Source organism: Balaenoptera acutorostrata, chromosome 1, assembly GCF_949987535.1.
Source record: "Balaenoptera acutorostrata chromosome 1, mBalAcu1.1, whole genome shotgun sequence".
NCBI lineage: Eukaryota > Metazoa > Chordata > Mammalia > Artiodactyla > Balaenopteridae > Balaenoptera > Balaenoptera acutorostrata.
The window spans coordinates 10,285,432-10,357,011 of NC_080064.1; the positions used below are offsets into that span (position 1 = coordinate 10,285,432).

Consider the following 71,580-nt stretch of genomic DNA (forward strand, 5'->3'; position numbering starts at 1 on the left):
TCTCTGAAAAGTCTTCAACCTCGTAAGACCCCTTTTCCCTCCAGAAAAAAGACATGATAACAAAACGAGAGGTCATTTTAAAGATTTACTACCTTTTTCCCTTTGCTCTTTCCTTAAGTGGGGCAAAGTTACGTTATTTTTCATCCTTTGGTTAACAGAGCATAACCCACAAATTCACCAAGTCTGGTATGAGTCCTTCAGTTTTTCTTGTGATTGTCTCTATTTGGAACAAAGAAGTAAATCCAAGATAATGAGCAAGACAAAGAAGGGAAAGAGAAGGTATAAAGCGATTTTATCTGCCAGGGTCATGCAGGAAAGTCAAAGGGAAAAGGTAGCTATGAGGAAGCAAATGCCATTTCCAAGGTCAGAGGGAAAGATAAAAATTGAAGGCACTTTAGAATGTTACTCTAGTGCTCCATATAAACAAGCATTAAAAGAACACTTAATTTTGCCTAATTCAGATAGCACTGGAGATTCAGATCTGTATTCTGATATAATCAAGGAACATTATTTATAAAATACCAATTAAAGGTGGTGGGGTTTTTTTCTTTTGTTTTTGTTTTTGTTTTGCAGAGAAGCTCAAAATTGATCTTCCATATTATTATTCACTGAGGCTGTCTTGAAGAGAATCTAGTCAGTGTGACAAATAAGTAATCAAGCTGGCAGCTTGTCCTGCATCCATCCTCTGTACACGGATTTGGCCAAACCCTTTCAGTTTCTCAACAATTCATCTTGCTATCGCATCGTTTCTTCTTTGTCCGGAGCAGTTTCTGCTTCCTGAGTAAATACGTATGCAAGTGGGCTTCTCCAAATGCTCTTCAGGTCTATTTAGGTGCTGCCTTGTCACCGATTGGGAGGAATGTCAGCGAGAGATAAATCAAAGAGCTGTCACCTTCTTCCGCGGCACATTGCAGGGAGCATTAACTCACCTCCAAACAAGACAGAGGTGGCCTTTCTGTCTCTGGGTAAAATCTCCCACTGCCGGAGGCTGGGTGGGAGTTGGTGCAGGAGCTTCAATGGACTGCATAACCTTGGCTCTGGCAGGTGGGGGCAGTGGAAGGAGACAGGCAGGGGACCTCTCCTCTCTGTCTGGAATCCTCTCCTACACCTCCCCCACCCCCTTCCCCTTTTACTAGACCTGCTCCTTCTCATCCTCCAGGTCTCAGCTTCAATATCACCTCCTCAAAGAAGCCTTCCCTGATCACCTCTGCTGTTCCCCATCACTCACCCTATTGGTTTCCTCCACAGAACAAACATATCACAATTTGAAATGATGTGCATTCTTGTTTCTTTTGGAAGGTCAGCTCCGGGAGGGCATAAGACCTCACCCATCTTATTCATCAACGCTGACCCAGCAGTGACCCCGTGTCTGGCCCATGTAAGACGCTCAATACATGTTGCTGATTCTGTTGTTGTTGAGACTTGAGGGGTAATAACTCGAGGGGTCATGCCTCTTCCCCCTACCCCCATATTCAGAACTGAGCGAGAAGATGCAGGAGCTAGGAGACTGCAGGTCCAAATGTTGGCTTCGTTCTGATAACACTATGACCAGAGACTGTGGCTTGGATCTACGGCCAGACGGGCACTCCAGGCCACCCTCTCCACTTGAACTGACCCATGCAAACTGAGTTGCAGGCTTTGAGGATGAGGGTGGAGGTGATGGAGGGGGAAGGCAAGGAGAAGAGGGGAGGTAGAGGAGGGAGGAGAAAAGGGACGAAGTGTGGTCCAAAGGTGTGGAGACCCAATGTCCTCCTCCAGGAAACCTGAGGATCTGGGAGAGGGTAGTCTTCCCACTTCTGGGCTCTCTCCTGTCAACCTTGATCAAGTGGCCAAACACATGATGATTTGAGAACCTTCAATTCAGCAATTCTTTCTTTTTTCTTTTCTATTATGGTTTATCACAAGATATTGAATATAGTTCCTTGTGCTACACAGTAGTACCATTCTATGTATACTAGTTTGCGTCTGCTGATCCCAAACTCCCACTCCATCCTTCCCCCATCCCTCCTCCTGCTTGGCAACCACAAGTCTGTTCTTTATATCTGTGAGTCTGTTTCTTTTTCATAGATAAGTTCATTTGTGTCATATTTTAGATTCCACATATAAGTGATATCATGTGGTATTTGTCTCTCTTTCTGACTTACTTCACTAATCTCTAGGTCCATCCATGTTGCTGCAAATGGCATTATTTCATTCTTTTTTTATGGCTGAGTAATGTTCCATTGTGTATATATATACCACATCTTCTTTATCTGTTGATGGGCATTTAGGTTGCTTCCATGTCTTGGCTACTGTAAATAGTAATTCAGTAATTCTTTATGGATCTCTCTGGTGTGGGACCTGGGGCCGGAAGCCTTTGTCTGCCTTACTCATGTCACAATGCGGGTTTCAACAGTAGCCTAGGCTGATCACATCACTCATTCTTTTCCCCCAGGTTTCATTGAATGGAGGCAGTACCACTACTTTCAGCTCTCTGTCCCCTCACTTAGGACCCTTCTGAAGACTGAGATGCCCCCTCAGGTTACCCCAAGGGGTGGGAAAATGAGGATTGTCTTCCATCTCCCCACCCCTCTGCCCACCCAGCTCCCACAGAAGGGGCACATGTAGAATCTATATGAGGGCATCACCACGTCTGTTCAGCAAATATCTGCTGAGAGTCAGGTACTGGCTAAGCCCTGTGGGCTTCCAGAGATGAGTTAGGCTTGAGCCAGGCCTTGAGGATTGGCATTCATTCATTCATTCATTCTACAAACTGAGCATCCGCTCCTTGACCAGCATTGTGTCCAGAACTCGGGCTGCAAGTGGTCAAGACAAATGCTGTTCCTGTACTCACAAGCTTATATTCTATCAAGCGAGACAGACTATCAAGCTAATCAAAATCAAAGCAATCACAAGATGTGGGAAAGAGCTCGGGGAGACGAGATGAGGAACTCGTAAGGCAGAGGATATGAGGGGGGCAGACGGGAGGATCTACTTTGGATCCGGTGGCCAGGGAAGACCTTTCTGGGGACCTGCTGCTCAAGCTGACTGATGAGAAGCCAGCCCTCTCAGCACCTGGGGAGAGCAGGCCAGGCCAGGAGAAGAGCTTGTACTGAAACCCCGGAGCAGGGAAAACCCAGCATATTCCAGGACCTGACAGAATGTGGCTGGGGCAGTTCTTGGCACAAGAGAGGTGAGTTGGAGAGGCAACAGGCTCACCAGCCCTCGGAGGCCATGGTAAAGGGTTCAGATTTGCTCTAAGACTAATGGAAAAGCTTTGAAAGGTTTTGAGGTTTCTAAGCAGGAAGCAGTGTGATCCGATTATTAAGATGGCTCTGGCGCCTCAGTGGAAGACAGATTGGAGGGGAGCCCAGTTAATCGGTTCTGGAAGGCCAAGAGATGGTGTTGGCGCAGGTTAGGATGGGGGAATGTGCCAGCTGGCTGTGGTTGTGTAACAAACTAAAGCTCAGTCATGTCAAATCAACAGCCATTTTTTTGGTGCTCATTATTCAGGAATTCAGGTGGGTAGAGCAGGAACCACCGTCTCTGCTTCCCCGAGTCTCATCTGGGGAGCTTTGATCAGCTCAACGGGGACCAAGTGTCTGTGGCCAAGTATCACCATGAGGTGTCCATGGTGCTGGAATGTCCAGATGGTTCCTTGTCTCCCCACTCTGGCTCCTTGGTGCTCTTGGCCTCTTCTTCTCTCTCTCCATGTGACCCACCAGTTCCTCCCCCCATGGCTGGGCTTCCCACTGCTTGGTGGTCCTAGGCGATTTGAACTTCTATATCATGCTTGCTTTGAAAGAGGCAGGAAACAGAGCCTGCCAGACCAGTTAAGTTCCTCTCCAGGAACTAGCCCAGCATGGCTTCCCCATAGTCTATTCCTCAGAGCTCTCAAGATCCCTCACATTCTTGATGGACCCCACCTCTTGATGGAAGCATGACAAAGTGGCATTGCAGAAGGCCATATAAGGTGGGAGGTGTCATTGCAGCCATTTCCAGAAACTGCCATCAGCCACATGGAAAGTGGAGAAGAGAGAAGTGGACACATCACAGGTACTTTTTTTTTTAGGAGGTAAACTCCGTAAGAGAATAATGTAGTAAAAGACAGAAGAGCTAGAGATTTGAACACCCCTGTGTGGAACACTCTGAATCTAGGTAGAAACAATACTTCTTAAAATAAAAGTATATATTTTTTAAGTTCAGAGAAAGGAGAAGTAATTTGCATCTGGGGGCAGGGCAGGCTACTACATTTGGTTGCACAGGTTGTGCACTGTACAACTCTGGGGGATGACATTCACAGTCATATGCAACACGCCCTGTGGAGGAGGATCCAGAAAGCTTCATGGAGGAGATAGCATTTGAGATGTAGGATTTCGACGGGTGGAAGAGATTGGTAGATGGATTTCCAGGTAGAAGATGTAAGGGAGCACTACAGAGGTGGGAGTGCTTGTGTGGTTCAGTGTGAGCGCTCTAGTTTGGCTGGTGTGTAGGAAAGGGAAGGGCAGTAATATGGGATAAGGCTCAAAAAAGGGCTTGAAGAAGATCACAGGAGGCCTTGAATGCCAAGCTCAAACTGTAATTTATTCTCTAAGCCAGGAGTCAACAAACTATGGCTCACAGCCCAAATCTAGCCCACACTTGTTCTCAGTCCTGGCCTGTGGACTGATGATGGTTTTTACATTTCTGAAGAGTTGTAGAAACAAAAACAAGAAAGTTATATAACAGAGGCAGCAAGTGGCTGGAAAAGCCTAAAATGTTGACTGCCTAACCCTTTACAGAAAGAGTCTTGGGAGGTTCTTGTGTGCCTCTCTGTGCTTGGCAAATGGTGATCTGGGGACAGGACCTGGGGAAATAGGACGTGGGAGGAGAGAAGAGGCAGGAGAACAGGTAAGAGGTGGCCCTAGTCAGCCAGGTGCCCAGAAGGGGGAGCTTGTGCTAGGGAGGTAGTGGGTACACAAATGAGCCCCACCAGGACCATTCATGGGTGATACTGCTGATTTCTTCAATATCAGGGAGCAAACGGTGATGAACACACCTGCCAGGCAACAAGGATGTGCTGGGCGGCCCATCACAGGGCATCCCACGCTGTTGGGCTTCTTCACAGCCCACTTGCATCAAGGGTTCCATGTCAGGTTCTATTTGGAGATTTTTTTTTAATTTTTTTTTTTTTTTTGCTAAAACTAAATACAGTTGAAAATCATTGGTAGAGATGACATGGTCCCCCTTTCATCCCAAGAAGCCCAAGGAATTGTTTCTAATCAAGAACTCACTGTTACAGAGGAATTATGTCTCCCTGCCCATCCCATCCAGAGCTATTAGCTTCTGGATGGTTCTTGATGTTGATGGCGGGGCAGCATAATGGGAAAGACATGGCCACTGACTCTTGCATCTCACTGGGCACGTGGCTTTCCGTCTGAGCATCAATGTCCCCAAGGGAAAAACACAATAATATCTATGTCACAGATAATGTGACCTGTCTGTCACAGAGATTTGAAAAATGTGTGGAAAGTACCTGGCACGTGGTAAGAGCTCAAAAGGTAATTATTATCATTATTCTTTTCATCCTCTCCATCCAGAGCCAGCATCACCCTAGGACATACCTTTGTAGCCATTTTACTTGAAGCGTCCCAGGGCTGGAAGGGATCTGAGCAATGTGAATTCTTAGTCCATGACTCCCCTTCCTCTCCCTACAAGCGAGAGCGGTTTCTAACAATTAGAACAGAGCCCAAATAGAATGGATGTTGCCTTGCGAAATGTTACTAGTGAGGCTCCAACAGGGACCCTGCCACATCACCAATCATCGATGGTCAAACCCCATGGGAAATCCAAAGAGCAAGGCAGCCCATTCCACGTGGGGGGCAAAATACCAATGATAAGAAATACTTAGAATCATTCAAAGCCATTATTTTCTACCTGCTGGCTCTGAGGGTCCCACAGCTATGCTAATTTTGCTTCCATCTCAATGTTTCCTCCAAGTCTTTCTTTTCCCCGTGAAACAACATAAGCTCTTTCTGCCTTCGCCGTCTGCTGTTTTTATATTTTTCCAAAGGTGAGTGTCTTCCTCTTCCTTCCACCGTGGCCAGCACCCTTCACCCTTCACCGTGTGAAGGCACTTGCTGGCCAGTACCTGGGGCCTAGGGCAGTGGTGCAGGGCGAGGCTGCCAGCTGCCGGATTTGTGTAAAGATGAAGGATACCAGTCTTGAGTGAGGCAGACGGAGGGCAAGGAGACAGTGGCAATCAATCCTCGGTTATATATAACTGTTCACCCGCAGCGGAGCCAGCCCCAGGCCGACCACCCACTCTGCAGCTCAGCCCTAGAGGCCCCAGGCAGCAGGCCTGCTCACTTTTCCTGAGGTCCCTTGGCAGATTGTGGAGCCAGAGAGGGTAGGAGGGGGGCTCTGGGCTCCTCTGCTTAGCGGAGCTGGATGCATGACCTCTCTGAGCATAATTTTCTACCCTGCCACCTCCATCCTGGTTTTCGTCTTAACTCCAACTCTCTCTATTCTGCCTGGATGGGGCAAGAAGGAAAACTGGGGTTGAATTCAAGACAGAAGTGCATTCAAGCCCACTTGCTGGCTGTGCAGCTTTGGAGGAGCCACTTAACCTCTCTGAGATGGTTTTCACATCTGTCAAATGAGCCTAATGATCTCTCCTTCATGGGAATGTTGTGAGGATTAAATAAGGGGTGTGTGTGTGTGTGTGTGTGTGTGTGTATGTGTGTGTAGTTGTTTGAAGCAACCTCCCTGTCACTCAGGAGGATCCAGTAGAATTGAGACTATGGCTCAGGAAGGCAGAGATGTCCTCCCAAGGGCCTCATCCAGGGTGCCACTTACGCCTGTCTCTTTTGGTTAGTCTGAGGAAATCCTCTCCTTACAGAGAACGTCCCTGGGCCCCACGCATCAGCGTGCTGGGAAGGCACTGGTTGGAACGGCAGAGCCAGGGTTACAAAGCCGATGCTGTTCACAGTGGGGAAAGGCCAGCCTGACACAGTCCAGACAGACACTGACCAAGGGCGCCCATCAGCACTTCCACCTGTAGTAAGCTGCCTGCTCCCTTAGAACCCCCATTGCTAAGAGCACCTGCTCCCCTAGACTCTGCCCTGGATGGGAAAGGACTTTACAATACAAACGTGACGTTCAGGAAATTCCCAGGAACTGACTACATGATCATTTCTGTCTAGTTGATGGATGGCCCGGGAGCACTTCCTCCTCTAATTACCCTCTCATTACTGTCAGGAGAGTTTGCTGTAAGCTGGAGAGGCATCAGAAAGCCTAGAGATTCAGCGAATGTCAGGATCCTTCCTGCTTTGGAGCATGTTAGCCGGTGTCACCATGCCCTTGATGAAGAACTTTCAGTGACTCCCTACTGCATTACATAATGAGCCCAAACTCCTCTGTCTGGCTTTCAGGGACTCTATTTGGGATGTAAAGTGACTGCTTATAATGGGCCATCTTTTGAGGGTTGCCAGGCACTCTGGCTCTGGGCTTCCCCCATGTTGAAGGACCCTTTGGAACCTGCCACTCAACTAGGACCTGCTGAAAGTGCTGTGTCACTGATGGGTTTGGTTATGAGCCTCTCCCCCCAGGGATGGTGACTTGCTGCCCCCTCCCACATTTCTGCTACTTCTGCTTGCTTCTCCCACCCTTAGGTCTTATAGGAGCTTCTGCTTATAGCGGTGAGAACAAACCAAGTGATTCAGAGGGAACTGCCTCCATCTAAAGACAGTGGTTGAGAGGGGACACAGTCATGAAGGGGAGGGAGGTAAAGCAAAACTGATGTGTCCCCAGAAAAAGAATTCGATGTAGTTTTCCTTTCCTTCCCTTAAAACAATAATGATAGTAATGACAACTCTAAGAAAAATAAGAGGAAATATATTTGTACACTTCTATGCACATATAATTGGAAAGTATAATATAAATAGACTTTTTTTTCAGAGTAAAGAGGTTTGTGGGGAATTCAATCCATATGGTCTCCTTACCATAGTTTGACAAGTGGCCATGGCATTTCAAGGTTCATAGATTTGGGGGTATGATTTTGGCCCCCAGGGGATGTTCTGGCAGAGTCTGGAGGTATTTTTGGTTGTCACAACTGAGGAGGGAGCTGCTGGCATCTAGTGGGCACAGCCCAGGGGTGCTGCTCAACATCCTGTAGGGCACAGGACAGCCTCCACGACAGAGAATGATCCAGCCCAAATCTCAGTGGTGCCAAGGCTGAGAAATGCTGCCCGAGAACACAGTTTCCCCCCCTCACCTGATAACAGACTGTCCGGAGGTGTTTGTTAAGGAAGAAAGCACCCCAACCTGGCATAAGGAACCCGAGTTTCCACGAATGGGGCCTAATCAAGAATTTCAAAGCTTCTTGGCATGATGGAGTCAGCACCCGTCCTTCTCCTGGTGAGAGTGAAGAAGATCCAGTGGAAGGACTTTGCCCAGGGTCTGCAGTGGAGTCAGGACCCAGATTTCCAGCTTCCTAGCACAGGGCTATTCTGACCACCTCACAAATATCAGGGATGGTCATGTCCTCCCTCCCTGCCACTCTCAGAAACCAGCATGCAGGTGGGGAGACCTCCCGGCCAACCTTAGGACAGAGCCTGATCTGGGCCACCTCTTGGCAAAGAGGCCTGTCATGGGTTGGGACCCCTAGAAGCCGAGCCTGAGACCAGGGTCTGTGGGCATGTGATTTATCTAGTGAGAGCCCTTGGAAGAAACCAGTAAGGGAGTGAGGGAAGCAGAAGTAGTAAGGGGAAGGAACACAAGTCTGGTTTCAGCAGAAGTTTAGCTATGGCATGTCCTCAGGGAGCACGACCTGCCCCCCAGGACCCTTCCCACCTTGAGGCAAAGGAGGGGGGCTTCTGTACCCCTGACTACCTTCTCCCCATCAGTCACTGCTGTTGGCCTGGGGGACCTTGGGGAGGAAAGCGGTGATGTGCTGCTGTCAACTCCTATCAGCTGGTGAGACCAACTGTACTAGTTCAGTGACATCACATTGGGAGCTTGAAATTGGCCAAGGGGGGAATATTTATACTGGGGAAATTGGCAAATGCTACAAACCTATACTTTTTTCCGTGAGCCCTTGTTCCAGCACACCCCTGGGGAGAGGGCTGTGTGACTCCCAGGTGGTCGCTTCAATGTGCCACAACTAAGGAGCTGGCAAGCCGCAACTAAGAGCCGGTGCAACCAAATTAATTAATTAATTAATTAATTAATTAAAAAAACAGTACAACTGTAAGCACTAGAGAAGGCTATAGCTGTTAGGCGAAGCCCCAGCAGGAACGTAAGGATGGGCAAAGCCTAACTAACCCGAAACTGCCTCTGGTGATGCCACAGCACGTGTCCCTCCCCAACCCAATGTCGGTGTGAACAAAGAATGTCGCCTGCCATTTCAGTAAACAAAAGATGTTGAGGCCATCAAGCCACCAGCCTCTGCAGCCATCCCCAACGGTGCACTCTGAGGGGATTCAGAATGGAGAAAAACAGGATACTGGCCCTAGACAGTTAAGGTGCATATCAAAGGAATAATTTCAGTAAGCCCAGACTCTTGCATCTTCCCGCACATAGAAAAGTGCTAAATTCATTAACTTGAGATGTCTGGTTTTCTTGGGTTGGTCAGTGTCCATGAGGTTAGGACAGCTGTGTCTGCTAGCTGACAACTATGGAAGTCAGGATTCCATCCTCCCAGGAGACTGGGAGAGAGGCCCTATCTTCCTGATAATTACTTTTCAAAGGAATCTTCCCCAGGCCCTAGAGAAGGCACCCCTGAGTTGTAGGAGATACATATACATCTCAAAGGGACAGAGGAAGGATTAACAGTTGTAAGCCCTTTTTAATAGATCTCTAATAAATGGAGATTGGAGTCTATGTCAGGTGTTGGCTAGAACAGTAGTAAATTTTTTTGGCAGCCTGGAGCTTGCCCAGGCAGGCATTGGATGGGGGACTAGGGTCTTCCTAGGGACAAGGCGTTATGCTCCTAGAAGCCCTGCTAGGATTTGGTCCTCTCCCAGTGCAGGGATTTGGACCGAGTCCTTAGTTCTCACACCAGGGACCCTCTTCCTGGCCCCTCACCCTGAGCTGTCCCCTGCTCTGGGTTCCCCAGGCACTGGCACTCCCTGGAGAAAATTATCACATTATTGTGATCACTTGTTTTATTTGTGTTCTCTGATGGAAAACTGCCGGTGATGAGAGCCTGTTTGTCCTGTGCTGCGGTATGTCCAGCGCCTGGCCAGGGGGAAACACTTAAGAAATGTTGAATGAATTAATGAATGTTTAAATGAATGAATGAGTCCCAAGGAAGAAGCATCTAAGACAAGGTGGATTTAGACAGAACAAACTGGGGGAAATGAGGGGAAGGTGAAAAGCCAGACAACCTGGGAGCCTGTTACACTCTCTTTAGAACCAGAGAGAAGTGAGGTTTGACAAATGTGTCAGATGATGGTTTGAGGGGCATGGGAGATGCAGGCATTTAATGCCCCACTTGGACTTCTGTCCCGGGCTGGGCAACCCCATGCTGGCCTTTCCCTGGACGTGGGAGTGAGAGCAGGGACCAGAAATCAATGAGTCGGTTAATTCCACATTGCACCAGCTCTCCCCTCCCTCTCCTGCCATCACACTTGTTTCCCCAACAAGCAATCAAGCACTTTAGAAGGTGCAGAATTAGTGAGAGAATAAGCTCTTAGAGGGAACTCATCAAAGTGACAGACTGATCTCCTTTGAGAGCAAATCTCTGGAAAAGTGAATAACCTGAACGGTACACAACTTCCTCCCTCTTGAGGCAGGTGGTGGGCAAGGACAGGTGAAAAACAGCCTCTTCTTGCCCTCCCTGGATGTAAGTCCTTTTTGCAGGGAAAGCTGTCCAAGTAATTAATAGAAGTAATTAGGGGTTGGGTGGTCACGAATGGAAATCTTTCAGTACCCAGCCACCAATGCCAAGCTTGGTCGTGCCAAGGAGAGGCGAACACGGGGTGGGGGGGGGGGGGGGAGGGGGGAGGGTCCAAACAGGAGAAGAGGCAGCCGCCGCCATTGCCCCGCAGGATGCGGTGATCTGAGGGGGGCTTGTTCTCCCGGCTCTCAGACTAAAGGCAAGCTGTGAAGTCTGGGGGTTTGCATCCATAATCAGCAGCCCACACCGGGCAGAGGGGAAGGATTCAGAGCTACAACAAAGATGGGCAACTGCTAAGGAAGGAAATACAAGTGGTTCCTGACATTACTGCAGCCCAAGGCTCAGAACTGTGCCCTCTGCAAGGTGAAGAAGCACTTTAACGCACTCAGTATGTCTTGTAAATCCTTCCTTGGTTGTATTCCTCACACGTTATTTGTGGTTTTCAAGTCTTTAGAAATGGTGGAAATTTTTCCATCCACTCATCTATCCATCCATCCACCCACCCATCCATCCATCTACTCACCCATCCATCTATCCATCCATCCATCCACCCACTCATCCATCCATCCACCCGCTCATCCATTCATCTGCTCATCTACTCACCCATCCATCCACCTTCCCATCCATCCATCCATCCATCCATCCATCCACCCACCCACCTCATCCATCTACTTCACAGATGTTTATCAGGTTCCTGCCAAACCCACAACAGGGCTAGGCTCTGGGCATACAAGACAAACAAGACAAGCATGGACCTTGCTCTTGCACTTTACAATCCGGAGAGGAGGAAACAGTACACAAGCAAGCAAACAAAACCTGAGAAGCCCACACAACGAGTCCTGTGAAGAGAATGAAACAAGGTGATAATGGGTTAGAGGGTGACAGGTAAGGGTTTCTTCAGCTGGGATGGGCAGCAAGGACGTTTTGAGAAAGTGACCTTTGAGCTAAATGACAAGGAGAAAAGATCTAGGGGGAGAGCATCCCAGGATGAGGGGACAGCCAACTGCAAGGGCCCTTGACTGAAGAAGCCAAGGGGCTGAAAAGAGTGAGTGATGGGGACCTGGGTGGGGGGAGGGGGAGAAGTCAGCAAACTCAGGGACCACTCACAGCAGCACCACACAATCTGAGGGCCAGCTTGCTTGCCCTCCCAATACTCATGTGCATACCCTGGTACTCACATACCAGAAACTTTTATTACTCTGCTATTTTAATGCTCCAGTAATACTCCTCCCAAATACTCTGTTAGGACCATTTCAGTGGCTGTAGGTCAAGTACAATAAGCTGGCTTGGACCCCAGCCTGGACTCTGTCCCACCTCTTCCCTCTCTTGGACTTCCTTCCTTGAGAGAGGCCACATGGTGTGGCCCTCTTCAGATGGGAAAGTGTGTGTTCCCCTGTTCATGCGACAATTGAGGGCTCCTTTCTGCCAGGCCTGGTCAAGGGTTGGCGTTTAGTGATGGTGACCCACTGGCTCTGACCTCATGGAGCATCTCTGGGGACAGAGGATCCCATGGGGCAGGGGAGACATCCATAGTGCCAGCTCAGAGCCACCTGGTGGGGATGTCCTGCCCCTGCATTTCTTTTTCTTTTTCTTTCTTTTTTTTTTTTTTTTTAGCACCTTTATTGGAGTATAATTGCTTTACTATAGTGTGTTAGTTTCTGCTTTATAACAAAGTGAATCAGCTATACATATACATATATCCCCATATCTCCTCCCTCTTGCGTCTCCCTCCCACCCTCCCTATCCCACCTGTCTAGGTGGTCACAAAGCACCGAGCTGATCTCCCTGTGCTATGTGGCTGCTTCCCACTAGCTATCTATTTTACATTTGGTAGTGTATATATGTCCATGCCACTCTCTCACTTTGTCCCAGCTTACCCTTCCCCCTCCCCGTGTCCTCAAGTCCATTCTCTACGTCTGTGCCTTTATTCTGTCCTGCTCCTAGGTTCTCAGAACCTTTTTTTTTTTCAGATTCCATATATATGTGTTAGCATACGGTATTTGTTTTTCTCTTTCTGACTTACTTCACTTTGTAGGACAGAATCTAGGTCCATCCACCTCACTACAAATAACTCAATTTCGTTTCCTTTTATGGCTGAGTAATATTCCATTGTATATACATGCCACATCTTCTTTATCATTTCATCTGTCGATGGACACTTAGGTTGCTTCCATGTCCTGGCTATTGTAAATAGAGCTGCAATGAATATTTTGGTACATGACTCTTTTTGAATTATGGTTTTCTCAGGGTGTATGCCCAGTAGTGGGATTGCTGGGTGGTATGGTAGTTTTATTTTTAGTTTTTTAAGGAACCTCCATACTGTTCTCCATAAAGGCTGTATCAATTTACATTCCCACCAACAGTGTAAGAGGGTTCCGTTTTCTCCACACCCTCTCCAGCATTTATTGTTTATAAATTTTTTCATGATGGCCATTCTGACGGGTGTGAGGTGATACCCCATTGTAGTTTTGACTTGAATTTCTCTAATGATTAGTGATGTTGAAAATTCTTTCATGTGTTTGTTGGCAATCTGTATATCTTCTTTGGAGAAATGTCTATTTAGGTCTTCTGCCCATTTTTGGATTGGGTTGTTTGTTTTTTTTTTTTGATATTGAGCTGCATGAGCTGCTTGTAAATTTTGGAGATTAATCCTTTGTCAGTTGCTTCATTTGTAAATATTTTCTCCCATTCTGAGGATTGTCTTTTCGTCTTGTTTATGGTTTCCTTGGCTGTGCAAAGGCTTTTAAGTTTCATTAGGTCCCGTTTGTTTATTTTTGTTTTCATTTCCATTTCTCTAGGAGGTGGGTCAAAAAGGATCTCGCTGTGATTTATGTCATAGAGTGTTCTGCCTATGTTTTCCTCTAAGAGCTTTATAGTGTCTGGCCTTACATTTAGGTCTTTAATCCATTTTGAGCTTACTTTTGTGTATGGTGTTAGGGAGCGTTCTACTTTCATTCTTTTACATGTAGCTGTCCAGTTTTCCCAGCACCATGTATTGAAGAGGCTGTCTTTTCTCCATTGTATATTCTTGCCGCCTTTATCAAAATAAGGTGACCATATGTGCGTGGGTTTATCTCTGGGCTTTCTATCCTGTTTCATTGATCTATATTTCTGTTTTTGTGCCAGTGCCATACTGTCTTGATTACTGTAGCTTTGTAGTATAGTCTGAAGTCAGGGAGCCTGATTCCTCCAGCTCCGTTTTTCTTTCACAAGATTGCTTTGGCTATTAGGGGTCTTTTGTGTTTCCATACAAATTGTGCAATTTTTTCTTCTAGTTCTGTGAAAAAGTGCCATTGGTAGTTTGGTAGGGATTGCATTGAATCTGTAGATTGCTTTGGGTAGTATAGTCATTTTCACAATGTTGATTCTTCCAATCCAAGAACATGGTATATCTCTCCATCCGTTTCTATCATCTTTAATTTCTTTCATCAGTGTCTTATAGTTTTCTGCATACGGGTCTTTTGTCTCCTTAGGTAGGTTTATTCCTAGGTATTTTATTCTTTATGTTGCAATGGTAAATGGGAGTGTTTCCTTAATTTCTCTTTCAGATTTTTCATCATTAGTGTATAGGAATGCAAGAGATTTCTGTGCATTAATTTGGTATCCTGCTACTTTACCAAATTCATTGATTAGCTCTAGTAGTTTTCTGGTAGCATCTTTAGGATTCCCTATGTATAGTATCATGTCATCTGCAAACAGTGACAGCTTTACTTCTTCTTTTCCAATTTGGATTCCTTTTATTTATTTTTCTACTCTGATTGCTGTGGCTAAAACTTCCAAAACTATGTTGCATAATAGAGGTGAGAGTGGGCAACCTTGTCTTGTTCCTGATCTTCGTGGAAATGGTTTCAGTTTTTCACCATTGAGAACGATGTTGGCTGTGGGTTTGTCATATATGACCTTTATTATGTTGAGGTAAGTTTCCCTCTGTGTCTACTTTCTGGAGGGTTTTTATCATAAATCACTGTTGAATTTTGTCGAAAGTTTTTTCAGCATCTATTGAGATGATCATATTGTTTTTCTCCTTCAATTTGTTAATATGGTGTATCACATTGATTGGTTTGTGTATATTGAAGAATCCTTGCATTCCTGGTATAAACCCCACTTGATCATGGTGTATGATCCTTTTAATGTGCTGTTGGATTCTGTTTGCTAGTATTTTGTTGAGGATGTTTGCATCTATGTTCATCAGTGATATTGGCCTGTAGTTTTCTTTCTTTGTGACATCTTGGTCTGGTTTGGGTATCAGGGCGATGGTGGCCTTGTAGAATGAGTTGGGGAGTGTTCCTCCCTCTGTTATATTTTGGAAGTGTTTGAGAAGGATAGGTGTTAGCTCTTCTCTAAATATTTGATAGAACTCACCTCTGAAGTCATCTGGTCCTGGGCTTCTGTTTGTTGGAAGATTTTTAATCACAGTCTCAATTTCAGTGTTTGTGATTGGTCTGTTTATATTTTCTATTTCTTCCTGGTTCAGTCTCGGAAGGTTGTGCTTTTCTAAGAATGTGTCCATTTCTTCCAGGTTGTCCATTTTTTTGGCATATAGTTGCTTGTAGTAATCTCTCATGATCCTTTGTATTTCTTCTGTGTCAGTTGTTACTTCTTTTTCATCTCTAATTCTGTTGATTTGAGTCTTCTCCCTTTTTTCTTGATGAGTCTGGCTAATGGTTTATCAATTTGTTTATCTTCTCAAAGAACCAGTTGTTAGTATTACTGATCTTTGCTATTGTTTCCTTCATTTCTTTTTCATTTATTTCTGATCTGATCTTTATGATTTCTTTCCTTCTGCTAACTTTGGGGTTTTTTTGTTCCTCTTTCTCTAATTGCTTTAGGTGTAAGGTTAGGTTGTTTATTTGAGATGTTTCTTGTTTCTTGAGATAGGATTGTATTGCTATAAACTTCCCTCTTAGAACTGCTTTTGCTGCCTCCCAAACGTTTTGGGTCGTTGTGTTTTCACTGTCATTTTTTTCTAGGTATTTTTTGATTTCCTCTTTGATTTCTTCAGTGATCTCTTGGTTATTAAGTAGTGTATTGTTTAGCCTCCATGTGTTTGTATTTTTTACAGATTTTTCCCAGTATTTGATATCTAGTCTCATAGCGCTGTGGTCGGAAAAGATACTTGATACAATTTCAATTTTCTTAAACTGCCCCTGCGTTTCTTACCTTCTCAGGCAGCTCTTAGGGTGTGGAGAGCGCAGCACTTCCCCCAGTCTCAGAAGAATCTGCAGCCTCCCCCATCAATCAGGAAGGAACGCAGGTGCTGAATGGCTTTGATGTCCATATCCCCGTCCTACCTGAGCCTTCTCTGGTTCGGAAGCTGGCTGGTTGCGGTGGCTGCAGGTGGTGGCAGCCCTTCCCAGGGAATCTATTTGCTCATGTTGATAAACCTGAGTGGAAACCTGAGGGAGGAGGCTGGAGAGATGGGGAAACTGGGAGGCTCTCAGGGGGTCTGGTTCTAAGCCTGGCCTACGGTCTAGTCTGACCCCACAGCTGGGGCGTTGTCCCCATTTCCATGGGAAATACACTGTGGTTCTGCAGGGTGAGTGAGGGATGGCAGTCTGGGATTAAAAAGCTGGACAGGGCAGGGATGGTGTGGGGAGGGGCTCCCCAAGGAGCCACTGGATGGCTGGTGGAGGCCACACTGCCCAAGGCAAGCGTGAACCCTCAGCAGATGTGATGGATGCTTGGCGGATGCCAGTTCATGCTGGATTTCAAGCCTGAGAGAGGCTCCCCATTCCCATAAATACATAGTGTCTGTGGGCTGGGGGATAGGCTGGGGTGGTGGTACTTCTGCTGACTTGCCGTCAGGCTGGCAGGATCCACCAGGACAACACAATCTGAGTACTGATGTGGCCTCATGTGTGTTCCTGGTGAGTGGACCCTGGGGACATGCGAGCAAAAGCGGCCTCTGACATTTATGCAGGCTCGTGAGCCCCAGATGCAGCTGGGACTGTTAGGTCACTGGCAGCGGGGCTAGTGGCTGATTACAATATGTAGAAATGAGAACTGAGCTCCTGTGATACCTGCTGAGGTCTTCAGACTGCTGGAACATGGCTCCTGTTATCTGATGCTGGGATTCGAGCTCTGATCCTACTGTTCTCTTTAGACAGCACCCTCTTCTATGAATGCTCAAGGATTCTGGAGGAAGATTCTGGAAGAGGAGGGAAGGTGTCCCCCCCACCGTTTCACTGTATTCTCATCAACTCTGCCAACAGGTCAGTGTTTCTCTGCCCACAGGGGAGGGCTTGAGGCTCCCAGAGGGTCCCTGGCACAGCCCAGGGCGTCAGCTATGAGGATAGGTGGACACTTCACTGGAGACTCACCCTCCACCCCCGAGGGCTCCTTTTGAGGCTGGTTGACGTGCGGTTGCCTCGCTCTGATTATTCACAGTCAGGGACTCACTTGGGGATAGTGGATCTGTACTGGAAAAGCACTCCTAGCTCTGGTACCAAAGATCTCCAGAGAGCAACATTTTACCAGAATAGCACATTGTATTTTTCCAAGGCTGTCTCACTTATACCCTGGAAAGGCAGGTTTTCAGAAAATGGATCACGTTTGCAAACAACAGAGAACAATGTTCCTTTCTGTTTTTAAAAATTCTTTTATGTGGAAAAATAATGTAAAGTTTGGATGTGTGTGTATTAGCCTGGAGTCTTAAAGAACAAGGCTACCTTGTTGGTTGCAGGCAAATGAAATCCACAGGGGTCTGCTTCGGGGAGGTTTCGGTGAGAGTAGACCACTTTGCAAATAATAAGTCACCTAACCTTCAAGGCCATTAGAGATCACTAAAAAGAATTTTATGGCCAAGGCCCAGGGCCTGCAGCTGACTCAGTCGGTGGTGGTGAGATGTTAAGGAAATAGAGCCTTGATGTGTTCCAGGGTCCAGTTAAGTGCAATAAAGGTGTAAAAACCACCTGTCTCCAGCCACTGACTGCACCTAGAGTTCAAGCCTATAGCATTGGTGGGCAGAGGAGAAGGAAGAGGAGGAGGGGGAGGGAGAGGGGGAGAAGGAGGAGGATGGGCAGATGGGGAGGGAGAAGCATGGATGTTCAGTGCAAACCTCTCCATCACTGGTGAAAGCAATCAGTGTGCATGCATTTTTCAGCCTTTCTGTATAAAGGCTCCTGTGGACCAGCCCCGTAGGGAAGAAGCGATATTCAGTTCTAGGGCCAGAGCGAGGGTGTGTGGCCACCCTTTGGTCTCTACCGTGGTACCCAGGCCTACCTGTACCACCTGTGAAGCCAGGACCAGAGTACAAATACCCTCCACACACCCATATCTAAACATTCATAAGTCATAAAGATAAACTGCTAAGAAAACGTTCCACCCAGCTACCTTGACAAAAATACCTTCTTAACAACTTGGAAGACCAGGTTTAAATGATGATTTTTGAATTCCTGGAAATCTGCACCAGAATATGGCAGTGTGGGGAGAGCTGAGCCGTATAGGACCTTCCTCTTTCTCTTCCCAGCCCTGGCTCCATCCTGAGCCTCTAAGGGTCTTGTGTACCCACATGTGGATGCCCCAGCCTACACATCCAGCCTCTGTTCACATGCCCAGCCAACATCCACTGCCTGGGCACTCAGTTCACCCTGGAGGAGGGATGCTGGGAAGGGGCCCACCCCCGAGCTTGGGGTCATTTGTGCAGAGAATTCTGGGATCCTGAGGATGTGCTAAAATAGGGCACTGGTTCTGGGTGGGTGTGTGCCCTTGGCCCCACAGATTCTTTACCCCAGAGGAAGAGCACAACTGGAGGAGAGCTGGAACAGGGCCCTCTAAAGCACTGTACTCCAAATAGGGGCCCATTGCCCAGGTCCAAGGGCCGCACTGGTGGTTCCTGCTGTGTTCACGATAAGATGAATTCATTTGTGATGCTGCCAGAACCTTCTGCTCATCAGATCTTAAGGAGAGCAAGATGGTAAGACAAGATACTTTGGTGGTTTTGATTCTCCTGGGTCTGAGATGTCGAATTTGAGGCTTAAAGTAAACTCATTCTGGGTGCACCTAGCAAGTGCAAGTTGCTTTTCCTGGAGTCTAGCATACAACCCCAGGAAATGTGCCATTCTGTGCTGTCCCTGCCAGGCCAGCTCCTGCTGACCCGAGAAGGGAATATGCAGTTGGGTGGAGAGAGGGCATGCAGTGGTCAGAGCACAAAGCCTACTCCATCACTAACTAGCTTTCTCCCACCAGGTGAGTTATTCCCAAGACCAAATCAGATCTCTCAACGACCACATGGAGGTGATGGATCCATAAAGGTGAGACAATAATGGTACCTGCCTGTAATGGTTTATTTTACATGTCAAGTTGGCTGGGCCACGGAGCCCAGACGTGAGGTCAAACATTATTCTGGATATTTCTATGAGGGTGTTTTTAGATTAAATTAACATTTCAATCAGTGGACTTTGAGTAAAGCAGATTGCCCTCCATAATGTGGGTGGGCCTCATCTAATAAGTTGAAGGCCTTAATAGAATAAAAGACTGACCACCCCTGGGCAAAAGGGTGTGTGCAGCAGACGCCTCCAGACTTGAACTGCTACATTGGCTCTTCCCTGGGTCTCCAGCCTGCTGGCCCGTCCTGCAGATTGTGGACTTGTGAGTCTCCGCAATCACATGACCCAATTCCTTAAAATAAATCCCTTCATATATATATATATATATATATATATGCGCATCCCATTGGAGAACCCTGACGAATATACTGCCTTACAGGGGTGAGTTGCACAAAGGGCTTGGTTCAGCATCTAGCATGGACAGTGCTCTTGATACACATGAACTATTATTATAACCGAGAGTACAGCTTTGGAGTCCAGTGGCCGCAAGTCGGTTCTGGCTCTGTCGTGTCCTGTCGTCCACCACCTTCTCTGAGCTTTGGTTTCCTCACCTATGAAATTGAGAAATGGAACATTGCCTGCCATATCAGTAAACAAAGGATGCACAGTCATCAGTGATTGTAGCCACTGCCGATGGTGAGCTGGTGAGCCCTGAGGGAACTCAAGAAGGAAAAGAATACCTGCCATCTAGCAGCCATCAGACTGCAGCCACTCCCCCTCGGTGAGCCCCGAGGAAACTCAGGATATGAAAACACAGGATACTGGCCCCAGATAGGTGAGGTGCATATCAAAGGAATAATTTCAGTAAGCCCAGACTCTTCCATCTTCCCATATATAGAAAAGTACTAAATTCCTCGAGAGGTCTGCTTTTCTTTAATTAACAATAATATTTTGACGTTCAGACTACCTACCCTTTGTTGCAAAATTCCTATATATCCTAGCTCCCCACCGTTGCCTCCTTGAAGCAGTTCTCAGGGCTACTTGAGATGCTGCCTCCCCGGCTTGAAGTCCTAAAAATTCCCACCGAATAAAACATAACTCTCAGTTTTTAGGTTGCGCAGTTTTTTTCAGTCGACAAAATGAGGATGATAGCAGCTCTCCACTTGAGTTGTGAGGATGCTTAAGTAGAGCTCAGGTTTGTAGAGTTTCTAGTACTGTGCCTGGAATTCATTTGGTTGCTTTCTCACCCCACATGCATACTGGTTGTGCCACTACTGTTCAAACGCTGGAGACACAAAGGCCCTGAGTTCCTGCCCTTGGGGAGCTCATGTTCTAGTCCAGAAAAGGTAGACAATAAACATGTAAACAAACAGGTGGGATAACTTCACACCATGGTACATGCTGTGCAAAAAATAACACAGGATGGCGTGATGAGACTGACTCTGAGGAGGTGACACTCGAGACCCAAATGACACTAGTGGAGATCTGGGGGAGGGAGATGTCCGGAGCAGAGGAGGCCCTCAACTGGTATGCAGCATTATCATTGTTGTTAATAATAGCTTGAGATGCTACAGCAACAGAGAGCACTAAATCATCGCCTACTGTTTGTGCAATGTCACTTCTCAAAGGTGTTTCCCCAGTTGAGCTGTTGCTCCTGGTCAATATATTTCCTTGGGTTTGACCACAGATGTCCCTAATGTCCCCGTGTCCCCAGTGTTTCACGGGAACTTTATATCCAGGAGATGACTGTTTCAACTGCCAATACTTGAAAACTCTTCTTCTTCCCCCAAATCATGTTCTTTTCAAAACTGTAGGTTGCAGTCTGCAGAAATGATGGTTAATGCCTGGGGTGCCCCTCCCCTGCTCACTCATTCATTCAGTAAATGACCAGTGGCCCCTACACTCTGCAGGGTGTGTGTCTTCCGAGCAAAGAGCTGAGCCTGCTGACCACAGTGAACCACTTGAGGTGGACCGAAGGATTAAAATAGACTCCTTAACAGGGAATTCATCTACCAGAACCTATTATAACAAGGGTCTAGTGCTGTTTCCACAACTTGGGGTACCACCTCCCTAGGATTCTGGGAGAAACACAGTGTGCCTTTGGTGGGGGCCCAGTTGGATCCAGGGCCTTTAGTTGTGTCCCTGGTAGGATGCTCCCGGGAATGGCGATTAGAGACTGTGAAGACAGACCGCAATTCCAACTCAACACAAGTCTCAGCTGAGTCTGTGGCCAGGCTGGGGAGGTGCTGGTGTTAGATTGCTTCATGTCTCAAACTCCCAGCCTCTGAGCCCTCGGCCCCCTACTCCATGGTCTTTTCTATCTCCCCTATGATGGCCCAACATCAGCGCAGTTCTCTCTCCTGATTGAAAACTGTCTCCAGGAACCTTCATTCACAATAAGGTACAAATGATGGCTGGAACCTTTCGACAGGAATTCGAGCAGCACCTAACGGTTCGTGATGACCAATTGGTTTGCCTATATTGTTTCCTCAATGGAAGCGTTACCTGCACTGAGGGTGGGGCCCACGGAGGTTGCCATGGAGTCTGGGAAGATGCTGGCCCACTTCTCCATTTGTCCAGCGACTCTGAGAAGACAGCCCCTCTGAGCCAGGGGTCTCCTCTGCTGGAGCCAGCAATGTTGGGGGCTAGAAAGGTGACCAGGAGTCTCCCTGAGGGTGAAGGGGACAAAGAAGAGTAGAGACAGAGGGTGGAAGAGGAGGAAAGGAGAAAAGGGGAGAGGGAAGCAAGGAGGTGGGAGAAGGAGGCAGGATTCAGCTCAAAACGACCCAATCAGAGGCCCCCGAGTGACGGCTGATTTTATGCATCCATTTGACTGGGTCATAGGGTGCCCGGTTACTTGGTTAAACATCCTTTCTGGGTGTGTCTGTGAGGGTGTTTCTGGATGAGATTAGGATTTGAATCTGTAGACTGAGTAAAGCAGATCCCCCTCCCCAAAGTGGGTGGGCAGCACCGAATCCATCGAGGGCCTGAATAGAACAAAAAGGCAGAGAAAGGAGGAATTTCTCTCTCTCTCTCTCCATCTCCCTCTCCATCTCTCCCTCCCTCCTTCCCTCCCCTCCTCTCCCTCCCTCTCCCTCCCCCTTCCCTCCCCCTCTGCCTGACTACTTGAGCTGAGTTTTCTCCTGCCCTCAAACTAGAACTTAACCATTGCCTCTCCTGGCTATCAGGCCTCTGGACTCAGACCAGAACTGCACCACCAGCATTCCTTGGGTCTCCAGCTGGCTGGCTGCAGACTGTGGGACTTCTCAGTTCCCATAACTGCCTGAGCCAATTCCTTATAATCCAGATAGATGGATAGATAGACAGAGCTCCTATTGGTTCTGTTTCTCTAGAGAGCCCTGGCTAATACACCCATCCATCCACTCTTGACTGGCTCTACCCAGTTACTCTCTGTCACAAGGCCTCATTTATTTCCTTCATGGCGCTTATCACTACCTGCAATTATAGTTTTGTTTACTTGTTTGTTTTATATTCTACCCATAAGATTATTGAGGCCCAAGCGAGCCGGGGGCCCACCTTCCTTCTGGAAGGTGTACCCACAATTCCTGGACCAGGGCACTTAGCAAGCACTCAGTAATTCTTTGTGGAGGCAAAGATGCAAGAGAGCAATGAGGAAGAAACATAAGGAATATATTATGGGAGACAATGGAGAGATGCTTCCCCAAATATCCCAGGAGCTTCTCACCAGCCCCTCGTCTAAGTGTCAGTCCCCAGCAAGGTCCGACGCTGCTGATACCCATCATCTTGCATCAACCTGCTGGGTGCATGGCATTGTTTCATACTGTCTCTGAATCAAAGTGCTGCAGTCCACATCCTGGAAAACACTGCCTGTCACAGCCTATGCTCCAAAGAATGTCACACACACCCTAAGGCCACTGATGGAGGTTTTTCAGAATCCAAGTCCCAGTTTTTTTGTTTTTTTTTTTAACATTTTATTGGTCCGATATAACCTGCTTTTTGGAATCCTGGCCTCCAGGAAAGTTTATCACAAGTTCCGGAGATGACAAGTCTGGAACAGTGCCAGCACAGAGAATGAACAGGCGTTATTCAGTTGAGGGGGGAGTCAAGGCTGAAGGAGGTGGCGGGGCAAGATGGAAGCAACTTGGCTGTACTTCAGAGGGAAGAGTGACTCTGAGCAGAGGCCATCACGATTGTACAAAAACGACTGTTCTTCCTTTACCAGTTGCTACCTCTTAGGATGAGGATCAGGGTTGGAGTTCTGTCAACAAATGTTTTTCTGACCTGCTCACCAAAATATAACAACAAACACCCTTTGGCCGGGTCTTAGCTTTTTCCTCGGTGCCATTTTAGCCAGATGTGGGGTTGTTCTCTGCATAACACCCTAAGGTGGCCAAAGTCTATTCCAGAAGGGGCAGAAGTCCTGCTCCCATGGAGACGGACCTGAACTCCAATCCCCACCATCTAGGTTGCTGCCTCTCAGGAGGAAGGAGAAGCTGCCTGGTCCTGCGGTCCAGGTCAGAGGAATGGACGGCACAAAGTCATCTCTGCAGGTGAGAGCTGCCAGTCTTCACATCCCCTGCGCTGTTTTCAGCTGTCGGCTCTGAAACCTGACTCGGTCATCTTCTCCCCACATGCACCTCAAGCCGAGAGGCAGGCTCTCCTCTGGGAATCCTTCCTGGGCTCCTTCGCTCTGCAGATTCTAAACTCTGAGATCAGAGGTCTCAGCGGGTGCGCCCAGGGGGCAAGGCTCAGAGCAGGCACTGCTCCGGTCACTGATGGTCAATTCTTCTCCGTTTTCAGCATTTCCCTCGGAGGAGAGCCACCGGCTGGGGTTCTGGAGAGCGAGGAAGGGGTGCGGGTGGTCAGTCGTCCTCATCCTCGTCTTCGTCCTCAGTGTCTTTGTTGGGGGCGCACCTCTGGAAGCACTGCACCACGGTGGCCAGAAAGAAGCTGGAGATGATGGCGACGATGGACACAGCCACGCCAGAGAAGATGATGACGAACAGGTCTGTGAGCGAGAGGCTGAACTTGCACTCGCTGAAGCTGGCCTCGGACAGCTCGTGCAGGAATATCCTCCTGTTCTCCACGGGCAGGGAGCACTGGATTTCGTCGAGGCCTGAAAGGCAGGCAGAATGAGAGAGCGGTTTAGGCTGCAGCCCAGGATTGCCTACAAGTTAGCAAGGGGAGTGCTTACCAGGTGCAAAGCAGGCGCGTGCCCCCAAACACAAAAGGGGGAAAAAGTTGACTTGAATGCAATTTAAACGTTTTCAAAAAGCCTCAGGGTAGAGCCTCCCTGGTGGCGCAGGGGTTGAGAATCTGCCTGCCAGTGCAGGGGACACGGGTTCGAGCCCTGGTCTGGCAAGATCCCACATGCCGCGGAGTAACTAGGCCCGTGAGCCACAACTACTGAGCCTGTGCGTCTGGAGCCTGTGCTCCGCAACAAGAGAGGCTGTGATGGTGGGAGGCCTGCGCACCGCGATGAGGAGTGGCCCCCACTTGCCGCAACTAGAGAAAGCCCTCGCACAGAAACGGACACCCAACACAGCCATTAAAAAAAAAAAAAAAAAAGCCTCAGGGTAATCACATGGAAGAAACCAGAATGTGCTGGTCTCCCTTACTTTAAGGCGTGGCACTCTTGATTTTGAATCACTCAAGGTGGTGATGGAAGGCAGCCTAATCTTTTAAGGGTTTAGAAGCTCTGTAGACCGTAATCCAGATCTGGTAATACCCAGCGCCCTCGGGGCAGAGGGCGGGGCAAGGCTGTGGGATGCGGAGGGGGCAGTGCCAACCAATGGCAGTACCCTCCAGTTTGTAAGGCAGCTTTCCAAGAAGAATGCCAGCCTCCTTTCCACTGCCACCCAGGAGAAACTGAACAGAGGATCAGTGTAGCGCTGTAGAAACTCCACTCACTACCCTAGAAGGGTTTTCCCTTGGCAGGAGTGGGGAAAATAAATATGTAGTTATGATGCTTGCATGAGCTCCTCTGTGCTTCAGAGTCACCTGAAGACTATACTGAAATCCAGATTCCCGGGCTCCACCCCCTGGAGAATCCAATTCAGCAGGCTGCACTGGGACCCCAGCCTCTGCATTTTTAAAAACCAGGTGATTCTGATGCTGCTGGCCCACGAGGCACACGTGAGAAACATTATCTTCTAGCTGGTGAGAGAGACTGTGAGGGGTTTGAGGGAGAGTTCCTGGGACACCCACCCCACTACAACCAGAAGAGCCCTTGTAAACTCTGTTTTATATATTGGGGTTCCCTTTAAGATCTCACTTGAAAAGTGTTTGGCTAATTTAAAAAGAAGTTTCAAATCCACAGGTCAAAAAAAATGTTACATCTGGGTATGTGCTGAGACAGTGCTTCATAGCAACAGCAATAAATGCAATCTAGAGCTTACCATGGGCCAGGCACTGTTCTAAGCACTTCACACATGATAAATTGTTTAATCTTCACAACTCCGTGAGATAGGTCCTGCCATCATCCCCATTTTACAGATGAGGAAACAGGCTCAGAGAGGTAAAGTAACTTGTCCAAAGCGGCACAGCTAGTAAGTGGCCTAGTTTGGACTCTGACTCAAACAATTTGCCTCCAGAGACCTGGCCTGCAGCCACTGTGCCTTCAAACGGAACAGAAAGCAGGTGTGGGGCTGGAGAGGAAAGCCAGGAAGAGAGGGGCCAGGGGCACAGGAAGCCAACGCCATCTTCCCGTGGCTGCCACCAAGAGGAGTGGTGGTGACAGCAGTTGTCGGTCACCTGGGGGTGAGGGACATGTTCCTCATGTAATGGATTTATGGCATTTTAGAGATACCGCTGTATGACTGCTCCTTTATCAGTTAGCTGTTCCTCTCGGGGTACCCCATCTGCCATCAAGTGAAATGGGAGGGCAGCTACGAGAATTGCAGGCTGGTGAATTTTACCCCTTCTACTTACTCGTAGGAGCCTAAAGCTGAAGCTTGCCTGGGACAAAGGACCATCTGTAGATAGGGGGTCAGCTAAGGTCTAAAGGATGAGATGGAAGCAGTTATGGAAGAACAGTCCAGGTAGAGAAGAAGGAAGCTGGCAAAGAACTCGGAGTTCGGGGAACCGTGCAGCTGAAGCATCAGAGTGAACCAAGGGGAATTCAGCATGAGCTGGGGTGGGAGAGATGGGCATGTGCTGAGATGAAGTCCCTGAGAACCAGGGTCTTCAAATAAATACTATGAAGAAAGGCGGCCCACCTCCACCCCCAATCCTGTTATGGACTGGATTGTATCTCCCGCCACCCCAAATTCATATGTTGAAGCCCTAACCTCCAATGTGACTATATTTGGACATAGGGTCTCTAGGGAGGTAATTAAGGTTAAATGGGGTCATAAGGGTGGGGCCCTGATCAATAGGACTGGTGTCTTTATAAGAAGAGGAAGAGATAACAGAGAGCTCTCTCTTTCCCTCTGTGTGTGCACAGAGGAAAGGCCATGTGAAGACACAGCAAGAAGGTGGCCATCTGCAAGCCAGGAAAAAAGGCCTCAGCAGAAACCAAGCCTGCACACACCTTGATCTTGGATTTCTAGCCTCTGGAACTGTGATAAACTAAATTTCTGTTGTTTAAGCCACCCAATCTGTGGTGTTTTGTTATGGCAACCCTAGTAGACTAACAACAATCCTCACTGGACAAGAAAAAAAGATACAGACTTGTGTTCGTATTAAGCTCTAAAGACTGTTCATTATCAAGCATAATCTGCACATCCTGATGCATATACAATATGAACTACATACAAAGTCAAGTTACTGTCATAATTTCACAAACTTCGAATATAAGACAATGCATGATATTAAAATGCATAAAAAGGTCAGACCTGTTTTTGATCTGGAAGAGGAGAGAAAAATAAAGTAATAGTACCTAACATTCATATTGCACTTACTACATGCAAACACTGTTCTAAGTTCTATATGCATATTAACTCTTAATTCTCACAACAACTATTATTACACCCATTTTATGAATGAGAAAACTGAAGCACAGAGAATTTACACACCTTGCCTTCAGCAACACAGCTTCACAGGGATGTGAAGACACCGTTTTGACATTAAGCTCACCTGCCTGCAATTTGTTTATCTTTGGCGTCCTTTCAGTTCTCAGGAAACCTTCAATTATTCTCTTTTTCAGTGCTTCCTGGTTTCAGAAAGCTGCCTTCAACCCATATCCAGCATAATCTGAAAGTCAGAATGATCCTCACACCTCACTAATTAGCTGGTTTCTGTTCTGCAAAGAGCAGCCCTGCTAATTGCACAGCAATCCTGCCACCACCCTTTGGGTCTTTATTGCGTATCTTTCCTTCTAGCTCAGAAACAGAAGGTGGAGGAAGAATGACTGAGCTTCCTCCTTCCTTCTGTCCTGACCCATCTTTTATGCAGTCTATAGCCAACCCACTGATGCTCTTCTCCCCATGGGAACCGTTGCTCAGCAACCATACGCACGCACGTTCCCTCCTCTCCCTGAATGGATGCCTACCTTAGATATCCAAGGAATTAGCTGGACCAAAGCTCTGCAGGTTTCTCCAGTTTACACTTGACTACGTTTCTGACTATTTCTTTTCTTAAGCCAAACTTTTGTTTACTTCTGAGCATTTTAAATGCATTTGAACAGAACAGGAGAGCTTTATGACAGAGTTATTGTGGGGTTCCCTTGCAGACATTATTTTCTTCAATGGAAAAGCAGGAAAATCAATTGACCTGCCTCTTCTTAACATCCACCCCACCCCTCCCCGCCAGCCAAAGATGTTACAAAAATAAAAAAGATGGACACCATTGGACTACATGAAGCTCAGGCAGTTTCTAAAACGAAGATAGTATTTGTCATTTTCAAACCCGTAACAGGTCATTATTACCGAGAGAAAAGGTCTAGAAGTCCTTTTTTCAATGAGCTGTATTAACTGGCAAACACCACCCCGACAAAACAACAGAAGCCCACAGAGCCTGCCATTTAAATCCAACCTTTGCTGGCCACGACTCCTCAAGTCGATTCTGATTTCTATGGTGTTCTTTGTGCCTTGAGATTACGCCTGGCATTTTTACAAAGTGACACTTTTAAAAACTGTCATGTCACATTTCTCTGTGGCTAGAGGAAACAGGCTTGCTTGGAAAACACCGCACACAAGCCCACCAGGAGTGGGAGGCTCTGGACCCACGCTCAATGAAGCCATCACAAGATACACTGACTTAATGGGTTTTCGTAGCTCACAAAGGGCAGAGAAATGACAGTCAGCAGGACCCAGCAGAGTGGGGCAGGGCACCGCTGCCGGCTGCTCTAAGGACACAGTCAAGGCCGACTGCAGAACTCAGGAGTTGGAGTGATCTGACTTTGGGGTCCCCTCTTCTCTCCTGCAGGAGCTACTCTAGACCAGGGTTTCTCAACCTCGGCACTACCAACGTTCGGGCCTGGATAATTCTTTGAGGTAGGAGGCTGTCCCATATACTGCAGGATGTTTATCATATCCCTGTCCTCTACCCACTAGATGCCACTAGCATCCCCACCCAGTGTGACCATCCATAATGTCTCCAGACGGCGCCACACGTCCCCAGGAGGAGGTCGGGGAAGGAGACAGAAGTCCCTGGTTGAGAACCGCTGCTTTAGACTGAAACGCTCAGCTAAGTAGGTAAGCTTCTAAGGCAGGGCTGCTCTTGGCTACTAGGCCGACATTTAGTTGTTAAATGGCTTTTTAATTCATGCATTAAACAAATTGGGTAAGGCTTAATGCTAGATACCTAAAAAAGAAAAGAAAGGCGAGAGAGAAAGAAAGGACAAAAGAAAGAGGGCAGGAAGCGGGCGGTGGGGGGGGGGAGGTGTAGAGGGAGGGAGGGAAAGAGGGAGGAGAAAAAAAGAGGAAGACGCAGTCCTGGCCTCAAGGAACTTAGGTCTAATAGGGGCAGCAGGACACAAGCATAAATAGTGATATTTTAGGAGAGCGAGTGAGAAGTCGCACAAGAGGTCCAGTGAAAGCCAGAGAGAAGTTGCGAGGAGAGTGCGGGGTAGGGGTCTCTGGGGGGAGGCCCAGAGGGACAGAGGGAGGATGGGTGGTCATGAGCACGTGGAGGGGAGGAGGGGAGTCCATGTGATGCCCCTACTTGATCTGGAATGTTCTCCCTCCTTTTCTGAGCCCACCTCCCCAGCTGTCTGAGTTAAGAATAGTGAACAAGAGCCAGTATTTATGGGGCACTTCATGTGTGCCAGGCCCTGCTCTTAGGGCTTTATACACATTAGCTCACTGAATCCTCAGGCCAACCCAAAGAGGAGCCTCTAGTCATCCCCACTTTACAGATGTTCAAACTGAGACACAGAGAAGTCAAGTGACTTGCCCAAGGCCACACCGCCAGGAAACAGACAGAGCCTAGACTGACACCAGCCACTATGCAGTCCCACCACTTTCCCGGGCAGGGAGACCTAAGGCTGCACCAGCCCCACCCAGTGCCTCAGAACAAGTTCCCTCCTCCAGGCAGCGTCTTTGTTTTTTTAATTTTTTTTATGGTGTAAAGCATTTCTTTCTTTTTTTTTTTTAACATCTTTATTGGAGTATAATTGCTTTACAATGGTGTGTCAGTTTCTGCTTTATAACAAAGTGAATCAGTTATACATATACATATGTTCCCATATCTCTTCCCTCTTGCATCTCCCTCCCTCCCACCCTCCCCATCCCACTCCTCTAGGTGGTCACAAAGCACAGAGCTGATCTCCCTGTGCTATGCGGCTGCTTCCCACTAGCTATCGGTTTTACATTTGGTAGTGTATATATGTTCATGCCACTCTCTCACTTTCTCCCAGCTTACCCTTTCCCCTCCCTGTGTCCTCAAGTCCATTCTCTAGTAGGTCTGCGTCTTTATTCCCATCCTGCCCCTAGGTTCTTCAGAACCTTTTTTTTTTTTTTTTTTTTAGATTCCATATATATGTGTTAGCATACGGTATTTGTTTTTCTCTTTCTGACTTACTTCACTCTGTATGACACACTCTAGGTCCATCCACCTCACTACAAATAACTCAATTTCATTTCTTTTTATGGCTGAGTAATATTCCATTGTATATATGTGCCACATCTTCTTTATCCATTCATCTGTTGATGGACACTTAGGTTGCTTCCATGTCCTGGCTATTGTAAATAGAGCTGCAATGAACATCGTGCATGACTCTTTTTGAATTATGGTTTTCTCAGGGTATATGCTCAGTAGTGGGATTGCTGGGTTGTATGGTAGTTCTATTTTTAGTTTTTTAAGGAACCTCCATACTGTTCTCCATAGTGGCTGTATCAGTTTACATTCCCACCAACAGTGCAGGGGGTTCCCTTTTCTCCACACCCTCTCCAGCATTTATTGTTTGTAGATTTTTTGATGATGGCCATTCTGATGGGTGTGAGGTGATACCTCATTGTAGTTTTGACTTGAATTTCTCTAATGATTAGTGATGTTGAGCATCCTTTCATGTGTTTGTAGGCAATCTGTATATCTTCTTTGGAGAAATGCCTATTTAGGTCTTCTGCCCATTTTTGGATTGGGTTGTTTGTTTTTCTGATATTGAGCTGCATGGGCTTCTTGTAAATTTTGGAGATTAATCCTTTGTCAGTTGCTTCATTTGCAAATATTTTCTCCCATTCTGAGGGTTGTCTTTTCATCTTGTTTATGGTTTCCTTTGCTGTGCAAAAGCTTTTAAGTTTCATTATGTCCCATTTGTTTATTTTTGTTTTCATTTCCATTTCTCTAGGAGGTGGGTCAAAAAGGATCTCGCTGTGATTTATGTCATAGAGTGTTCTGCCTATGTTTTCCTCTAAGCGTTTTATAGTGTCTGGCCTTACATTTAGGTCTTTAATCCATTTGGAGTTTATTTTTGTGTATGGTGTTAGGGAGCGTTCTAATTTCATTCTTTTACATGTAGCTGTCCAGTTTTCCCAGCACCACTTATTGAAGAGGCCGTCTTTTCTCCATTGTAGATTCTTGCCTCCTTTATAAAAAATAAGGTGACCATATGTGCATGGGTTTACCTCTGAGCTTTCTATCCTATTCCATTGATCTATATTTCTGTTTTTGTGCCAGTACCATACTGTCTTGATTACTGTAGCTTTGTAGTATAGTCTGAAGTCCAGGAGCCTGATTCCTCCAGCTCCGTGTTTCTTTCTCAAGACTGCTTTGGCTATTTGGGATCTTTTGTGTTTCCATACAAATTGTGCAATTTTTTGTTCTAGTTCTGTGAAAAATGCCATTGGTAGTTTGATAGGGATTGCACTGAATCTGTAGATTGCTTTGGGTAGTATAGTCATTTTCACAATGTTGATTCTTCCAATCCAAGAACATGGTATGTCTCTCCATCTGTTTGTATCATCTTTAATTTCTTTCATCAGTGTCTTATAGTTTTCTGCATACAGGTTTTTGTCTCCTTAGGTAGGTTTATTCCTAGGTATTTTATTCTTTTTGTTGCAATGGTCTTTTAAAGATATGTTCTGGAACTCTCCAGCAACCCTTCTGGCCCCCAGGCCCTGACCTGGCATAGCCTGGAAAGGTCAAGGTGCTGGCATAGCCTCTCCCTGGTCAGGAGACGTGCTCCGTGGGTACTGTGAAGTGCAGATGTGGAGGGAAACCATCCTGTGAGTGTTCGAACAGACCCCCGGGGGGGGCCCTGGCTCTACCTCCTGATATCCTATGACCCTGGCCCAGGCCCTGTTTCCCCAAGCACTGCCTTGTGATGATGCTGTGAGCATGAAATGAGGGGTATCTGAGTATCTGAAAAGCTCTTACCAGGGTGCCTGGCCACCATTCAAGCTTGAAAAAGCCACTGTTAGTGTCATTCAGATTTTCAAGGTTTCAAATTGTGCCCAGGCCTGACTCTGGTATCTGATGAGAGTGTCTTTGTTAGTCAGGGTTCTCCAAAGAAACAGAACCAATAGGATGAGTATACACGGAGAGACTTATTATAAGGAATTGGCTCATGGAACTATGGAGCTGACAAGTCCCAAGATCTGCAGTTGGGAAGCTGGAGACCCAGGAAAGTTGGTGGTATAGTTACAGTCTGAATGCCCACTGGCTCAGGACCCAGGGAGGACCAGTGTTTCAGTTCTATCCGGAGGCAAGAAGGAACTGATGTCCCAGCCCTAGGCAATCATGCAGGAGGGGTTCCCCCCTACTCAAAGGAGGGTCAGCCTTTTTGCTCTAATCAGGCCTTTAACTGATTGGATGAAGCCCACCCACATTAGGAAGGGTCATCTGCTTTACTCAGTCTACTGATTCAAGTGTTAATTTCATCCCAAAACACCCTCACAGACACACCCAGAATAACGTCTGACCAAATATCAGGGCACCCACGACCCAGTCAAGTTGACACATAAAATCAACCACCACAGTGCTCTTTACACTTTCAGCAGCAGCAGGAGAGATGCTTCTCTAATTACATTAGGCTGAGGCAGAAATTTAAATGAAACTCTCCTTTCCTCTACTTGCTCAAGACATCTGAGATAGGGAGGTGGAACTCGTTAAGGATTTGCAATGTCAGAAAGATCTGCATGTCCAGAGTCATCCTGACTATAGAGCCGGTGGAGGCTCCTTCTGTGCTCCTCCTCCATCTCCTCCCTCCTCCTTCTCCCTTTCCTTTTCCTTCTCTTTCTTATTCTTTGTATTTTTAAAATTTTGGTAAACTATGCATAACATAATGGTTATCATTTTAACCATTTTTAAGTGTATAAATTCATTGGCGTTAAGTACATATACCATGATGTACAACCATCACCACTATTTATTTCCAAAACTTTGTCATCCCCCAAACTCTGTACCCATTAAACAGTAACTCCCCTTGCCTCATTCCCAGCCCCTGGCAACCACTCCCTACTTTCTGTCTCCATGAATTGCCTACTCATATAAGTGGAATCATACAATATTTGTCATTTTGTGACTGGCTTATTTCACCTAGCATAAGGTCTGTGAGGTCCAGCCATGTTGTAGCATGTATCAGAATTTCCTTCTTTTTTAAGGCTGAATAATATTCCATCGTATGGTGACACCACATTTTGTTTATCCATTCATCTACTGATGGGCACTTGGGTTGTCTCCACCTTTTGGCTATTGTAAATAATGCTGCTATAAACCTTGGCATACAATAGACTTGTTGAAGTCTCTGCTTTCAATTCTTTTAGGTACATAACTGAGAAGTGGAATTGCGGGATCATATTGTAATTCTACATTTAATTTTTTGACGAACCACCATAATGATTTCCGCTATGGTTACACAGTTTATACTCCCATAAACAGTGCACAAGGGGGGACTTCCCTGGTGGTGCAGCGGATGAGACTCCGCACTCCCAATGCAGGGGGCCCGGGTTCGATCCCTGGTCAGGGAACTAGATCCCACATGCATGCCACAACTAAGAGTTTGCCTGTCACAACTAAGGAGCCCATGTGCCACAACTAAGGAGCTGGCGAGCTGCATCTAAGGAGCCCACGAGCCGCAGTTAAGGATCCCACCTGCCGCAACTAAGGAGTCCATGCGCTGCAACTAAGGAGCTGGTGAGCATCAACTAAGGAGTCCTTGAACCACAACTAAGGAGCCTGCCTGCTGCAACTAAGGAGCCCATGTGCTGCAACTAAGGAGCCCTGGAGCTGCAACTAGGGAGCCCGCCTGCCACAACTAAGACCCAGCACAACCAAATAAATAAAAATAAATAAATAAATATTAAAAAAACACAAAGTGCACAAAGGTTCCAATTTCTCTATATCCTTGCCCACACGTATTATTTTACATTTTAAAAAATGGCCATCCTAATGGAAGTCAAGTAGTATTCATTTTTTTGGTGGTTTTGATTTGCATTTCTCTACTGACTGGTGATATCTAGCGTCCTTTCATGTGTTTATTGGCCTGCTCCTTCTTTTTAAATGAAGGCCATCGTCTCCTAAACAGCCTGCATGGGGCATTTCATCAAGGATTAGCAGCCATGTTGCAAAAGGTTGGTCCCAGGTAAGTCAAACCTGGGTAGAAAACAGGGCTGAGAAACCCTGGGGGAGACCCAGAGGCACACTGGGCAGATTTCTGAAAAGGAAGACTAGGCATATCTCCCAATCCAGTATCATTCACCTACTACTTCCTGAGCCTTCATCCATGCCCTAAGCTGGGAAGAATGTGTGTGCAGGGGGTGGGTAGCATTTATTGAGCACCTGTTATGTTCTGATGCGGTGCACACCCCTTAACACACATCATTTATAGTTGACCTCCATCTGGGAGGTGAGCAGCATTATCCTCAATTCATAGCTGAGGACGTGGGTCTCAGAAATCTTTGGCAATTCACGTACTGTTAAATAGGGAAGCCCGAATTCAAACTATCCTCTCAGTTTGTTTTACTCCAAAGCCTGTGTTTTTCCCGTCACTCTATGTTGTCTGTAATGCTGAAGAAAGTGACATCCTCAGCCTCAGGAAGCTTATAATCTGACAGAGGAGCCCAAACTAAAAGACATCAAGCAATGGGGAAGGAAGACAATATATGATTGAGAATCGACTTTGGGCTTTACAAATTCAGAGAATGAAGAGCCAGGGTGTGTGGAAGGTCTGGTAATACTCATCCCTATTTATGGAATGAACACATACCTTTGAGTTCAGGGGATTACTGGGGAGGAATGAGAAAGGTATTGCAGGCAAGAGGCCCGGGTAGAATCTGGAAGTGCGGGTGAGAATGACATTAGAGGCGCCCTCCTGGGCTAGAATAGCGCCCCCCCAAATACAATATCTTCCCAAATGGCTGCCACTGGCTGATGTCCAGTGGCCGCGTGTGGAGTTGATGGAGCATCTGAGGATCTGAGAATCTGGATTAAGAGATGAAAGGATGGCAACTCTGAGCCAGGCTCAGGCTGCAAAAGATTTTTTGTGTGTGTGTCAAAGCAACAATAGTGGTCTTTTATCTTAAGAATCTAAAAAAACATTCAAATCAGCAGATAAGGCAATGTTGTCACATGGAGACAACTGTCAGGCTGCCCTAATGAGACAGGACACATGCTGTGGGCCTGCTCACTCATTCATGTCACCTGCTGGCCCCTGTGCAGGCATGTGAGTTTGTAACCCCCTGGGGCAGTGGGTTTCTGCCTCTCCTGCATCCCGGAGGCAGCCAGGGATTGCAAGGCATGGGCATAGGTTTAGGGTAAGACCATCCGCCTGTGACTAAGATCTCTCGGAAGCCTAGAGTCTACAGCTATGATCCTCAGGCTTTTGACTTTTACATAATGGCAAAAATTGTTTTAAAAATAAGAAATAGAGGAGACTGACACAGGGCTGCAGCTGATAATTCTTCTCAGGACATTAAACACACACACGCCATCATCATTTTATAAAAGAGAGAACATTTGTACACCATTAAAGTTAAGAAAGGCAGGATAACAGCAAATCAGTTAATACATTGGCCTTAAAAAACACTCACCACAGTGCCCTCATTGCTCTCATTTTGCCTGGAAAAAAATGACCACTGATAAAGGGCCACATTTGGGAAGCATCATCATATTCCGTACTCTCTATCCCACCTGGAACAAGAGCCCGGGGACCGCTTCCTTATTCTTCAAGACCAGAGGTACAGCTGCAAACTACAGCTCCAGGCCCAAATCGCCCTTCCTTCCCTCTCCCATATGTATTTGTAAATAAAGTCTTATTGGAACACAGACAGACCCACTGGTTTACACATTATCTAAGGCTGCTTTCGAGCTACAATGGCAAGTTTGAGTAGTTGCAAGAGATTCTATGGCTCACGAGGCCTAAAATATTTACTATTCAGCCCTTAATAGAAAGTTTGCCAACTCCTGTTCAAAACTCAACCCAGGAAACGCCTCCTCTGGGAAGCCTGCCCTGAATGCTTCCTGTGTTCCCCCTTCCCCTGAATCAGACCCCTCCCTTCTTGGCCCCCCACACCTCCTCCAAAAAAGTCAACTCCTCCACGGGGGGGCCTGTGTCTCTCACGTCTGCAGACACAGCTGCCAGCTCAGGGCCTGGCACACAGCACACGAACATCAGGAAAACTGGGAAAATCTAAAACAACTCAGAAATATCTGGGTGAGAAGGATCCTGGTGCATGGTTCCCAGCCGGGGTCCTGCAGGTGGGCTGGGGTTCTGTAAGCAAGGACCAGTTGTCAAAAGGCCAATCAGTCACTTGTTTGTGAGAAGGCTGCAGGGGCTATTTACTCAAACATGCAATTTGGTAGAAAAAACTTTCAAACTCAGGGTCTGGAAACATTAATACAATACGTTCTTTAGTGGCAAAAATGTTGGGAGCTATCAATTTTTGTGATTTCTCTGTCTTCTTCAGTGAAGTGCATCCAAGACGCGGAGACCTCTTCCTATTTATTACACATGATTTCTGAAATAATACTAGTAATAGCTAGTGGGTTCAATAGATAACTCAGTTCCCGGCCTGAGTTTAGAACTGAATGATTGAGAGACATGGGACTCAGAGGAAATAGGTGAGAACGTCAGTTTTGTTACTGATAAAACTGCAGGAGCCTACGCTGTCTTCCTGTGTCTACCCTACTGGCGTCCCCAATTCTCCCTTCAGCAGCCAGAATGAGTCTTTTACAGAAAAACTTATATCCCATCATTCTCCTGCTCAACACCTCCCACCACCACTGCCACTAAGGCTCCTCATCTTTCCCAAAGTGAAATCCACGATCCTTACCACTGTTTCCGCAAACCCCTCACTCCACCTTGCCTGCCATTCCTCAGACACCCCATGCACAGGCCTACCTCAGGGCCTTTGCACCTGTTCCCTCTGCCTGGCTCACTCTATTTCCTTAAGGTCTCTGCTCAGATGTCACTTTATCAGAGATGATGTCACTTTATCAGAGATGCTCTCCCCAGCCCCACGATCACTCCCCATCCCCTGTACCTGGCTTTATTTTTCTCTATGGGACCACCTGACATGGTATATGTGTATCTATCTGTTTATTTCCTGCTTCCCTGCCCCTCTCCACTCAATTGTCAGCTCTGGGAGGTCGGGCTTTCAGTTTTGTTCCCTGCTGTATTCCCAGTACCTAGAACTTTCAAAAGTATTTTTGAATGATGTATGAATAAAGACAGAATTGGAGAGTGTGGCTTAGCTGCGTGGCCACAGAGGGGTTCCTAGACCACCTCCCCAAACAGACCGTCCATCCCACCTAATGGCTGATGGTGCTGGACAAGCACAGGTCCCTCCCTTGCAGGACAGAAGTCCTTTACCCTAAATTCATCGCCATATACCTTGCAGCTCGCTAGGAGGAGGAAGAAGCTGTATGTATTTCTCCCGTGCTTTTCCCTCTTGGGAGGTGGAAACATTCACCGCTCTTTGGACACAGGTGGAGCAGAACAAAGAATGCTGGATAGTCTTCTAAGCATTGCACTGTCTACACTCCTCTAATCCATAAAACAAGCTCTGTGGCTAGTACTATAGTGACCCCGGTCAGCAGACAAATAAACTGAATGCTACTTCTGTGACGTGCTTCCGGTTCTCCAGCTGAGAAATGATGGAGCCAGGATTCGGAGTCAGGCGGTCTGACTCCAGAGCCTATGCTGTTAGCCATTACCCTCCCCTATTGTCTTAAAAATGCTTGCACAAGTTATTGTGGGGATACTGAGACCCAGTGAGTCACAGACTTAAGCCAAAGCTGCACAGGAAACTTGTAAACTCAGTTTGGAACCCACGTCACCTCCAGGGGTGGCCCAAGCCCAGAGTACTCCGTGGGGAGAGGTCATTCTAAAGGGTCTGGGTGTTGTCGTATTTCCTAGGACGGCGGTAACAAATTATCACAAACCAGGTGGCTTAAGACAAATTCGTTCTCTCGTAGTTCCTGAGGCCGGAAGTCCAAAATTAAAGTGCCAGAGGGCCAGGCTCCCTCTGAGGGCTCTAGGGGAGAATCCTTTCTGGCCTCTTCCAGCTCCTGGTGGCTCGTGGCATTCCTTGGCTTGTGGCAGCATCACTCCAATCTCTGCCTCTGTCTTCATGTGGCTTTCTGCTCTGTATCTCTTTCATATCTCTCTCTTTCTCTTACAAGGACACCTGTCATTGGACTTAGGGCCCATCCTAAATCCAGGAAGATCTCACCTCGAGATCCTTAACTCAGTTATATGGACAAAGACTCTTTTTCCAAATAAGGTCACCTTCATAGGTTCCAGGCATTAGGGCTTGGACGTATCCCTTTGAAGGATGCAATTCAACCCGGTCCAGGTGTCTCACGTGTAACAGTCATTTGTCGTCCTTCTGCTTCTCACCTCCATCTCTCCTCATTTGGAGTCTGCTCCCAGATTTCATTTTGGGCAATCATCTCTCACCCCATGGGTACGTCTTAGTGCGACTTCCTTCAAATGCATGGCCCCTCACCAGCGTCTCTCTGTCCCAATACACTGAATCTTGAGTGGACTGACCAAAAAGTATGGCCAGAGCCCGTTCAATCCAGCAGCCCCACCCTGGAGAACTCCTCAACTGGTTTTTGCTTTCCAGACTCCCAGGGCTGCCTCATTCTTTTCTGAGCCTGCTTCCCCAGCTTTCTCTTCAGTCCTGTGAATTACTTGACATACCTGCAATGAGTCCTTTTCTTGCTTACATTAACCAGAGCTGGCTTCTGTTGTTTACAGTCAAGAGGCCCAATTAACCAATGGATTATATGAAAACAGAGTTCGAGGATGAGCCAGACACCTTTTCTGTCAGCCCCTGCTCCACAGTCACAAATCATCCCACTCTGCCCTGCTGTCCCACAAAACCACGTGTTTGGTGGTTCCAGGCTCTCGAGGAAGTGCGATTGATTCTGTGCAACCCGTCTCCCCTCCTAGGGAGACAACCCAGGCAACAGGCAAGACTGATGGGAAGCTGAGCTCCTACCTTCTGTCTTGTTAGGGGTCTTCCTCCAACACAGACTGACCTTCCACTAAAACCAAGTGGGCTCTGGCTCGTTTGGGTCCAGGCAGAACGTGGTTCGCCGCTCCTTTGCTTCAGAACTGCCTCTTTCTTCTCCACCAGGCACACTCCGAAGAGGTGGGCCATTCCTCGTGCAGGGTGGCTTGCCTCCCTGCCTGCTGCCGCCCTTCCTGGTCCTCTCCCCTTGACTGATGACTTCTCCCCAGCAGCTGACACCTGAGCCAGAGAGGGTGAATTGCTGCCACTCTCCCGAAATAGATGGTGACACAGCAGAAGGCAGACTAAGATTAATCTCTCGCCCGTGCCAACAAACAGGCCTGCAGCCAGAGGCTCTCTTGGGGCCTTTCCCCTGATCTGGCCTCTCGGGAACTGCCTAATGACAAGCTCTCCTAAGCGCTTTTTGTCATTAAAAATATATTTTTGCTTTCCTAATTCCACTTATTATGCAAAGCCTCTGTATACACTGAAACAATAGAAGTAAACAAAAAGAAGAGGGATAAAAGAACTCATAAATACATGTTTAACACACTGGCTTACACCTTGCTAGATTTTTCCTTCTGTGTGTGCATGTACATAAATCCCCAGAGTAGAAGTACACTCCGCCACTCTGGTGGATAACCATTCTGGGAGCATCTTTCATTCCACCAATATAATCATCAAACATCGTTTGTAATGACTACAGAGTATTTTATTGTGCAGATGAGCCATGATTTACTTGCCCAATCACAGAATGTTTCCAGTTTTTTTTCTTACTAGAAGCAAAGCTGCTATGAGTACCACGTACACACTTTAAATTATTTCCCCAAGACACATTCTGCCAAGTTGGAGGTTGTGTGAGAGTCCCTGAACTCACGCCAACAATGGATTTTGTCACTTTTTCATCTTTGCCAACCTGATAAGCCATAAAAGTGCACACTGGTGATTGAGTTTGCATTTCTCTGATTACCAGGAGAGCTGACCATTGTACAGTGTGCTCACCACCCACTTGGAGTTGTTTTTCTATAAAGTGCCCGTCCAAGACCTGTGCTAAGTCTTACCAAGGTATGAGAAGGCCCTGATGACAAGAGGCACTGGGGAGAGAGTCAGGCTGATCCCCTCCACCCAGCTCACTGCTGGAGCTACAACTCCCAGGGAAGGGGGTTCCCTGTCCCACACGCGGAGGAAGGACACTGTCCAGGACCGCTGCTGGCGGTCCCATGGCTCTTTTTTTTTTTTAATTTATTTTTTTTAATTTTTTAATTTTTTAATTTATTTATTTACTTTTGGCTGTGTTGGGTCTTGGTTTCTGTGCGAGGGCTTTCTCTAGTTGCGGCGAGCGGGGGCCACTCTTCATCGCGGTGCGCGGGCCTCTCACTATCACGGCCTCTCTTGTTGCAGAGCACAGGCTCCAGACGCACAGGCTCAGTAGTTGTGGCTCACGGGCCTAGTTGCTCCGCGGCATGTGGGATCTTCCCAGACCAGGGCTCGAACCCATGTCCCCTGCATTGGCAGGCAGATTCTCAACCACTGCGCCACCAGGGAAGCCCGGTCCCATTGCTGTTGGCCGGAGTTCTCCACTGGCTCTTCCACCCTCCTCTTCTGTTCATTGGAGTAAGAGGGCTCAGCCTGGGCTGGTGAAACACCCAACCAGGCCCTCCCTGCCAGCCTTCCGGAACCCAAACCCAAAGGACCGGGAAAAAGCAGCAGCTTTGGTTCTTTCACATGCACAGCCAGACTTTCAGCCTCCTGATTTCACAGCATCATACAAAGTTAGACTTGAAGGTGCCTTGGACAGCTAATACCCCTCCCCAACCTCTCTCCTTTACAGATGAGAGGCCCAGAGAAGTTAGGCAACTTGTCTAAGGTCACATGGAGTCTGGACAGAACCCAGGTCTCCTGACTCCCCGTTCAGTACTCTTCTGAGGCATCAGGTTCTTAGTTCACTACAAGCACCTGGAGTTGCACGTGCTGTGGCCCTTGCTGCAGCCACTTCGTGTGACACAGGAGGACTGCACGAGGGGGCATCGCAGGTGGCAGGCAGGGCTTGCTCATGCTTCTGGGGAGCAGGATGGCGGGGAACACCAGCTCTCATTTTTTATAGCGCTGACCTTTGCTCCCTACCACCACTTTCATTAAGTATCACCACAGAGGGGAAAATTCCCAGTTCTCCTCACTGTATCAGCCGGCAGACACTTCATCTGATTAAGTAATCAGCTGATTTCTACTAGAGGAAGATGCATCTGCAGCATTGGGTCAAGGGCACCTGCTTGGTCCTGGCTCCGCAGAGCATGTCCTGTAGAAGGGGCAGCACGGAAGAGTGGACCCTGCACCAGGGTTGAGACTTGTGTCTGCTGTCCTCCACTCCAGCCTGACTCCCACCTCCCCACGTCCGCCATCTCCACACTGACGCCCACCTCCCCACGTCCGCCATCTCCACCCTGACGCCCACCTCCCCACGTCCGCCATCTCCACCCTGATGTCCACCTCCCCACGTCCGCCATCTCCACTTTGATGCCCGCCTCCACCATTTCTACCACCATCACCACCAGCGCTGCCACCTCCATCATCCATTACAGCCATCTGTTACAAGTTGGGCCCTGGGCTGAGGATACCAACCTGTGTCTAGTTATTGTAACTGATGAACTGGTTAGAACCTTCCGGCAAGGCCAGCATGAGGAAGTCTAAGGCTGACCCCGTGAGTCTGGTACCTCCCACTACTCATGGTGGTTGACGCTCCATGCTGCTCAGAGACACCCACTGGGCCTCCCTCCTTAGACCTGAGCCTCTGAGCACCCAGTGTCCCAAGTTACTCTGTCAGTGGGCTCACTGGCCAGCTGGACGAAGCCGTCCTGGGGGTGAGGAGGGGTGTGTGTGTTAAGCGGGCCCCTCAGATTTCACTGTGGAGATGACGTTCTATGGGGAAGTAATATTTATTGAAACTCTTATCGTTTGCCAGGAACTACGATAAGTACTTCACTATTACCGTGTCATTTACTCCTCTTTCTCCACAGCCCTTTTGAAGAGTGGTTCTCATCTGGGGGTGATTTTGCCCCTCAGTGGGCATTTGACGATGTCTGGAGATATTTTTGGTTCTCACACTAGGTGGGGTGCTATTGGCATCTAGTGGGTAGAAGAAGGGATGTTACTAAACACCCAACAGTGCCAGGATGACCCCCAAGGCAAAGAATTAGCCAGCCCATAATGCCAATAGTGCCAAGGCTGGGATGCCTGCTTTGGAGTATTTTTTTTGTAGTCCCATTTTTCTAATTTAAATTTTGTGGTAAAATATACATAACGTAAAATTTGCCATCTTAACCATTTTTAAGTGTGCAGTTCTGTGGCATAAAGTACATTCACACTGTTGTGCAACTATCACCACCATCCATCTCTAGAACTCTTTTCATTCTGCAAAACTAAATCCCTGTTCCCATTAAACACTAATCCTCCATTCTTCCCTCCTCCCAGACCCTGGCAACCACAGTTCTGTGTCTATGAATTTGCCTCTTCCAAGGCGCCTCAGATAAGTGGGATCATACAGTATTTGTCGTTTTATGACTGGCCCCTTTCACTTAGCATCATGTTCTCAGGTTCATCCATGTTGTAGTGTGTGTCAGAATTTCCTTCCTTTTAAGGCTAAATAATATTCTGTTGTATGGATGGACCACATTTTGTTTATCATTCATCCATCGATGGACACTTGTGTTGCTCTCACCTTTTGGCTATTGTGAATAATGCTGCTACGAACATGGGTGCAAATGTGGGGTAGGTTTTAGATGCAGAGACCGGGGCTCTAAGAAGCTGTGTGACTTACCTGAAGTCATACAACTCATCTGTGAGGGTCTGGACGTAAGGGCAGGCCTGGCTGTCACCACAGCCCATCCTCTCTCCACGACACCACGGTGTCCTCAGTCTTGACCAGGCTCACTCACATATGCGTCGTTGGTTGGACTTCACTTGCCTGCCTCTCTCCGGAGTGACCTGATAGCTGCCCCATCTGTGCTACTGTGACAACCACTCCAGGACGTCTTCCCACGAGCGCTGGCGCTTCCCTCTCAACCCATAAAGCTCTCTCTTTGCCCCGGATGGCTCCGAAACAATTTACCAACACAGAAATTCTGATTTTTCTGGGAAGTCAGGAACCAGGCTGGTTTTTTTTTTTTTTAGATTTATGCTTCCTCTGGCAGCGGGGACCAGGGGGAGCCCCAGGATCCCGGTGGCAGACACCTTCACCCTGCAATTTTCAGCAGGTCCTGGCACTGTGGCAACTGCTGTCACTGGGGCCAGAGTTGTGGGCTGTTGGGAAGTGACTTCAGGGTGCGGCATTTGGGGGCGTGGTCGTTAGAAACAACCTGTGCAGGTGGAGAGGATGCACCGTTATCTGACCCTCTCCTTTCACAGGTGGAGAAACCGGCCTGGGGAAGTGAAGGTACTTCCCCGTGGTGACAGAAAAATGCCCCCCAAATGACCACGTCCTAATCCCTGGAATCTGAGAAAATGTTACCTTTGAAGATATGATTAAGTTCAGGGTATGGATTGTACAGGTGGGTCCAATATAGTCACAAGGGTCCTTATAAGAGGGAGGAAGGTCAGAGTCAGAGAGGAGATGTGAGGATGGAAACAGAGATCAGAATAATTCGGGGCCACTTGCAGAGCCCACCAGCTGGCCGTTCCTCCTTATAGAGTGTCAGAATCAGTCTCCTTGTAGTTCGCAACCGTGGGTCCATCTTCGGAGGCCAAAACAAGTTTCTCACATTCAGTGACAGCTCTTCAGACAACAGGAGACAGGGCCTATGTCCTTCCACGTCTGTCCTTAGTTAAACATCCATTTTCCTATGGCAGTATGGTCTTATTCTCCAAATACAAAGAGTCTCTGGCAATTTCCAACAGACAGGAAGCCCAGGTAACTGCTTACAAGCTGCAATTTGATGAGGCCTGGGGGCTCTGACCTTCCCTCCAGGCCTCCCCGCATCTGAAATTCTACACAGACCGTGCCTCCACAGTGAGCAGAGGTCCCTTCCTTCTGCCTTTACTGTATTTATTCCTGGTTAACCCTCAAGTCACTAACACTTTGATGAGAATTAGTTTACCAAACTGTTTTCTCTAAGCGAGGCGGATGGTTCTGGAGGCCACCTCCTCTCTGCTCTTCTCCCCTTTACCTTGTGTTAGCACCCATCACTTAGTCATTCATTCAGTCAACAAATATATATTGACCACCTAATATAGGCCAGCTCTGGGGTAAAAACAGTGAAAAAATCATTTGTGACTACAATTTAGTGAGGCGAACCAGACAGACCACGAGTAAATCAGTAATATGCATTATGCAGCAGATGGTGACAGGCGTTATAGAGAAAGAGAAGCAAAGTGAGGAGGGAAGGAGAGCTGGAAGCGGCGGGTTGCAGGATTCAGTGGGGTTGGGAGGAAAGGCTTGGTGAGAAAATGGTATTTGAGCAAGCGGCTAAAAGGAATGAGGGAGAAAGTCATGTGGACATCAGGAAAGGGTGCTCCAGGTGGAGGGAGCAAGCAAGTGCAAAGGCCCTGAGGTTGAAATATGCCTGGTGTGTTTGGGGAACAATAAGGGGTCTGGGTGCCTGGATCAGAGTGAATGAAAGGGGAGTAGTAGGAAATTAGGCCAGAAAGAAAGGAGGAGTTCAGATCATGGGGGTGGGGGGCTGCTTATAAACCCCTGGAAGAACCTTGGCTTCTAATCTCAGTGACATGGGAGTTACTGAAGAGTTCTGAGCAGAGGAAGGACATGACTTGATATCTGTCTGGCAAGCAGGGAGGGGTCATTGTTCCAGAAAAAGCTCTCAGAAGAGCAGAAAGTAGGAGTTGAACTTGCTTTCAACAGGTGTTTAGTCTACTCTGGTTTCCACTAATATGTTCAAGTCACCTTTGATTTCCTCCAAGTCAAGGTTCTGAGTTGGCAAGACTCACTAAGTTTGGTTCTGAACCTAAAGCAGGAGCTGTGGACCTGAGAGGGTGGGCTTGCGGATAAAGGACCTGGTTCTGACATGATATTTAAGAAGCCATGCAATGGTTGGTGACAAAGACCCTGGCTCATCCCTCCCTCTATCACTTCTTGGCTGGTGACCTTGGCCAAGTTACATTAACCTGTCTGTGCCTTGGAGGTCTCACCTGTAAAATGGGGTGCGCCTGGCACTGACCTCTTTGGAAGACACTCATAGACTTAGAGCTACACTGTCCACTACAGTAGCCACCAGCCACATGTTGAGAACTTGATCACGGCCAGTCTGGACTTAGATGTGTTGTAAGTATAAAACACACCCAGATTTTGAAGACTTTGTATGAAACAAAGAATGGAAAAATATCTCATGAATGAGTTTTCTATTGATAAGTTGAAAGAATAACATTTTGGATATGCTGGATTAAATAAAATACTGAAATTCATTTCACCTACTCCTTTGATTTATTTAAATGTGGCTACTAGCAAATTTAAGATTCTAGACGTGCTTTGAATTCTATTTCTACCGGGTGGAGCTGCCCTGGAGCGCTTAGCTCAGGGCCTGGCACATAGTAGACACACAATAAATGGAGCCAATGGGAACAGCCTGCTCAGGGCAGGAAGCAGGGACAACCCTCAACCACATAAACAAGAGCCCGATTTGTTCCTTTAGTACCTTATTTTCCCACGTGCAAAGGAAGTGAAGCAATTGGTTCTTGACATCATAAAATCCAAGGGCTGGATGCCATTTTGGAGGCTACCAAATCCATCCCCCTGCCTCTGGCAAAGAGGGTGGTTATCATTATCTCCTGCAGTATCTTCCCAGGGCTGCCGTAACACAGCACCACAGACTGGGGGCTTTACAACAGAAATGTATTGTCTCATGGTTCTGAAGTCTAGAGGTCTGAGATCAAGGTGTGGGCAGGGCTGGTTCCTTCTGAGCGCTGTGAGAGAGAGGCTGCTTCCTCTCTCCTAGCATCTGGTGGTTTGTTGGCAATTTTTGGCGTTCCTTGGCTTGTAGATGCATCACTGAGCTCAACCTTCACCTTCATCTGGTGTTTTTTTCTGTGTCCATCTGTGTTCAAACCTCCCCTTTTTTATAAGGACACCGGTCATACTGGATTAGGGCCCAGCCTAATGACCTCATCCTGCTCAATTATATCTGCAATGACCCTTGTATTAATCATGATTTTTACATTCTATATTTTATTTAGCTTCGGCATCTTGGGGCCTTGCCACCAGGGATAGACTGTCCCACCCGGGGTTGGCCAGTTCCTAGAGACAGTAAATCCTCATCAGTGAGCACACCCTTGATATGCAAAGCTACCAACCCGAGTCCATACCCCACCCACCTCCTTTTATCAGGTTCTTGCAGTCTGAGACACTATCTCCCTGCCCTACATCACCGCAGCGCCAGGTACTAGACAGCTAAGGATCACCCTTTTAGCCAGAGCCTCCTGAAATTATTCAAACTAGCCAACCCTTAACCTGCCTCCTCTGCTTACCCTGCCTTGCCCATTCCTTCCTGCAAAAACCACAATAAAGGCTCTCACCTGTTTTTCCTTTCATTCCTTCAGTCTCCTGACCATCCCTAGTGCTTCCCCGTGTGGCCCTGCACGGCTTCCACTCTTCCTATTTCTAGAGATCTGTGAGTATAAAACTTCATCCTTCAAGACAGTTATTCTGCATGCCCCCATTTTCTCCTAAAGCTCTTTTACATCAGGATTTCCCTGATCTTCCAAATAAACCTCGGGGTAACAGATGAGGGAACCATAGCCCAGACAAGTCAGGTGACCTGCCCAGGTCAAGGAGGTGGCAGCAGGTCCAGGGTATCCCATCAGCTCTAAGCTCTCAGCCCCTCAACGGGACCATGTGACATCTTCATCTCTGATGCAGACGATCATTTATGTTGGTTATGTTTAAAAAGAGACATCACCTCGTTGGTGTCTTGTGCAAAAGCGATGCCATTCTTTCTAATAATGTGAGGGGAGGGCCTTTTCTTCACATGAAGAGGGAGAAGAGAGGAACATACTTTTGCACCTACTGATTTGAAAGAGAGCTACTGGGGTGATGGGGCCTATATGCCAAGGAAACCCACCCAGGAAACCTGTGCTGGGAGCTGGGGGTGAGTGGCTTCCAGACCCTCTCATCCCACGACCTGGAGGAGGCTGGCTGGGGAGGGCACAGAGCAAGCCAAAGTCAGAGCTAGAAGAGGCCTTCAAGGTCATCTAGCCCCAGGGTCTAAGGCGGGTGGCTGGGGAGAGGAATTCCCCGTGTTCCGGGGAATCCGGCCAGCGCGGTGCCCTAAGTTGCTTCTCATGTGCATGTGGTTCTCCTCCTGCCCCACCCTCTCTGATGACTCCCACCTACAGCCCCCAGGGGCATCTGGGGTCACCACTCATGATCTAGAGCAACTGAGAAAGAGGGCATGACGCAGGTCGACTGCTGGCTAACAAGGAAGTGGGGACAGGGGCCCCGATTCCTAGCTCTCTGGGTCCCGAGTGACCTGCAGCTCCCTCAGGGTCCTGACTCCTGCCCTTGGCATTTATCCCATGACCAGCCCAGAGGATGGAAGAGATGAGGCACCCGGGGGCTCCTTGATGGGCAGCCTCTGAAGCAGAGGGGCCAGGCTGAGAGCCACTGGGAGGATGGGCTGTGAACACACAGATGTAGACATCTGGGATTTGACAGGAAAGGCTTAAACCCGGTGGGATTTGTAAGCCTGTTTGCACATTTCTAGGAATTGGATACGGAAGAGAAGAACAGCCTCTATGTGCAGTGCTGGAGGAGGCGGCACTCTGAGTACCTTCCCATGATATCGCTCGAGGTCAAAGGGCAGATGCTATCACCCGCATTTGACAGAGGGAACACCAGGGCCCAGGAATGTCGGGGGATTTATCTGCCGTCAGGCAGTTCACTGGAGGCTCGGCCACGGTCACGGCTGCACAGCTGGATGTCCAGTGCATGGCCTGCCCAGCCCCCATCCCTAAGCTCCGCCCCCCAGAGCCTCCTCCAGGGACCTGGAAATTGGGACCAAGACAGCACAGTCTCCCCCAGCCTCAGCTGGTCTCGTGAATGGAGCAGCGTATTTTTGGCCACATGGATGGAAAAATACAGAAAGCCCATCAGTATATGAAGGGGGGTAAAAGAAGTGTGAGAAGCAGGGGGTGAAAAAAGGAGGCGCTGTGTTCCCTGCAGCCTCTCGGGTCTCAGCCACGAGCTCCCTGAGGCCTGACCGTTCAGGACTTGGGTTCCTGGTGACACCCACATGCTTACAAGACACCCTTCTGTTTGCTTATGTCAGAGGCAGCTGGTGTCCGATTCATCGGGGTAAACTGAGATCGGCGGCCTCAGTGTCCTGAATTCCCCCCACCAGCCATTCTCACCGCACCTCGCAGAGCAGAGGCTAACAGACCCCCAGAACGAATGGCCGCCCCGCCGTCTCGCCAGCACTGCTCCAACAGACGGGGCAGGCACGCTGGCTCCCTCCCGCCTTCACAGTGGAGAGCCCGAGGCTCGGGATTTGACCAGGATCACACCGATCTGCGCAAGGAGCTCCGAGAACCCCCGTTCTGGGCCTCTGTCTTTGCTAAAAGCTGATCTGGATATCCTTGGCTGACCAAAGTCGGCGAGGGGGTATTTGGTGGGGACAAAAGCCAAGGCCAGTGATGTTGGCCTGTCCCCCCCCGATGGCCCTTGTGACACAGCCCTCGGGAGTGTGCATTCGTCCACTCACTCACCCATGCCTACTGCCCCACGGAGCCCCTTCTACACTGGGCATGGCCCCAGGCGCTAGGGACACGGCAGGGAGCGCGCTGATATTGAGCTCATGTTTCTAGAGGGACAAGACTTGTGAACGAGATAATGTGGACTCAGTGAGCGAGACGCCACAGACACAACAAGCAGATATGACAACGATGAGAGGGTGGGGACGGGACTCCTTGGGCGGGGTGGTCAGGGAAGGCCTCTCTGAGGAGGGGACATCTCCTGGGGACGTGATGATGAGGAAGACGCAGCCATTTGGGGTGGGGAACGTCTTAGCAGGAGAGGGAGCCGTAAGTTAGGAGGCCCTGGTTGGTCCCTGGCACCTGGCGTGTTCACGGGACAGAGGAAGGCCAGCGTGGCTGGTGTGGGGATGGAGCCTCGTGGGACATAGGAGGGAGCCGGCTTGTTCTAAGTGCAGCGGAAGCCACCAGAAGGTTTCCAAACATGCCATATACTGCACCAGCTGCTGGGGATTCAAGGAGAGAAAGACACAGTTTGTGTCCTCCAAGCAGGCCAGACCTGTGAACTGGCAAGTTCAAGTAGTGGCCATAGAGATACCACAGCATCCAGTGAGGTCACACAGGCCAGACTCCCAACCCAGCCTCGAGGCCCAGAGGGTTGGAGGCTGGAAGGCTAAGTAAAAACCAGAAAGGTAGAGAAGTAGAGGTGGGGAAGGGCAGGAGGGAAGAATCGGGGACCTGGCTGGCACTGTCTGGGCAAAGACCTGAGGGCAGGAGCCCAGGACACTCCCAGGACTGGACTGACACACTCTGCTGTTATCCTACGGTGACCAAGTTCAGGATACGATTTGGCTCACGTAACCGTGAACACACCCAATTCCGGTCCTCGCGACAACCCACCCACGAGGAGGTCCTTCTGGGCCATCATCACACTGCCAGCCTGAAGGTGACAAGGCCTGCCAAGCACCTCATTCCCAGCTACCTCGGAGACCACAGGATTCTGGGACAGCGGGCATTGGACGGCCACTTGGCTGAAAGGCCTGAGCCTTTGGGTATCGGAGTCAGGTGGCAGCTTGTCAGCTTCCGGTAACAGTGACACTGGCCTCTCCAGAGCAAATCCCCAGCTGCCTGTGTTCTCCCGGGGCTGTCCTAGCTGGGCAGGAAGGCAGGTCCTCTGTCCACTAGCCCGGCAATGAGGTCGCCCTTTGAGTTAATTGATAGAGCAGCAGGATGGTGACATTTCCAGAAAGATCCAACGTTTGGGACAGAGTAGCAGGACCAGGTGGGGCTCTCCAGGGAGAAGAGAGACAGGGCAGGGTTGTCTCAGGTCATGTTTGCAGTTGACTCTCCCCCGGACTCCAGATCATGCTGTCTGTAAGAGCTGACACCCGGCTGGGACACTGGGGATGGTGAGAAAGGTGACACCGGGGACTCAACTCTAATTGAGACACAAGTTAAAAACACATGAGCCTGTGGCACCAGGACATGTACAGGCCTGTCAACCGCTGGAGGAGGCCACTTGCAAGAGCCAGCGAGACTTCAATCAACCTCTGCCAGGAACGTGGTTCTCTTAAGTGTATAAACACAAGGGAGAGGTCCACTCCGCTGGCGAGCAAATCATGCAAACTATAGCAATAAGGGGATGTCATTGTTCTGTCTATTAAATTGGAAAGCATGTTTAAAAATAATAATACATAAACCTGGGAGAGGCACGGTGAGACAGGTACTTTCTATTTGCCAACAGAGCCTGCTGTCTGGGGTGCAATTAGGCAAAAATGCATCCAGAGGTTTAAAATAACCATAGACTCTGACCTGGTGATTCCACCTCAAAGAATCCAACCCAAAGAAGTAACCGGAGATGTCCACAAATTTACATGAATGAGGATATACAAAAAAGAAAAAATAACAATGTACATTTCCAACAACAGGTTCAATGACTAGTCATATAACTTACATGACCATAAAAAGTTAAATTTTCAAAGAGCTATAATGACAGGTAACTCTCACAACTCAGTAAGAGGAAAAGAGTCAGTAATAAGCTATATAGTATAATATCAATTTGTTTAAAATATATATATGTGCATAAGAATACAACCAGAACTAAACACAGTAAAACTTTCGTAGCAGTGGGATTCTGGGTGGTTTTTATTCTCTTCAGGATATTTATCTACATTTCCCAAGTCTACAAAGGACCTGTTATTATATCATCAGAAAAATAAAATGCTTTTATTTTCAAAGAAAACGAGTCACCTTGGAGTCACCTGGGAGAAAAGGACCTGTGTGACCTCCAGGCAAGCATCAGCTTGTGTCCCTTTGGCTGAATTACTGTTTCTTTTGTCAGTATGACAACAAGTCCTCACTCATCTGACCAAACCAGGCCCTCACGGCATCTGACGTCAGGAAAGGGAGGTGGAGTTACTGGGAGATGGGGGGCAGGCTCCCCCAGAAGGCCGCAAGTGTGGCCTGCTAAGCAGGCAGGGTTAGTGAGATAACTGGTGAGCGCCCCACTTGCCATGAACCCCCTCCTCGACAGGACGCTGCCTGCAGGGTCCACCCTGCAGGGGCTGAGCCACAGAATGCCCAGATGCTCCGGGCACCACAGTGGACCTTGTCTCGGAGGCTTGTACCCACCCACGGGGCCAGGGTGAGCAGACTCAAGGCATGACATGCAGCCGTGTTTAATTTTCCCCCAGTCCCCGCTTCTCCCAGCCCTTCCCTCCCTACAGCCTCCCTTGTCAAGGTCCCAGTTGCAGCTCAGATCTCTCCCCTGGGACTGTGGGCTGTGTCCTGCAGGCCACACGAAGCCACGGCTGCAAAGGGTGACAGAAGGTGCCTCACTGTTCGGCACCCCTCACCCCCAGGCCCCAGCTCCTGCTCGGGCTTCTCCCACGATACACTCTCAGGGCTCGGTGTGGCCTGTGTCCCCGGGGAAGCCTGCTGGCCTCATGCACCTCTGAGCACAGAGACAGCCCCTTGCCTGCCGGCTACGGTTCCTCACACCCAGTGGCCTTTCCTGCCTGAGGCTCCAACCTCGAGGCTGGGACACTTGAGATGTCCTGTGAGCCCAGAGCCCCGGGCTGCCTGAGTGCTCTGCCCCCTCCCCACCGCACAGAGACTACGGCCACCTGGATTCCAGCAGAGGGGTCGCTGGAGGGACCTGGTCTCCCCAGGCCTCAACTTCCCAACCCTTAAGACACAGACAGTCTTCCCTTCCCTTGAAACCATAGAACTTCAGAGTTGGAAGGAACCTTAAAATCCTCCTACCCATACTCCTTTGTTTACCAAAGAAAAATCTGAGACACAGAGAGACAGGGAAGTCATATAACATCACACAGCATTTCCACAGCTGCAGCAAAATGACTTCTCCCTCCAGCGCGGGTTTTCAAGCTTTAGTGAGTGTGCACTGCAAGCCCCTTTCAGGGGCTGGGGGTGGGGGGAATTAAAATGCAGATCCCCGGGCCTCACTCCCCCCAGGCACACATTCAGTAGGTCTGGGGGCCCAGGAATCTGCATGTCAAACAAGCTCCCTAGGTGATTAGCACACAGGTTTCTCATCACCCGTGTGTTTTCATCCCCTACCCACCTCACTGGGCTGCTGTAAAGGGAAGGCAATGCGAGGAACTGGAGGGCTTTTTAAAGATCACTGTCTGCTGAGAAGGCGTTGATGCTTCCCTGTCTCCCCACACCTTCCCCATCTCTCCCTCTCTATACTGCTGGTCACTTGAGCGACTTCCCAGGTCTCTTGCTTCCAGGTCTGGAGCCCTTCTGCTGAAAGAGGGATGATCACTGTTCCCTGGATGGCATACTGTCCCACTTGGCCCAGGACCTACTGTCTACGGGGAGAACCACCTGACCAGGTACAGAATCTGAGGCTGGAAGGTCAGCTGTCACCCATGAGAGTCGGGGATGGTCGGACAGAGCTGGGGCTATTCTCACCCTCCAGAAAGAATTAGGAGTGGGGTCAGACACTCCTGAGTGCAAGCTCATGTCAGTCACTAACGATGTGACCTTGTGCAAACCACTTCATTTCTTTGCACCTCGTTTGCTTCTTGTTGGGTAAGTTGTGGGTAAAGGTACAGACGGCACTTGTAAACCACAAACCGCCACCATAAGGTAGGGCCACCAGGTAAAACACAGGATGGCCAGTGACGTGAATTTCAGAAAAACAACAAGTAATCCTGTGTGTGAGAATATCCCAAACATGTCACGGGACAGACTTATACTAAAATATTATGCCTCGTTTATCTGAAATTCATAGTGAATTAGGCATCCTGGAGTTTTGTTTGTTTGCTTTCTTGTTTGGGGTTTGTTTGCTTGCTTGTTGCTAAGTTGGCCAGTGGGCATTCTGGCAGGCGTCCCCTTGTTCTGTTCCTTCAGACCCAGCACCAGCAGGCCGGCTCTCCCTGAGACCTCAGACCCAGATGCCTCCGTGCCCCCTTCCCAATCGAGCCCTGAGGAACCGGCACAGAGGGGACCGGCTGCCCTCGACGGGTGACTGAGCGCTCCCATCAGCGAGAAGGCTCGCTGGCAAACAATCACATTTTTTATGCTGTCAGAGCTAGTCAAGGTCACTTGCTCTGTTCAGTTTGCTTCTCTGGGGGAGGAGGGACAGGGGAGGTGAAGGAAAGACAATGAGGGTGGGTCCCCTCTGCTCCTTCCTCTGAATTCCCTCCCCTGGGTGCCTGCCTAGAAAGCCTTGGAGCTTGTGCCCCGTGGTGCCTGGCTTTCTTTGGTGGGAAGTGGGTGGTCAGCATGGTCAGGGGCGGGTGGGGGGGAGCCAGGAGGTTCTGGTGCACTCCCAGCTGTTTCTAACTCTCTGTGTGACCTTGGGCAAGTCACTCCCATCACCTCTCTGGGCCTTCTAGAGAAAACGGGGTAAAAGTAACAGCACTAATGCTTATTAGTACTTACTGTGTGTCAGGCACTGTTCTAAGTACTTTATAGATAATACCCTTTTAATCCTCCCAACTAGTAAGAAGTAGAGGCAGGATTTGAACCAAGCAGCTCTGTGCCAGAGTCTGGGCACTTGGCCCCCTTGCCTGCTGCACCTGTGAAACTATGAGAGGCCCAAATGCAGGAGGAGGAGGGAAGGGAGTGACTGACACCAAGCGATCACCTACTCCTTGCTAAGATTACCACGCCCTTGACCGAGCTGACTTCGTACAACCCTCGCCACAAACATGCTGTGGGATTCTGATCTTCAGTCTGAAGTTAGAGGCAGGGAAACGGAGGCACAGAGAGGTCCGGGACTTGTCTAGGGTCATAATCTGAGTCTACATGGGAACTCAGTTCTCCCACATCAAGGCCTGGGCTAGGTGCTCCACACCACCCCACTTTCGGTTCACAGAGCTCGGGACACTGCTCTGGCCACAGAACATGGGCAGCGAGGTCAGAGCTGCTCTTGGTGCTTCACCCCATGAGATGCCGGAAGCCCCCATGCTGCCCTGCTGCTGTCTCCATCCTCTCCCCCCTGAATGAGACCAACCCTTCCCCAGGGCCTGGACACTGTTTCTTGCTCTGTACCTGTCCACCCTTACCCCCAGCCACACATCCTCATCTGGTGGCTCTTCGCTTTCCTATATTACAGACAGTAGGAAGGATAACATTTCATATTCTTTGCTCTTTCATTTACCCACATTATCCTGACGATCACTGGTCAGATGGATTGGTCAGCATTACTGTGTCCCAGTTTCACACAGGAGGAAAAGGAGGTTCAAAGAACTTTCCCAGAGTCACCCAGTTGTTAAGCCAGGACTCCAGCGTATACCTTCCAATCCAGGGCTCTGTAGAGGCCTCAGAGGTCAACCAAAGTACTTTAAAGATGAAGAAACCGAAGCCCAGACAGGATACCTGTCCTGGTCAAGGTCACAGCCATCCATGGCAGAACTGAGACTGACATCCACAGCTCCTGACCCATAACACCTAGCCCTCGAGTGAATGCTGGTGGGAGCCAATCATAGCACCTCAACTGACAACTGGGGTTCACGATGCCAGCTCTACCAAGAAGCAAAGGCAGAAGCCATCAGAACCAGGGGGAACCCCCATTCAACAGTGAGGTCTGCATCTGGACCTTCCTGTCTTCTGGTGGGGAGGGTCTGGGGAGTGAATGAAGGCAAAGTTTAAAGTTAGGCGACTCTGTAGCTTGCAGGTCAGATCTTTTTAGGACTTGCTCATGTGGGAGAGCCAGCCTGGGCTTAAAGTGCCAGCTCAGGGGCCCGTGTCTGCAGAGAAGTGACAGCCCCTATGCCTGGGATTTGTGCTTGGTGACAGTACAGAATGAATAAGCGAGCACAGGACTTCAGGACATAGATGGGCAGCATTTCTGAATTCTCAATAAACGGAAAAACTATATATTTACCCATGATAAATCCACATCTATGTCACCTTTTATACTGTGGGTCTTTCAGCTCTGGTTCCTGTTCTGACAAACCCTCGGGGTCAAGGTGGGAGGTGGGGTCTGGCTCTGAGAGGTCACTGCTGGGACTCACGCTCACACGCTCACCAGTGGAAGCCTGGAATCCACTGAAAGTAAGGGCATTTCACCTGCTGCCCGTCCTGGGGCTCATCCTTATGGATGCTGGGGTCCCCTCTTCTCAGCTCTGCCTTTGCTTCCTTCCCACTGGCCTTCACAGGGTCTCTTACCTGCTGTGCCCTTATGTTCCTGTCCCCCAGGGGGGGATGCATGTCCATGTCACTGCCAGGAAAGTGCACCAGGCAAGCAAAGCGTGCCCCAGCCCACAAGATTTTGTTCAGCAATTTCACGTCTGGGCTGAAAAGCTACTGAACGGCAAATCTTTACTGCATCACTGGCTCTTAGCAGGCTGTTGCTTTCCCTCACCAGGAATATTCTCACCCCTTTTAGACAGAAGAGCAAACTAGGAGCTGAGAAACAAGACCTACTCAGGTTACAGAAGCTCTTAGAGCTGGCGGGCTCTCTCTCCACGTTCAGTGTAGTGAGATGGGTGCTGAGCTGCTGCCCACAGAGTAGGGTGTCTTCCACTTAGGAGGGGCCCAGAAATAACCCACATCCACCGGTACTAGGACCCAAGCCCCACAAGATGATCTCGGAAATCCAGGTCCCGAACACTGTTGGAGAAACAGGGGGGAAAGCCGGGCAACAAGGCCCAGAATCTCCAGAGAATTCCAGATGTGTCCCTCCCCACTCCCCTTCCCTAGCAGAGTCCCAGGAAAAGTTCAGACTGGGAACCTGGGAGGGTTACACCAGGAGCAAGTCTCAACCAGGGGGGAAAGCCGGGCAACAAGGCCCAGAATCTCCAGAGAATTCCAGATGTGTCCCTCCCCACTCCCCTTCCCTAGCAGAGTCCCAGGAAAAGTTCAGACTGGGAACCTGGGAGGGTTACACCAGGAGCAAGTCTCATCCAGGGCAGTGGCCGTGAGCGCCCAGGCCTCCCCTTCCAGGCTCAACGCGGGGCCGCTCGCTGCCCTAGGCTCCCGGGCTTCGTCGGCCTCTCCCCGCGCTCTCCCTCACTCCTTCCCGCCTCCCGGTCCGGCCGGCAGGCTCACCTTTGGGCAGCTTGGACACGTTCTCCTGGATCCAGGAGAAGAGGTGGGCGAAGTCGCAGTCGCAGAGCCAGGGGTTCCCGTCCAGGCGCAGCGTGCGCAGCGCAGGCAGCGCGGCCAGGGCGGCCACGTTGAGGCTGCGCAGGTTGTTGTCGTTGAGCTCCAGCACCTGCAGCGACTCCAGCGTTTCGAAGGCGGCCTCGTGCACGCCCGTCAGGTTGTTGTTGGCCAGGCTCAGCTTGACCAGCCTCCCGGCCGAGCGGAAGGCGCCGGCGCCCAGCTGGGTCAGGTTGTTGTAGCTGAGGTCGAGGAAGGCGAGCTTGGCCGAGCCGCTGAACGTGCCCTCCTCCAGAGAGCGCAGAGAGTTGTTCCTGAAGTCCAGGTAGACCAGGTCGCCGTAGAAGATGAAGAAGCCCTCGGGGATGTGCTGGATGCGGTTCCCGGCCACCAGCAGCTTGCGCACGTCCAGGGGGAAGGGGTCGGGCACGCTGGGCAGCCCGCGGTCGCGGCAGTCCACGGTGTGCGGGTCGGTGCAGGCGCAGCCCGCGGGGCACGCGGGTCCTGGTGGGAGCAGCAGCATGAGGCTGCAGAGCCCCAGCGCGGCGGAGGCGCCGGCGGGGGCGCGGGGCGCGGCGCAGGGGCGCATAGCCGGGACCCGCGCGAGCGGCGGCGACGCGGACGCGGCTCTGGGGCCGAGCCCTGGCGCGGGGCGGCGCGCGGGGAGCCGGAGGGCTGCCGGGGCGGGGAGGGCTCGCGCCCGGGCCCGCGGGGGCGATGGGGCGCAGCGCGGACCGACCAGGGGAGCCCGGGAGGCTCGGGCGGAGCGGGGGAGCTCCGGGGAGGGAGGGGCGAGGGACTCGCGAAGGATTTACCCGAACAGGAAATTAACCCGCCGGAAAATCCCGGGAGAGAGGCGGGAGCGGCAGGGGTGGCGGAGCGGCCGTCCCAAACGCGGCCCCGCCCGGGCACCTCATTTCCGACACCGGGCAATAAGACCTGTCGCGCGGACTTGGCGCGGAACACTCGGCGACCGAGTTCAGTGACCAAGCGCCCCCAGCCCCAGTGGATTTCAGAGGGCGTGTCAGGGTCGTGCGCCCCGCACCCCCGCGCCCGCCGGGTGACAAAGCGCGCTCTCCGCGCGCCAGCCCTTGCAAAAGGGAGCGCGACCTGGGTCCCTCTGGCTCTGCGCCAGGGCATTCCCGGCGGGCTCTCGGGGGCCGCGCCAGGGGCTGTTGATCCGGGCTTGGGCGGGGCTCCAGAGGGCTCCAGGGAGCTCCAGGGTGGCTGGTCTTCCTTCCTCCTTTCCTCCACCGGCGCTTAACCCATCTCAGTGAGGCAGGCGGGGTCAACCAGTGGGCGCTGCCAGGGCCCCCGCTGTGGCCCGAAGGAAAGCGAGGGGCCAGTCAGCCGTTTCCACGCTGGCCCTGAGTTTGTCGGGGACTGGCAGCCACCCGGGCGCGGATCTGCTGCTGATCTAACCGAGGCCCAGCCGAGACGCACCCTCAGAGGCCAGGGTTCCCAGCTGTGTGGCCTCAGTTCCAGTGCTTCCACACTCTGGACCCCGTGTGGCCCATCTGTAAGATGGGAAAAGGTAATATGTATGACACCAGCTTTGGGGGAGGAACACAGAGGCAAGAAACAAAGTTTAAAAATGATCTTTTCCCTCTTAATTTCTACTCCATCCTCAACAAACCCCCAGCTTTGGTCCCCAAGGAAGGTGGTCAGGGAGGTGCCAAGGCTGGCAGGACAGCAAGGAATGGGTATGTTTAGCCTCAGACCCTTCACCAACCCCCAAGTCAAACTCCTTTCCCTTCCCAGCCCCATTTAGAAACTTTTCTAAGGAGAAGTCCCCACAGAGCCACCAAGAGATTGTCCTGCTGTTGGCTATTTTGGTCCAAGTGTCCTGGAATTGATAAGCTCCCCCTGGACCAAAATAACCCAGGAACAGCTGTTGGGCAACAGGCCCCCAGAGCCCCTGCCCTGGCCCCTGGCCCCATGCAGATTGATGGAGCCTTGAATTCTGAAGCCACAAAGCTAAGCCCTGGCCTTTTTCCAAAGGTACACGCAGCTTGATGCCTTCCGATGGATCAAAAACCTGAGCTTCTGGGACCGAGCCAAGGGCTCAACAGAGCCCTGGGTGAGGAGGGGTACAGAGCCCTGAGGGAAGCTCTGAGGCACTTGGGGTCCTGCTTACATCCCAGGCCTTCGCACCAGACCTTCTGGGTCTCCTGTCTGTGTCCCCACTCTCCCAGGGTCCCCAGTTTGTCTTTGTCATCCCCAGCTGCAAGGGCTCAGCCCCCATTCTGGTCTCATCCCTTTGATGAGGCAGGTCTGGGGGAAACGTCTGAATCGTCCCAGAGTGGGTGGACACCCCAGGCTGCATAAATAATGCATTATTGCAGTGTCAAGGCAAAGACAGGTGGCAGAACAAACAGATCCCCCCATTACAACTCTCCAGGAACACCCTGGAATGATCTGTTACACCCTCCACCCCTCCAGCCTCAGGCTTGGCTCCGGCGCCTCACTCTAGTACTGAGGGGAACCTATTCCTTACCCGTCTGAGCCCCTAACATCGTTGCTCAGGGCATCTGCGTTTGGCTGGGCTGCCATCCTACACACGTGCCCCCCTGCGCCTGTGTGTCTGAGAGCACCATACCTCCCTGCCAAGTGGTCTGGTTGGCTGGAGCCCTGGCCTGAGTGTCAGACCCCTGGACCTGGTCCTGGCCCTACCACTGGCCACAGAACCTTTCACAGGCCACTTGATCTCTCTAGGGAAATACTTCCCAGTCGGGGATCCTTGGGTCCCCTGAGGATCAACTCTTTTCAGAATTTCAAAAACTCTGGTGAAAATTGGGCCTTTTCCTATAAGGAGGTAACCCAGAGCAAATGCCGCAGTTCTTGGCAATGAACTCAGTGATAGCCCTAGTTCTTTTGTGTTGAGCAGAAACTGGTGACTTTGATTAATGGAAACAGATGAATTTCTACCCAATAAATTCAGAGCATTTAGCAAGGGCCTGCAGGACAGGGGGTTGCACGGTTGTAAAATAATCAAAGGGGTCCCCAGTAATGAAAATGTTGAGAAATGACACTCTGGGCCTTGATTGCCTCATCTTGAAACTAGAGAGGAAGTACCTTCCCTCTCCCCTTCCACAGCCAGTGTGAAGGCCACGTGGGGAAATATTGGTTTGGAACGTGAGCTGAGAAGTGTTTGGAGAGACACTGCATATAAAAGTGGCCTTACGTCTTGCTGTGGCAGGAACGCCTTGCTTCTTGCTTTGTGTCCCCCAAAGTGCCTTGAATCCAAATCGAAAGGCTTTTTTCATGAATAGCAGAAGGAGCAGACATGGCTGGGGTTCGTGGGGAGCAGGGAGGCCCCCCATATTCCAAGACTCCCATGCCTTGGGAAAATGCAAGCTTTGCCACCTCTGATTTTCCCCCAGCAAGGAAGACATAGCTGTGACCTCAGCAAGGTCACACCGTGAGTCAGTGGTGGCTGCTGGAAATAGTACACAGGCATCCTGCTCCCCTGCCACCCCACTCACCCTGCTGCCTCCCTGGGAAGGGGGCCCCTTACAGCTTGGGGAAAAACACTGCAGGTGATGTGGAGAGACACCTTCAGAGACTCAGTTTATCGGCTCCATTTCTGTATTTATTCCCAGAGTCAACACACTTTGTGATGCCTGATCAAGAGGTTCAAAACAGGGGTGGGACCAATACCCGAGGTATCCTGATGTTTTCAAAACCTTCCCCAAGTCACCAAGCAGAATCCCTCACCCCTCTTCTATGCTCCCCAAGCTACAGAGCACCTCCTATCTTATCTTGTAAGTGGCCCCTGTCTGACTCTTCCTGAGGTTGGGCCTTGGGGAGCTACGTGGGTGGGGTCCGCAGGAAATCCCCCACGTGGTGGCTGGTCCCTAAGCAAAAGCAAACCGGGCGTGAGGTCTTCCCCTTTGGTAGCCTCTAAATTAGCCCAAATCCTAGGCCCTAAATTGTAAACAAGATGATGCCAGTATGGTATGTGCAGGAATCTGAATTTAGGTGCAGAGGCTAGGTTTGAATGATAAGACTGTGGATGGGGGCTTCCCTGGTGGCGCAGTGGTTGGGAGTCTGCCTGCCAATGCAGGGGACATGCGTTCGGGCCCTGGTCTGGGAGGATCCCACATGCCGCGGAGCGGCTGGGCCCGTGAGCCACAATTGCTGAGCCTGCGCGACTGGAGCCTGTGCTCCACAACGGGAGGGGCCGCGATAGTGAGAGGCCCGCGCACCGCGATGAGGAGTGGCCCCCGCTTGCCGCAACTGGAGAGGGCCCTTGCACAGAAACGAAGACCCAACACAGCCAAAAAAAATAAAAATTAATTAATAAAAAATAAAAATTAAAAAATTAAAAAAAAATTAAAAAAAAAAGACTGTGGATGGTGTTTGGTGATGTCATTTGGGTTACTGGCATGTGTCACCTGTGATGAGTGCCTGGCTGACCTGGCACCCCGTGGGCCCCAGGAAGGGAGACGTGCTCTGGCCCTTTGCCTGGGGGCAGGCTGACTCAGTGGAACCGGCTCTCTGCTCCGAGGACGCTGCCCTGTATCTGTCCCCCCACTAACTGGCAAACCCCAAGCTCCAATTTGTTCCCACCCACTGCCCTTCTCCACCACCACCACCAGGGGGCACCATCCGCCGCTTGTACTGGTGAGAGCTGAAACCTTCCTCTCTCAAGGCAGCAGCTCTGTCTCCTCCCATAAAACTTGCTTTTGTTTTGCTCTCCTCTGGCAAGGCTGGACCCACTTTTTAGAAGAAAAGCTCCTGCCCCTGTTTCACCCCTGGTACTAGGAAACGAATCTTTAACCAGCCTCAATGGAGGCGGGGTGGTAGTCGTGCTTAAGAACATGGGTTTGGAGTCAGACAGACCTGGGTCAAACCTGGTTCTCTTGTTCCCTGGCTCTGTCACCTTGAGCAAGTTGCTTAATTTCTCTAAGCCTCAGTTTTCCCATCAATGAAATGGGATAATACTAGTGCCTATTTCACTGGGTTGTTATGAGGATTAAATGAGATCTATCAAGTGCTTAGCAGTGAATCTTGACATCATAAATGACCATATAATTATTTATTTCTTTGTTTTTTCACATATAGCAGGTAAATCTTTAATGGAAGTGGTATTCTTTAGGTAAAGAATTAAAGTGTTTATCTGGAATGTATTTGCTAGGGATGCTCGACATTCTAGGATTGGGTTTAGTAACTCTCCCTGCCCTGAACCTTATTCCAAATGTAGCATTTCTCAGACACACACACACACACATCCCCACCCCTCCAGCTCTGGCTGACTTTGTGAGCACAGTTATAGGTGAGCAGCTTCCAGCATCCTGGCTTGGTTGGCCTGAGCGTGGGCAGACCAATGAGACCAAGGACATGGGGTCAGTCCCTCAGCCTGGCACAAGGAGACATCTGTTCTCTGCTCACAGCCGGTGCTCCTAATGCTGGCCAGCCATCCAGCAAATGAGTGACCTTGGGTAAGGAGGATGGAGATACTGCCACCCTGTCTCTCCCAGGAGAAAAACACAGAGCACACGTCCCAAGAGTCAAGGGCACCACCATCCCACAGGCAGGAGGCACGCGTTCTCCAGCGAGTTCGGGACTCATCCCTGCTTCCTCTTCCCTCACACCCACCTCCTGTCCACTAGCAAGGCCCTTTAGTGCTATGTCTCTGCCTCCACTGGGACCTCCTTAGTCCAAACTGGCATCGTCCTTTAAAGAAGTCCCGCTGGCCTTCCTGCTTCCAGCCTTGTTCCCAACAAGGGAACACTCATGCTCCCCACTCATGCTCCCAACACTCAAGAAAGCCAAAGTGAGCCTTTGAAAATATGTTACCTCCCAGTGCAGACACCCCCAGTGGCTTCCTGTGAGTGGTAGGCAGACTTCTAAGATGACCCCCAGTGATCCCCACCTCTTGGTACTCCCTGGGTGAGGGCAGGACCCATAACTTGCTTCTAACATATTTAGCGAAGGTGACGGATGCCATTTCTATGATTAGGTTACAAGAGACGGTGACTTCCATCTTGCTATCAGACTCACTCTGCTGCCTCTTTGGCTTGTGTGCTTTGATGAAGCAAGCCGCCGTGTTGGAGTGGCCTGCATGGTGAGGAACTGAAGGTGGCCTCAGATCTACAGCCCATGAGAAACTGTGTCCTGCCAACAACCACATAAGACCAGCAAACATTTTGGTTGCAACCTGTGAGAGACCCTAAGCAGAGGACCCAGCAAAGGCCCGTCAGACCCCTGACCCACAGAAACTGTGAGATTGAAAATGTGTTTTGTTTAAGCTGCTAAATTTCTGGGGAATTTGTTACGTAGCAACAGCTAGCTAATACACGTTGGCACTTGGAATAAAATCATCCCACCAGACCCTGCATCCTCTGGCCCCACATGCTTCTCTTACCCCATTTTGGACCCCTCTCCCCTTGGCTCACCACCCTCCAGCCACTCTGGTCTTTTCATACATCTAATTCATCATGTTTGTGCCAACCCCAGGACCTTTGCCTGTGCTGTGCCCTCTGGCTGGAATACTTCCCGCCCCCACCTCCCCCAGTTTTTGGCATGGTTGTTGCCATTTGATCATTCGGGTCTTCTCAGCCCAAATGTCACCTCCTCTGACTGGCCTCCACTGACCTCCCTCTCCCCCCCCATCACTTCTGTGCTACCACCTTGTTTTATTTTCTTCAGAACATTTGTTACCACCTGATATTATCTAGCTTGCTTGTTAGTTTACTTACTTGCTTTACCTCCTGGCACTAAAATAGAACTTCTATGAGAACCATTACATTGTCCCAGTTCCTAGAATCACCCCAAAAATATAATAGGCATTTGAAAAATGTTTAATTAATTAATTGCCACCTACAAATGATGCTTCTCAACTAGGCCACCAGTTTCTCAACAGCTTCCAGTGGTATCTCACCTGGAGATGCCTATCTACCTCCTAGGGGGAGCAAGGACCTTCATCCCTCCAAAGGTGGCCTTGGCTCTGGGCCCATGGAGGGGGAGGGATTCATGTGTGGAGCACAAAGTGTGCCAGCTGTACCCTTGAAGTAGCCTGGGTGTTTGGGGCTCCCCCCAACACATTTCTAGCTCCTCTCTACTCCATCAAAGCCCACAGCACCCCATAAATTGCTTTAACACATCCACCTTCAAGCCTTCATGCGCACTCTCTTTCCAGCTTGCCTCTCACCATGTTCCAAGTTTGGCTCAAGGAAACTTGGCCTCCTCCAGGGAGCCTTCCAGAGTTGCTCTGAACAAATTCCTGGTCCCCTTATTATCCATCCCAGGAGAATAGGTGCTATGCTAGGTATGGGGGTACAAGGATGAAGCAAGCACAGCCCCATGCTCAAGGAGCCCCTGGCTTAGGAGGCAGCCATAGGAAGAGGTAATCACAATTTGGTTAGAGCTCAGGACTTCCCTGTCAGCCTGAAAACTCCAATTCACACTGCTTTATTAAGCACACTGAAATAGGGGCAGTAAATTTGGGTAGAGTCAGAGCTAAAAGCATCAGCCCTTGGGCCAGTCAGCCTGCATTCAAATCCTACTTCCATCACTTCTAGACTGCATCTCTTCTGCAAGTAATCTCTCAAAGCCTCAGTTGCTTCATCTGTAAAATAGACACTCATAGTATCCACCTCTTAGGGTTACTGTGAGGATTAAATGAGATAATGTACAAATTAGCATGTGGCACAACATGCAAGTGGATGTTCAAAAGTAGCAGCATCCTGACACTGTCATCCGTTTGGATGCCTCCTGCAACAAATGTCTTTTGCCTGCTTAATATTCACAAGAAAGGCATTGACCTGGGTTCTGGGGAGCTAAAGATAGAATAGAAAGCCTCATTTGTCCGCTGACTCACAATCTCTTTGAAGAGACGGGACACACAGCAGCAGCAGAGGGCAGACAATTCAAGGACTCACTGTGTATGATAACTGCCAACAAGCCTTATGAGTTTATAAATGTCACAGGCGTTTGGAGGAGTCAGGGATGCCTGGATTGATGTGACTGGGAAAAGGTACACCTTGACACCATTAACCACATTTTCCAAATCCGATTTTGGAGCACGTGGCCATGTGGCTTCATGCTCTGTACCCTGGCATGCAGCCTTCCCTCTGCCGGTCCACCTGGCAGGCGCCTGCTTGCCCTTCAAGACACCATGCATTTCTCCAGGTGGCCTTGACCTTCCGAGGTGCAGCCCCCTTCACCTCTCTTGCTCCCCAGGCTTCTATCGTTGTCCCTTGCATGTGGTGTGGCATTTATCGATGACATGTTTGTCTCCCCTGCTGGATGGTTAGTGAGCTCTGGTGTAAGAAAAAAGGTCCTTAGGAACAAGGACAGCAGGAGAAGGTCCTTGTGAGCAAAGATCGTGTCTCTTCCATCTTGTAATCTTGGAACCCAGCACAGGACCCTGCCCAGGGCAGATGCTCAATGTCTTTGCTAGATGAACAAATGAGTGCATGCCTGTATGAATGAATGATTCTGCCATGTGGAATGATAATCGGGCGAAGACTATTTGAAGTCTGAATTGCTTTGGAAAGCTCAAGAGGTATGAGTCTCTGTAATTATACTACAGAACTGTTCATTCAGCCCCATAAATACTAAACACTGTTCTGTGGCCCCGTGGCGGTTGCTCCTTGCAAATCCTCCCCCTTCCCCAGTAATAATGATGGTGATCCCAAGCCCTCTCATTAACCATTCACAGGACTGCAAAGCCCCTTTACACCCATAATCGCAGTTGATCCTCAAAGCAATTGTCAGGTACGCAGGCCATGCATCATTGTGTCCATTTTACAGAAACTGAGCCTCAGATAGCTCACTGATTACTCAGCTTGCACGGCTGGGGAATTCCAAGGATATTTGACATTCCCGCTCCAGGAACAAGTTTCCTGTGCTCCTTTTGCAGCTCTTGTGGTCTAAAGGGTGCTGTTTAATAATAATGGGTGGTGGTTAGATGGCTGTTGATTACATGGACCGCTGACTGATTGGATATAGGGCCTCAGAGCCTGGAATTCTAAAGTTTATTTTGGACCAGCCACATATATCTGATTGCAGAGCAGTATTTCAGCTGCCCTCACTAGCCACCTCTGCCCTCCATCCCACAGACGTGCACACAACCCCACAGGCATACATCCACCTGCACGCGCCTCCCTCCTTCCAGCCAGGTGTGTCTTTCTGAGAGTGCAGATGAGGAACGGAACGTGACATAACCTGAACAGAGTATAAAGCCACCAGAATTCTTTCTAGTAAATGCGGAGGCACAAAGCAGGCTATTTTTATGTGGATTTGCATGTAATTTGCATACATACATGCATGCATTTCCCAAAGCCATCACACTTAGTTCATGAAATGAACAATTAATGGGTAAATCCACTTCATCTGTGCCAGCCAATGGCAGATATGGACACATCTACTATCCAAGCTGCCATGGCTTCTTTATACCTGAAGTTTCTTCTAATTTAGCATGAAATTGTTTTCAGAATTACTGAAGACATCAAAGGAAAACACAACATTTATGCAATAATCATGCTAACAATATCTAACACATACTGAGTGCTTACTGTGTCTTAAGCACTTCTCTATGAGCTCTAAATATATTAATCTCAGTAATCAAAAAGGTCCAATAACTATCCCCATTTTACAGGTGAGGAGACTGAGTTCCATGGGGTTAAGGTCAAATGTCTTGTTAGTGACTCAAACACCGGCAGTCTGGCTCAGTTCGCTTCTGTAGCAAATATTAGTTTGAGCACCTCCTATGAGCCAGGTATTATTCTAGGCACTAGGAACACTGCAGTGAACAAAGACAAAGTCCCAGCTGTTAGAAAGCATCAGGATATGTTAGTTAAGGTGAGGTTGGATTGCTGATCAAAGAGACCCCAACATTCATTAAATTAAAGAACAAAGAGGGAATTCCCTGGCGGTCCAGTGGTTGGGACTCGGTGCTTTCAGTGCTGGGGCCTGGGTGCAATTCCTGGCCGGGAAACTAAGATCCTGCAAGCCGTGGGATGCAGGCAGAAAGTTAAAAAAAAAAAAAAAAAAATTAAAGAACAAAGAAGTGAATCTCTCTCAAGCAGTAGTAATTTAAGATGTGTGTCCCAGGCTGGTGGGCAGCCCCGCTCCACCTGGTCACTGGGGAGAACCCAGGTTCCTTCCAAGTCCTTGCTCTGCTGAGCACATACGATGCTGTCCTCTCCTGCTTGAGTGGAGCTGGGCTGCTGCCACGTCTGTGTAGCTGTCATGGAGGGTGGAAGGGAACATGCAGGGGCCACCCCAGCTAAAGCCCAGGCTGGGGGTCGGGGAGGGGAAGGTAACCATCACTTCCATTTCCTCTCTGGGAGTGAAAGCCTGGCCACATCCAACTTCAAGAGGAGCTAGGGATCAGCGTCTGGCCAGGGACCAAGGAGGAGGAGAGGATGGATCTGGGTGGGCAACCAGCCGCCTTTGCCGTGGGACCACACCCACCAAGCAAATGACTCTACTGGATAATGTCAGAGAGTGATGAGCACAGTGAAGAAAAGCAAAGCAGGGGAAGGGGCTGGAGGGTCATGTTTTTAGACCGTCATGAGCTCTTAATCACTCTCCTTAACAAACACCCATGCTCGCAGTGAGGGTGAGGCTTAGGAGAGTTCCAAGCACTACCTGAACCAAAGTCAATTCACGTCCAGCTGAGAAACCAGGGGCTCTGGCTAAGCAAGAGGTGATTGGATTTGACCTTCATAGAGTCCCTCATGCCTCTTATTGAGGTATTTTTATTTTTCAGTCATCTTACTCTCTTTTTAAAAGGACTTTAAGGTAGTTAGGGCAGGTACTGTCATCCCCCTTTGACAACGGGGGAACTTGAGACTTAATGATGAGTTCAGTTAGAAAATAAACTACATTGAATTCCTTTGTGCTAAGGAATTGGGATAAAAAGGCAAATGGGGGGACTTCCCTGGTGGTCCAATGGTAAAGAATCCGCCTTCCAATGCAGGGCACGCGGGTTCGATCCCTGGTCAGGGAACTGAGATTCCCACATGCTGCAGGGCAACTAAGCCTGCGCACCACAACTAGAGAGAGAAAACCCGCACGCCACAACTAGAGAGAAGCCCGAGCGCCACAACAAAAGATCCCACATGCCTCAACGAAGATCCCGCATGCCACAACTAAGACCCTACGCAGCAAAAAAAAATAAAACAAAATAAAAAAATAATGAACTACTGGTCCATGTTACAACATGGATGAACCTCACATTATGCTAAGTGAAAGAAGCCAGACACAAAAGACCACATACTGTATGACTCCATTTACATGAATTGTCCAGAATAGGCAAATCTTCAGACAGTAAGCAGATCTGCCCACAGAAAATGGTAGGAGTGGGGATTAACACACACAAGCATGAGGAAACTTTTTGGAGTGGTGAAAATAGTCTGAAACTGGATCATGGTGATGGTTGCACAACTTATAAATTTACTAAAAATCATTGAGTTGGACAGTCACAATGAGTGAATTTGGTGGTATGTAAGTTATAGTTCAATAAAGTTATTTAAAACAAGAGTGATGATGAAGTCCTGAACTAGGGTCTTGATCATGGGGGATGAGAGGACAGAAAGACATGAGGGAGAGAATGGAGGGAGGATTTGCCCACCGCAATCCCACTGACCTGTGCTCTGAACCCCAGACACCCACAGCCCTGCATTTCCTGATCCTCACTGGATAAGTTAGGCATTTCACAGATCTTACTGTTTACCACAAAGCAGAAGTCGGTAATCGGGTTTAAAAGTGTGAGTTTACGTAAGGAAAACAGTTAAGCACATAGAAGGAAATGGCCAATATTGACACTGGTAAGGACAGCAGGAGCTTTGGGAAGCAGCACTCTAGCTGGCCCAATGGAGTTGGAAAGAGCAGAATCTGAGCCAGTGGAAGATGAAGACAGAGCAGTGATGAGGGGTTGGGGGGATTGGGGGCTGGAAGCTCCTGGGTATCCCTGGAGGTCACTGCATTTCCAATGACTGCCTACTTCACCTGTATCTATGGCTGACCCCCACTCCCTGACAGGAGGTAGGGGCAGGAAAGGAAGGCAAAGATGCAGGGAGATGCTGGAAGTTACCTGTCAACTGCTTGGCTGATGGCATTTTCCCTCTGCGGCATCTCATCCCGGCCGCCGTCACAGTGAGAGCCACAGCCCTGGGGCAGCTGGGCAACGAGCTGCCCACCGCTGCATCCTGAGTCTTCTGGTCTGGTGGCGCTCCGTGTATGTGGTTCTGCAGATACACTTGGACCCCTGCAGACCCAGCCCGCAGCCCAGCTGGTCCCAGTCAGGAGTTGTCTTCCTCCAGCAACACCTGGTTTCTGGGCAGAGCCCATCATTGGTCACTTGGCCATGCACTCGTTGGACAAATCTTTACCTAATACCTGCTATGCAAACCGGGTACTAGGCTCTGCCCTCGGTGGGGTGAACAGGTATCTTACAAGCTGGTTCAGGGCCATGGAGACTCTGTGCTCCGTTTTGGGATAAAATGCCCACAGGCTTCCTCTCTCGTGCTAGCCGGACTGCTTCCATCATGTGTGGTCCAGGCTGGGATGGCCGGGTGGAGACAGTGAGCACAGAGCTAAGCTGGCAGATTGTGCAGTCGCCCTGCCTGCGTTTGAATCCCAGGTTGTCGATTACTAACTATACGATCTTGGCTCATTATTTAAATAGTCTGTGCCTCGTTCTCCTCATTTGTAAAATGGGAATCATAGTACCTCCCTCAGAGGGTTGTGTGAGGATGGAAAGAAATAATATAAGCTTAGAGCAACCCTTGATAAGTGTGAGTTCTATTATTATTATTATTATTGTCTCCACCATTATCACTATTATATCCCTGGCTGCTGCTGCTTCTCCCTCAATCCCAGGCCATTAACACCAAGTCCTGGAGATTTGCTTCATATTTTCCTTGCATCCTTTTGCTTCGCAGCTGACCACAGTCCTGGTCTGGGAATGTTGTCCTCACATTCTCGGTGGTTGTAAAACATTTCTTCTCCTAACTGGTTTCTTGTCTCCAGGCTTTGCCACAACCTAAATCACATTTGGCATTCCTATCGCTGTGATCTTTCAAAAGAGAGCTGACCTTTGCCTATAGCCTTCTGGTGACAAGAGATATGCACAAAGATCTTCATTACATTGTTATTTATAATGACATAAATTTTTTAGAAACAATCTGAAATATTGTCTTAGTCCGTTTGGAATGCTATAACAAAATACAAGAGACCAGGGCAGTGGGCAGTGGGAGGGTGGTGTTATAAACAACAAAATTGATTTCTCACATTTCTGGAGGCTGGAAGTCTGAGATCAGGGTGCCCACAGGGTCAAGTTCCATAGCTGGGGAGGACCAGCTTCCCAGTTCATAAATGGCATTCTTCTCGCTATGTCCTCACATGGTGGAAGGGGCTGGGAGCTCTGTGGGACCCTTTATAAGGGCACTAATCCTATTCATGAGGGCTCCACCCTCATGACCCAATCACCTCCCAATGGTCCCACCTCCTAAGGCCGTCTCCTTGGGGATTAGGATTTCAACATATGATTTGATGGGGAACCATTCAGACCATGGCAAATATCCAACAATAGAAGATTAGTTACATAAATGTCCACCTAATGAAATGCTATGCAGCTCTTAGAAATCTTATTTTAGAAGACTGTTCAGTGACATGGAAAATATTAAGTGAACATAAGCAGTTTACAAAACGTTATGTCCCAATTTTGTTTTACAGACATGCACACAGAGAAAAAAGAATAAAATAAAACTGTTTATCTCTAACTGGCATTTTATAATGAGGAAAAGGGTATTGAAATCGAAATAAAAATTTTTGATGGCTTACCTTTGTCCTTAGAGGAAGTCTGAGCACATACCAAGGCTTTCAGTGTTCAGATATGACCTCATCCTGGGGGGTCTTTCCACCCTAATCTCCAGCCACCCTCCCTCCTGCTTCTAAACACACTGGTCACTGGCCCTCTGTGCCTCTATCCCACTATTATCTCCATGCTGAATGCTCTTCCCTGCTCTGTATCACCTCCTTCCTAGGGCCCCCTTCCACCTGCACTGCTCCCCAGGATAGAATGGCTCCTTCCCTCACCTGTGTCCTCCCGGTCCTTGGTAAATCCTCAGATGCAACTCTAGCCTCACTGAGTTACAATTATTTGCTCACCCGTCTGTCTCTCGCATGAAACCTTGAGCTTTGTAAGGAGAGATTCCAAGACTCACCCTAACCATCAGCTCCTGGCACGTAGAGGCCTGTCGTTTTACTATCTAGGGCACCCCAGTTATAAGCCAGGAATACGTGTAAAGAGACTCTATGGTGTCAAGTTCAAAGAAGCACCATCCTGTCCCTGAAAGTACATTACAGGTTCAGTCCTTGCTGCTGCTTCTGCAGTGACACTAAAGGGGATCTAAGTAACACGCCAGGGCAACTCTTTAGAAATCTCTCTCTGGTTCTCTTCTCCCCACCTCTCTCTCTCTCTTTTTTTTTTTTTAATTAATTTTTATTGGAGTATAGTTGATTTACACTGTTGTATTAGTTTCTGCTGTACAGCAAATTGAATCAATTATACATATACATATAGCCACTATTTTTTATATTCTTTTCCCATGTAGGTCATTACATAGTATTGAGTAGACTTCCCTGTGCTATACAGTAGGTTCTTATTAGTTACCTATTTTATATACAGTAGTGTGTATATGTCAATCCCAATCTCCCAATTTATCCCCTCCCCCTCCTTTCCGCCTTGGTAACCATAAGTTTCTTTTCTACGTCTGTGACTCTATTTCTGTTTCGTAAATAGGTTCATTTGTACCATTTTTTTTTTAGATTCCACATATAAGCAAAAATCCGCACAGCTGTTCCAGAACGCTCCACACTCCAAATCCCTCACTCTCCACGCACTCTGAAGCCTCAGCCCGCTTGCCTTTTCTGTCCTTTCCTGTCCTGTCTTTTGCTTTTCTCTACTCACGGTCCCAATTTGATATCTCAAAAGCCCAGGAAAGACAGAAAGGACAGAACCCTCCCAAGCAGATAGAGAGGAAGTGCTGAGAAGGTGAATACACAATCATTCCTCAGCTCCCGGGCTGTGCAGGTGGGAAGGGACTTGCTCCTTTCCAGTTCCAGTTGCTGGAATGCACATTGTCACGTGACAGGTGAGCCGCAGATTCAAGGCTGGCTAAGAAAGGGGCCATGCAACACGCAGACCAGCCAAGGCCATGGTGGCCACAGCCCTCAGCGGCTGATGGTGGGCAATGTCTCCTGCAACCTGGAGGGAGCCGCCCTCAGTGGGTTCACCCATCCCCCGCAGAGGAAGAAGAGCAGCCTGGAGAAACTGAGTCTGGCTAACCCAGCCCCTCCCCTTGCTCTCCCCTGGGATCTGTGCGCCTCCAAGCTGGGGGTTTACAGA

General features: G+C 49.1%; 1 protein-coding gene across 1 annotated transcript; it reads right to left on the bottom strand.

Moving 5' to 3' along the window:
• Nucleotides 1–22,773: 22,773 nt before the first annotated feature.
• On the bottom strand, nt 22,774–56,802 carry LRRC38 (leucine rich repeat containing 38). Its single transcript, XM_057554845.1, has 2 exons — nt 56,160–56,802; nt 22,774–24,223 (listed from the first exon to the last, which is right to left on the bottom strand). The coding sequence occupies exons 1-2, from the start codon at nt 56,800–56,802 to the stop codon at nt 23,970–23,972; spliced, it is 897 nt and encodes a 298-aa protein (XP_057410828.1). The 3' UTR covers nt 22,774–23,969.
• Between the last annotated feature and the right edge of the window lie 14,778 nt (nt 56,803–71,580).

Coding starts and splice junctions, on each gene's coding strand:
- LRRC38 (XM_057554845.1), bottom strand. CDS start 56,802: ATGCGCCCCTGCGCCGCGCCCCGCGCCCCCGCCGGCGCCTCCGCCGCG. Junction 24,224..56,159: donor CGTGTCCAAGCTGCCCAAAG/GTGAGCCTGCCG, acceptor CCTGCCTTTCAG/GCCTCGACGAAATCCAGTGC.